Source organism: Mustelus asterias, chromosome 26, assembly GCF_964213995.1.
Source record: "Mustelus asterias chromosome 26, sMusAst1.hap1.1, whole genome shotgun sequence".
NCBI lineage: Eukaryota > Metazoa > Chordata > Chondrichthyes > Carcharhiniformes > Triakidae > Mustelus > Mustelus asterias.
Window position 1 is genome coordinate 49,859,426 of NC_135826.1, and position 72,089 is coordinate 49,931,514.

Sequence of the window (72,089 nt, forward strand, 5' to 3'; positions counted from 1 at the left end):
CAAGGGCTGCATTGCCGCATCCAGAAAGCTTGGAGCCTGCCCTCTCCTGTTTCCCAGGTCAGAGTCACTTCTTGCACAAGTGGGCGACACGGTAGCACAGTGGTTAGCACCGCTGACTCACAGCTCCAGGGACCTGGGTTCGATTCCCAGCTTGGATCACTGTCTGTGTGGAGTTTGCACGTTCTCCCCTTGTCTGCGTGGGTTTCCTCCGGGTGCTCCAGTTTCCTCCCACAGTCCAAAGATGTGTGGGTCAGGTTGATTGGCCATGCTAAATTGCACCTTAATGTCCCGGGATGTGTAGGTTAGAGGGGTTAGCGCGTTAAATGTGTGGGTTGTGGGGATAGGGCTTGGGGTGGGATTGTTGTCGGTGCAGACTCGATGGCCCAAATGGCCTCTTTCTGCACTATAGAGTTTCTATGATTCTATGAAATGGCAACTCCTGCTACAACTAGGATGCACCTTCTCTTCATGAGGTTAGCTTTCAGTCAGTAAGCCTAGCTTTAAGTAGGACCAGGACATTAAAATTCTGAGCCCCCCCTGCTGTTGCATACAGCCAATGGATAACACAATTAGCCCCAAATGCATGCAACAATCATTCAAACAAACAAGAAACACAAACTTGGCATGTTGCCTGTAATACAGCTGGACAGGCTGGGACTTTATTTCCTGGAGCATAGGAGGATGAGGGGTGACCATACAGAGATTTATAAAATCATGACAGGTATAGGTAAGGTGAATAGTCAAGGTCTTTTCCCCAGGGTAGGGGAGTCCAAAACTAGAGAGCGTAGGATTAAGGTGAGAGGGGAAAGATTTAAAAGGGACCTGAGGAGCAGGTGGTGCATGTTTGGAATGAGCTGCCAGAGGAGGTGGTAGAGGCGGGTACAATTACAATGTTTGAAAGACATTTGGACAGGTACATGGATAGGAAAGGTTTAGAGGGATATGGGCCAAACGCAGGCAAATGGGACTGGTTAAGTTCGGGAAACCTGGACCAGTCGGGCCGAAGGACCTGTTTCCATGCTGTACATCTCTATGACTCTATGGGCGGGACTTTACAGCCTCGCTCATCCCAAAACTGTACAATTCCGCCCGAAGTCAACGAACCTGCCCATTGTCCGCCCCTCGCCCACTCCGATTCCTGTGGCGGGCGGGATGTAAAACTTAAGCCTATGACTCTGTGACATTGAACCTGCGTTGCATAATTGCACATCCGAATCCCTATTCCTAATCCAATTTGGACCCCTTTCTGTTTTGTGATAATGAGTGTTCTTCAGAAGCAAGGTTGCACCAAGTTATAATTTCCAGAGAACCCCATGTTTAAAAGCATATTCGCTAAGTTTTGTTTTCCATTTTTAGATCGAAAGAACAAACTCTTTTATACAATCAAAAAATAATACATCACTGCATCGGAATAGAACTGGGGTAGGCAAATCTATTTTTGTATTTCTATCGGCAAGTATAATATGTGCACACTCCTGTGTGATTTTTCTTCAGACATTAATATTTCAGTCTTCTAATCTGCTGTTTCTTTTCTTCCATCTCACTCATGCAAAACACCCCCTCACCTATTACATGGGTTTGTTGTCTAATTTCATAACTCTCGGGGAACTGACAAAAGTATGTCTCAAGCTTTATTCCAAAATATCAACTCATATCTCAGAGCACATGTTGCTGTGTTTCATTTAAATACAAAAATTGCCATCCCATCCGACCACTGGATGGCTCTATTCAATCTCAGACACTCTTAGTGGGTTGCCCATGCTTGCAGAGTTTATTCTGCTGAAATTGGCCAGAGTAAACCAGGTGTATCCCAAATAGATACACAAGGACCCTGACCCAATTTTGTAACATGGTCATTTCCAGCAAGGCTTCATGCCATAAGCCTCAGGAAATTAGGGAGCTGAACTACTTTTTCTAGAAATTGATCTCTTAATATATTGACCACAATGTTATCTTGAAAGATGCTGTCTGTAATGAATTCTTACTCACAAGAATTGACATTCAGTTGCAACTCTATTACACATTGATAACTTTTTTCTCCTTAAGCTTGAGTTCTGGTTTTAAGTGAATTCTTTTGGAGGTAATATTTTTGAGGTGTTCTTCAAACTTGTCCAATACCATTTTCAAAATTCTGCTGTCATTTTATCTGTGTTTTGATGACACATTTTAAGCTTAGGTTTATTTATTAGTGTAATGAAGTAATGTCATAACTGCAGTGAAGTTACTGTGAAAATCCCCGAGTTGCCACACTCCTGTCCGGGTACACTGAGGGAGAATTTGACTTGGCCAATGCGCTGAACCAGCTCGTCTTTTGGACTGTGGGAGGAAACCAGAGCACCCGGAGGAAACCCACGCAGACACAAGGAGAACGTGCAAACAGACAGACAGTGACCCAAGCCGGGAATCGAACCTGAGTCCCTGGTGCTGTGAGGCAGCAGTGCTAACCAGTGTGTCACTGTGCCACCCTAATTTATTTAATCTCTAGGAGAAGGTAGGTAGCACAGTGGTTAGCACTGCTGCTTCACAGCTCCAGGGACCTGGGTTCGATTCCCGGCTTGGGTCACTGTCTGTGTGGAGTTTGCACATTCTCCTCGTGTCTGCGTGGGTTTCCTCCGGGTGCTCCGGTTTCCTCCCACAGTCCAAAGATGTGCGGGTTAGGTTGATTGGCCATGCTTAAAAATTGCCCGTTAGAGTCCTGAGATGCGTAGGTTAGAGGGATTAGCGGGTAAATATGTAGGGATTTGGGGGTAGGGCCTGGGTGGTATTGTGGTCGGTGCAGACTCGATGGGCTGAATGGCCTCCTTCTGCACTGTAGGGTTTCTATGATTTCTATGATTCTATGAGAATTAAGCGTCCATACCTATCCAGCTCTTACATGATGTAAGGGGTTTGTTGTCCATATTAACATCAGGACCCCAGAGCCCTATAGGTAGAAAGTGGAACGCTTCCTTTCCAAAATGCCAATGCACATTTTTTACGTCACTTCCATCTCCAGCCAGTTGATGGCTCTACCCAACTCAACTTTGCCATGACCCCTTCCTTTATAAAGCACAAATAACTTCCTGCCTCACAAATCACTGAGTTAAAACTTCTGTCTTTGTTTAAAAATGCCTTCACACATGCACTTCATCTATCTAACCTGAGCTATAATTTCATTTTCACATCCTTCATACATCTGACTCCAGATTACTGTCAGTGTTGGAACTTTTTTTTTGTTACTCCATCCTTAAAGTTACAAAGCCATTGCTCAGAGTGGACCGGGTAAACCCAAATCCATTCCTTGCTTGCTCCAAAAAAAAATTCAAAATCCAATTGGCTCCAATTCAAGGTCCTCAAGAAAGAGAAAGATAGGCAAACAAGATCCAAGCTGACAAGATAAGGCATTGCATCCCATCTTGGACTTGATCTGACGCTTGATCTTAGCCAAAAGGCTGGGAAGCGATGCTCACATAGTCAAGAAGCACAAGGTAGAGGCAGAGCCAAATCTTCACACACGTACAAGATTTTACTTGGAGAGACACATATTGCAGTTATATATCATGCATGTATACCCACAGTTGAAATCTATAAAGTTTATTTATTAGTCACAAGTAGGCTTACTTGCACTTACACTGCAGTGCAATTACTGTGAAAATCTCCGAGTCGCCATACACTGGCGCCTGTTTGGGTGCACTGAGGGAGAATTTAGCATGACCAATGCACCTAACCAGCACGTCTTTTGGACTGTCGGTGGTAACCGGAGCAACCGGAGGAAACGCACACAGACACGGGGAGAATGTGCAGACTCTGCACAGACAGTGACCCAAGCCGGGAATCGAACCCGGGTCCCTGGCTCTGTGAGGCAGCAGTGCTAAACACTGTGCCCTCCTATATAGATCTGTTTTGATCTAACCAGAAGGTTGTGAACATTAAGGAGTTGACTGTTCCATCTGAAGGAGGCTCCACTCATTTACTGTAACAAAAGAACTCCCTTTAAAGCAGGCTTAGTTAAAGTGACATCCCAGGTTGATAATCCACTCCAGTCATCTGCTGCCCACCAGTCTATATATATAAGCACAGGTGAGTCCCCAGTTAATGCCCAATACTTAAACACAATTAAATCCGAATTGGCATACAATTAAGTTTAAGTTCATGTTCGTGTCACAAGTAGGCTTACATTAACACTGCAATGAAGTTACTGTGAAAATCCCCTAGTCACACACACTGACGCCTGTTTGGGTACACTGAGGGAGAATTTAGCACGGCCAATGCACCTGACCAGCACGTCTTTCAGACTGTGGGAGGAAAACGGAGCACCTGGAGGAAGCCCATGCAGACATGGGGAGAACGTGCAGACTCTGCACAGACAGTTTCCAAACCAGGAATTGAACCCGGGTCCCTGGCTCTGCGAGGCAGCAGTGCTAACCACTGTGCCACCATGCCATCCATCTTTCCATGTCATGTACCAGGTGGATCTACAACCATTAAAGATCTACCTTTTGGAACTCTCTCCGACAACCACTTTATTATGTGACCTGCCATCCTACCTTCAAAGACATTTCGTAAAACTTATTTTTTTATTAACCAACCTTTCAATCTGTCCCTGCCAACATATCCCTTCACTTTATCCTCTGCTAAAATGCTTTGTAATGCTTTTCTACACAGAGGGTGCAAAACAAATAGAAATTACTTCTTGTTTTCTTAAAAATAAATGCCTGGTAATAATTTTATCCTTGACTTTTTTTTTGGAAAATACTGGCATCATAACTTAGAAAGAAAATTGAAATCATCTAGTGCTGTGTTGGATAATTAGCAGAGAATTCTTAATAGCTTCACATGGCATGCTTCTGTCAGGAGCTAACCTATTTATAGTGAGTGAGCTAACGGCAGCATAAAAATAGAGGAATGTCATGTGAACACATTAAATATTAATTTACCGTTATTTCAGCCAATTTCTGGGCTTATATTTTGTAAAAATCGATAGCAAAATTGCCTTTTTCTGAAGCAAGTCTCCCCTGCGGATTATGAATTTCAGGCAGCCTAAGGGTGTCATGTTGATAGCTATCCAGATATTCCAATCCTGCCAACTCCAACGGGAAATCTATTTTTACATGCTCTGCAGTTTCATTTTAAAATTCAAGAGGAAACTCTCCTTCCGCTTGTGCTTTTAAGTGTATTTTTATTCCTTTTATTTTAGTATTACTCCATACACCATCTCCAGTTAAGACCATCAGGTAGATAGTCTATCTCGCATTGATATCAATTACAACCTGAATGCGGTCACAGTGGGTGGTCCTCCAACTCGCTCTGTAGAAGTGGCATAAGACATTAGTGGCATTAGATCCTCTTTAGGGATTGCTTTATGATCAACAGTGCAGTTAAAAATTTGGATGTACACGTATATGAACCTTGTACATCAATAGTTGTCATATTTCCAACCATGTTTCCAGCAACAAAAGGAACCCTCTTTGCAGTATAAATCATAGAATCCCTACAGTGGAGAAGGAGGCCATGCGACCCATCAAGCCTGCACCAACAACAATCCCACCCAGGCCCTATCCCCGTAACGCCAGGCATTTACACTGCTAGCCCCTCTGACACCAAGAGGCAATTTAGCATGGCCAATCAACTTAATCCACACATCTTTGGAGCGTGGGAGGACACCGGAGCACCTGGAGGAAACCCACGCAGGCACGGGGAGAGCGTGCAAACTCCACACAGTTACCCGAGGTCGGAATTAAACCCAGGTCACTTGCGCTGTGAGGCAGCAGTGCTAACCACTGTGCCACCGTGCCACCCATAAATGTATCCCATTTGTGTAGTATTCCATGTTTGATTATGTGAGTCTAATGACAATTGATGCTTACTGTGCTTGATTGGTTATGCCTGGGTGTGGATTCAGAGAAAAAGTAAACAAAGCAATAGAAAGGGCTGAATAATGGACAAGACATTTTAGAGTAAGGTGCATCAAACCTGTTGCACACTTAAAAACTAGTGTGATCACTGCATTGTTCTGAGATATATAAAATATACATTGCAGTGTGTGGAAAACTGGATTTGGAAACCAAGGGGCAATTCTCCCAAAAGTGCTGAACTGGTAGGAAAATTGTTCTAGGTCATGACTGTTTTTTCAGTGCAGCTTCGGACCTGAATCTCTGCGCTCTTTGCACTGCAGAGGTCACAATCCTGAATCTCATTAAAAACCCTGGGTGGCGGGGCCTATTCACACCGGAGTCTGACAGCTCTGGAACTCTGCGCATGCGCAGTGATCTTGATCTGTCACTCTCTCCATTTGCTGGCCAACTCAATCGCTGGCCAGCCTGGGACCCCCGCAGTGCTGCCCCTCCAGCCTCCCACATGGCCAGCCCTGACCCCCTCCCCACCCTGGAGTGCCCTGATGTCTAGCCCACTTCCCCGCCCCCCACCCCCCAGCAGTGGTGATCCTCCCACCCTTCTCACCCGGGCAGACCCCCCCCCCGCTGATCCCCCGGGAGTCAGACCCCCCCCAGGAGGCAGGACCCCCTCCCTCCGGCAGAGCACCCCTCCTCCCCCAGCCCGCCCTGATTGCTGGCCACCCTCCAGCCCAGACCGATCGCAATGCAGAGTGGCAGCGGGATCCCCTACCCCCACCGATTGCCCCTGGGCCCCACCCACAATAGGCCCCACCATTTTGGCACTGCTCTATGCCCAGTGGGCAGTGCCAAAGTGCCCCCTGGGCATGGGCACTTCACCCCTTGGGCAGTGCCAGGGAGCACAGGCTGGCACTGCCATGGTGCCCATGCCCAGGGGGCACCACCTCCCCACCGCCTGACCCCCGGGGGGCCCCGATTGCCCCCCCTTCATTCCGGCAGGGTCTCCTGCTAGTTCCCCAAACGTGGGGGGGCTACTCTAAACTCCGCCGGGATGAAGTACTCCTGGTGGGGTGGGAGATTCAATCGGGCCCAGCAAGTTCTCGATAATCACATGCAAAACATATTAAAGAAAGATTCAAATGACTTACCTGTCTTCCCGCCAGTTTCCAGCGTGGTCTGGAGTCCAACTGATCTCCGGTTCTGGGAGATGCGCATGCGTTCCCAGCGCAAGCACAAATCCCGGAAAAAGGCTGACGACACAATTCTGCCAACCGGACCCGCAAGAAAGGCTGCGGGTCGCTATTGGAGAATCAGGCCCCAGATTCCATTAGGAAGGAACAATATGATGATGATCCAACACCCTGCTGCTATGAGCAGAAGTCAAGCTTCAAAAAAGATTGATTAAATTTGAGGAGATCCCCATTTTAACATTAATTCATCCAGTTCAACAGCCTCCCATCCACTGACTTTGTCTACACTTCTAGCTGCCTCAGAAAAGCAGCCAGCATAATTAAGGACCCCACGCACCCTCGGACATTCTCTCTTCCACCTTCTTCTGTCGGGAAAAAGATACAGAAGTCTGAGGTCACGTACCAACCGACTGAAGAACAGCTTCTTCCCTGCTGCCATCAGACTTTTGAATGGACCTACCTCGCATTAAGTTGATCTTTCTCTACACCCTAACGATGACTGTAACACTACATTCTGCACTCTCTCCTTTCCTTCTCTATGAACGGTATGCTTTGTCTGTGTAGCGCACAAGTATCACTGTATCCTAATACATGTGACAATAATAAATCAAATCAAATCAAAAAAATAGATATAAATCTTTGAATGTTGCTACTGCTGGAAGCATTTCTGAGTAGCTCCCTGCAAAAAAAAACATTAGGTTAAGTTATAGCAACACAGGTCAATGTCGGAAATCTCTGATCTCGTCCGCGGCTGGGATTCTCCAGTGCTGCTGCAGTGCATGGAGTTTTGTCTGAGCGACAAATTCTCCGTTCTCACTGGCAGCGGGACGGGAAAGAACAAGGTCAGAGAACCCTGCCTCTAGATGCTTAACTGCAGCAAAACTGGATAAAAAGTGCCTCCTATTGGGAGGGATTCTGCTAAGTACTTTAAAACTATGACCAGAATTCTCCATCCACTCACGCCCTGCTGCCGTTGTCAGAGAGGACAGAGAATTTGGAGCTCAGTCAAATCTCCGGTCACTGCAGGGGGTCTGGAGAATCCCACTAGCGTGAACTGGCCGGAAAATTCCAGCCTGGAACTTTCTTTTGTGTTTTTAGGACAATTTTATATTTTATAACTTTCTAAAACATTCAGAGAAGGTTCACTCATTCCTGGGATGAGGGGCATATCTGATGAAGAAAATGTTGGACCTACACCATGGAGTTCAGGGAAATGAAGGGTGATTTTACTGAAACGTATAAGATCCTGAGGGGACTTGATAGGTTGATAGGTTGGATACTCAGAGGATGCTTCCTCTTATTGGGGAGACTGGAACAAGGCGACACATTTTAAGGATGAGTCAGAGTTGAGGAGAATTTATTTCTCCATTAGTGGAATTCTCTTCTCCAGGGAACATATGGTTCAAAGCTCCATTCTTCCGGTCCACTGGGTTAAATTTTCAAAACTGATTCTAGGATGATCAGTCAAATTATGCATTTTAACTTAACCACTTTTTCTGTGTTTTAGAATAGTAAAGTGAAGTCAAGCCCGCGGACAAAGCCTTTGGTACGTACCTGCCATTATAAATCATATCTTCTGAAATGTCAATGTTAATTCAGAAAGTCACAAAAATTAACAAACTATTTACAATAATGACTACTCCAAATCAGAACTAGAAACAATGGTCCTGAGATTAATCCATGGTGTAAGGTATTATGAATAGTTATCTTTGAAGTTTATTCAGCTGCTATTTCAGAAGAAATAACAGCCAAAAGTAAATGGGTTAAAACTAGCAGAGAAAGCTCTTTCAGAGAGTTGGTGCCGACTCGATGGGCTGAATGGCCTCCTCTTGCACTGTCGGAATTCTCACTGGAACGACGGAGGTTGAGGGGCGACCTGATAGAAGTCTACAAGATTATGAGGGGCATGGACAGAGTGGATAGTCAGATGCTTTTTCCCAGGGTGGAAGAGTCAATTACTCGGGGGCACAGGTTTAAGTTGCGAGGGGCAAGGTTTAAAAGAGATGTACAAGGCAAGTTTTTTACACAGAGGGTGGGTGGGTGTCTGGAACCCGCTGCCGGGGGAGGTAGTGGAAGCAGATACAATAGTGATTTTTAAGGGGCATCTTGACAAATACATGAATAAAATGGGAGTAGAGGGATATGGTCCCCTGAAAGGATAGGGGGTTTTAGTTCAGCCGGACAGCATGGTTGGTGCAGGCTTGGAGGGCCGAAGGGCTGTGCTGTAATTTTCTTTGATTTCTGTTCTTTGTATTTTAGACTGTGTTTCTATACTAAAATCCTGCAGTGCCAATCTATAAATATTATGATTTTGATTTTAAAAAGCCCTGTTGATATCTTAATGATGTTATCCAGATTCCCTGTTGTAATACTTTTTACTCTAATGAAGATTTGTAGGGTTACAAGCCTGGAAATTATGCATGCAAACAGTGGAATAGAAACTCTGATTCAGCATTCAAGAACAGAAGATTTTCTGCCCTTCCACTGGGTGGAATATTGCGTATTAACACGAGCAGAATCAGAACTTCAGCCCCAAAGCCTGAGGGGAGAAGGGCAGGGGGTGATTTGATTTGATTTGATTTATTATTGTCACATGTATTAACATACAGTAAAAAGTGTTGTTTCTTGCGCGCTATACAGACAAAACATATCGTTCATAGACAAGGAAAGGAGAGGGCGCAGAATGTAATGTTACAGTCATAGCTAGGGTGTAGAGAAAGATCAACTTAATGCAAGGTAAGTCCATTCAAAAGTCTGATGGCAGCAGGGAAGAAGCTGTTCTTGAGTCGGTTGGTACGTGACCTCAGACTTTTGTATTTTTTTCCTGACGGAAGAAGGTGGAAGAGAGAATGTCTGGGGTGCGTAGGGTCCATGATAATGCTGGCTGCTTTTCCGAGGCAGCGGAAGTGTAGACAGAGTGAATGGATGGGAGGCTGGTTTGCGTGATAGGCTGGGCTTCATTCACGACCCTTTGAAGTTTCTAGCAGCTTGGTCAGAGCAGGAGCTATACCGAGTTGTGATACATGCGGAAAGGATGCTTTCTATGGTGCATCTGTAAAAGTTGATGAGAGTCGTAGCGAACAAGCCAAATTTCCTTCGCCTCCTGAGAAAGTAGAGGCATTGGTGTATAATTGTTTATAGAACATAGAACATAGAACATTACAGCGCAGTACAGGCCCTTTGGCCCTCGATGTTGCGCCGACCAGTGGTACCAATCTAAAGCCCCTCTAATCTACACTATTCCAATATCATCCATATGTTTATCCAATAACCATTTGAATGCTCTTAATGTTGACCATGAGTCCATGTTGTGCTACTGCCGAAAACCAATTTCACTGCAGCTGTGTGGGGTCTTGGTGAAACCACATCTGGAGTACTGTGTACACTTTTGTTCTTATTTGAAAAAATGATTCGAAGCAGTTCAGAGAAGGTTTACTCATTCCTGGGATGAGGGGCATACCTGATGAAGAATGTTGGGCCTACACCATTGAGTTCAGAGAAATGAAGGGCGATTTTACTGAAACGTCTAAGTTATTGAGGGGATTTGATAGATTGGTTACTCAGAGGATGTTTCCTCTTATTGGGGAGACTAGAACAAGAGGACGTATTTTAAGAATAAGTCAGAGTTCAGGAGAGTTTATTTCTCCATTAGTGGAATTCTCTTCTCCAGAGCGCAATGGAGCTTGGGTCATTGAATTTCATAGAATAGAATCCCGATAGTGCAGATGGAGGCTGCCCATTAAGTCAGCACTGACTCTGACAGAGTAGCTTACCCACGCCCTCTCCCCCACCTTATCCCCATAACCCTACACATCTACCATGGCTAATCCACCTAACCTACACATCTTGGGATGCTAAGGGGAAATTTAGCATGGCCAATCCACCGAACCCTACATCTTTGGAAATCCCTGAGTCGCCACACTTTGGCGCCTGTTCAGTTACACCGAGGGAGAATTTAGCATGGCCAATGCATCTAACCAGCATTTCCTTTGGACTGTGGGAGGAAACCGGAGCACCCGGAGGCAAAACATCCAGACACGGGGAGAACGTGCAAACTCCACACAATACAGTGACCCAAGGCCAGAATCGAACCCGGGTCCCTGAAGCTGTGAGGCAGCAGTGCTAACCACTGTGCTGCCATGCCATCTATAATTTATTCAAGGCTGAGTTACATTTTTGATGAACAAGGAGTCAACAGTTATGAGACGCAGATAGGAAAACGGGGTCGAGATCACAACCAAGTCAGCCATCAGACTCAAGGGCCGAATGGCACACTACTTCACCTAAGTCCTATGTTCGTATTTTAAATAGATTGGCACCATTAAAATAGCAGAGAGAGGAATTTCAGACAAGTGCGGTTCATTGCTGGTATTGCACGCCATGATTTGAAGATCTTAGTGATTACGGGAGTATAAGTTATTGATCACCCATCTGATGGTTTGCATTAAACATGATGTGGAGATGCCAGCGTTGGACTGGGGTAAGCACAGTAAGAAGTCGCACAACACCAAGTTAAAGTCCAACAGGTTTATTTGGTAGCACAAGCTACAAGCTTTCAGAGCACTGCCCCTTCATCAGTGAGCAGAAACTGATAGCCAAGTTCCGCACACATGAGGACGGCCTCAACCGGGATCTTGGGTTCATGTCACACTATCTGTAACCCCCACGACTTGCCTGGACTTGCAAAATCTCACTAACTGTCCTGGCTGGAGACAATACACATCTCTTTAACCTGTGCTTAACCCTCTCTCCACTCACATTGTCTGTACCTTTAAGACTTGATTACCTGTAAAGACTCGCATTCCAGCCATTATCTTGTAAATTGAGTTTGTGTCTATACGTGCCCTGTTTGTGAACACAACTCCCACTCACCTGATGAAGGGGCAGCGCTCCAAAAGCTTGTGGCTTGTGCTACCAAATAAACCTGTTGGACTTTAACCTGGTGTTGTGAGACTTCTTACTGCGTTAAACAGGCAGGTCCAAAAATGATATCAATTTCTTTTTGAAGAGACAACAGGTGGTGGAGGTTAGCATGCCATCGCTCTGATTTTTATTCCAGTTTTGCCCATTTTGGAATAGTGAAGGCTGAGGGGAGATTTGATTGCGATGTGCAAAATTGTAGGAGGCCGGGATAGAGTGGATGGGGACAGTCTATTTGCTTCAGCAGAGAGGTCAGTGACTGGGGGAATAGATTTTAAAGTGATTGGTAGAAAGATTATAGAATCATAGGATCATACAGTGCAGAAGAGGCCCTTCGACCCATCGAGTCCCCACCGACATTAGAAGGGAGGTGAGGGGAGGTGAGGCAATGGAGATTAGAGGGGTGGTGAGGCAAAACCTATTTTTCAGCCAGAGGGTTGTGTGGTTCTAGGTCTCATTGCCTGAGAGGGTGACAGAGGCAGAAACCCAAACCATTTAAATGGTGTCTGGATAGGCACACCAACATAGGGTATTTTCACAGTAACTTCACTGCAGTGTTAATGTGAACCTACTTGTGACACTAATAAATAAACTTTAAAAAAACCCTGCAGGACTTCAGACCAAATGCTGGAAAGTGGGTGGGTGGCTCGTTCTTTGGCCAGCATTTAAGAAAGCAATGCTTAAAAATGATGAGCCGAGTGGTCTCTTTCTGTATTGTATGATTCAAAAATGCCATGATTTTTTTTGAACTATAAAAGCTCCAGGAGAGTCTGGGTCGAGAAAACGCCATCTAGAGTTTACATTTGATTATTCTGCTGTGTCTCTTTTTCCTTCGACACTCCCTCTGAGGAACACAGTATGATCCTGAGATTACCCCAATGGGATACCAATCTCGCAGCCTCATTTCCTGATGCAGTGCTCTGAGCTGCAAGTGCCAATTCAAGACATATATCCCATAATGAAAATAATTCAATCAGTAGGAGTGGGTGAGATCTCCGACTGCAAGTTGCCCGGAGTGTATTTAGGGAAATTGTCAGCCACAGGCCTGTGCTTTTTGTTGTTGATTAGTGTTAATAGATAGAAAATCACAGGCTGGATTTGCACATTTTCCCAATATCTGCTCCCAGCAAGTCCGGAAGCAGAAAATCTCTCCTTCTATATGTGTTGTTTCTGTGACTGGCAGCTATCTAGGGGAATGTGTCTCCATTTCACAACTAACGGCCTTTCCTCCTTTTTGTTAGGTTTGCGAAATTTTACGGAAAACAAAAGCATTAAATTTTACCAGTGAATCACATAACAACCTGCAGGAGAGTTTCAGAAGGCTACGCATAAACACAGACGCTGCACTGGTACGTATAGAAAACCCAGGAATCAAGTCAGTGCAATCACTCAGGGAAATGTAGCTTTTTGTTTCAACGCAATTACAACCACAGTAAAAAAAAATTCCATGTTTCAAATTAGATTTGTGGATTAGAATTTATGGCATGAGAGACCAGACCAGGGTAATAGTGGATGACAATGACAAAGATGGTCTAGAATTTATTTTAAGTAACTGAATTAAACTGTCCCAGTTGTTAGCTCCAAAAGAATACTTCACTGGTGAATTTCCACAGGGTTCATCAAATGGTTCATCTGAACTGAAGGGTGGCACAGCAGCACAATGGTTAGCACAGCTGCCTTACAGCGCCAGGGACCTGGATTCGATTCCCGGTTTGGTTCACTGTCTGTGTGGATTTTGCATGTTCTTCTCATGTCTGCGTGGGTTTCCTCCAGTCACCCCCGTTTCCTCCCACAGTCCGAAGATGTGCGGGTTAGGTGGATTGGCCATGCTAAATTGCCCCTTAGTGCCAGGGGACTAGCTAGGGTAAATGCATGGGGTTATGGGGATAGGGCCTGGGTGGGATTGTGGTCAGTGCTGACTGGATGAGCCGAATGGTCTCCTTCTACACTGTAGGGTTCTATTATTTTAATTGTCCAATTGGGTTTCTTTGGTTCTTCCCACTGACCTACATTGGCCCCTGATATTTTCAAATCCCTTGTGGCCTCCATTATGCCATTGTATGTTTTTTCTTATAACAAAGCTGAGAGATATGTTCCCTCTCTAGCTTTCTAAACTAACTGCTGTTAGCAGAGCTGTGAGAGCTGTCTTCTCGCTCTCTCCCTGTCTCCAACTTCTCTGGCTTCCATTCAAAAACTAAGAACAAAGGAAAGCTCTTTTTACTTTACAAGTACCCCCAGTTGCTAAGAAACACCCACATGCTTTTTATTTATTCTCCTCTCTGTAGCCCTCTCTAAGCACAATGAAAACACAGTTGAAACTTAACCAATTCCCATACACACAAACACCTTTGTCCAACATGAACCTAACTATAGGTCCCTTCCAGGCACAGAAATATTAAATGAAACCCACTCAAAACTAGATCTTATTTCTAATGTTTAACCCTACAAATATATATCCCTTAAAACTACCTTTGCTTTCCCAATAAAAACATAGAAACTAGAAGCAGGAGAAGGCCATTTGGCCCTTCAAGCCTGCTCCACCATACATTTTGATCATCGCTGATCATCGAATTCAATATCCTGATTCCCCCTTCCTCCATTTCCCTTGATCCTTTTAGTCCCAAGAGCGATATCTAATATAGAAATATAGAAACTAACTAATACTGTATCTATCACTCATCCATCACCCAAGTCCTTGCTGACTCCTGTGGTGTATTGAAGATTGCAATGTACATTTGATTTGATTTGATTTATTATTGTCACTTATATTAATATATAGTGAAAAGCATTGTTTCTTGCATGCAATGCAGCCAAAGCATACCGTTCATAGAGAAGGAAAAGAGAGAGTGCAGAATGTAGTGTTACTGTCATAGCTAAGGTGTAGAGAAACACCAACTTAATGCGGGATAGGTCCATTCAAACGTCTGATGGCAGCGGGGAAGAAGAGTCGATGGGTACGTGATCTCAGACTTTTGTATCTTTTTCCCGACTGAAGAAGGTGGAAGAGAGAATGTCCATGGTACAAAGAACAAAGAACAATACAGCACAGGAACAGGCCCTTCGGCCCTCCAAGCCCGCGCCGCTCCCTGGTCCAAACTAGACCATTCTTTTGTATCCCTCCATTCCCACTCCATTCATGTGGCTATCTAGATAAGTCTTAAACGTTCCCAGTGTGTCCGCCTCCACCACCTTGCCTGGCAGCGCATTCCAGGCCCCCACCACCCTCTGTGTAAAATATGTCCTTCTGATATCCGTGGTAAACCTCCCCCCCCCTCACCTTGAACCTATGACTCCTCATGAATGTAACCACCGACCTGGGAAAAAGCTTCCCACCGTTCACCCTATCTATGCCTTTCATAATTTTATACACCTCTATTAGGTCACCCCCTCATCCTCCGTCTTTCCAGTGAGAACAACCCCAGTTTATACCAGGCAACATCCTGGTAAACCTCCTCTGCACTCTCTCTAAAGCCTCCACATCCTTCTGGTAGTGTGGCGACCAGAACTGGACGCAGTATTTCAAATGCGGCTGAACCAACGTTCTATACAACTGCAACATCAGACCCCAACTTTTATACTCTATGCCCCATCTTATAAAGGCAAGCATGCCATATGCCTTATTCACTACCTTCTCCACCTGTGACGTCACCTTCAAGGATCTGTGGACTTGCACACCCAGGTCCCTCTGCGTATCTACACCCTTTATGGTTCTGTCATTTATCGTATAGCTCCTTAATTATGCTGGCTGCTTTTCCGAGGCAGCAGGAAGTGTAGACAGTGTCAATAGGTGGGAGGCTGGTTTGAGTGATAGACTGAACTTCATTCACGACCCTTTGTAGTTTCCTGCGGTCTTGGACAGAGCAGGAGCCATACCAAGCTGTGATACAACCAGAAAGAATGCTTTCTATGGTGCATCCGTAAAAGTTGGTGAGAGTTGTAGTGCCCATACCAAATTTCCTTAGTCTCCTGAGAAAGTAGAGGCGTTGATGGGCTTTCAATGCAAGGAGTGTAGCAGGTAAGACAGACGAACCTAGGGCCTTAATGCTCACGAGGAATTTGGATGTGGTTGCGGTGACGGAGACTTGGTTGAAAGAGGGACAGGACTGGCACCTGAATATTCCGGGGTACAAGTGTTTTAGGCGAGACAGAGGAGGGGCCAAAAGAGGTGGGGGAGTAGCAGTATTAGTTGGAGAGCATATTACAGTGGTGCAGAGGGAGGACAATTCAGAGGGGTCGTGTAACGAGTCACTCTGGGTGGAGCTTAGAAACAGGAAGGGCGCAGTCACTATGTTGGGGGTGTACTACAGGCCCCCCAACAGCCCAAGGGAAGTGGAAGAACGGATATGTCAGGAGATACTGGATAGGTGCAGGAAAAATCGGGTTGTTGTAGTGGGAGACTTCAATTTCCCTGGTATAGACTGGAAATCGCTGAGAGCTGGGACTCTGAATGGGGAGGAATTTGTAAAATGCGTACAGGAGGGTTCTTTGGAACAATATGTAGATAGCCCGACTAGAGAGGGGGCTATACTGGACCGAGTACTGGGGAATGAGCCCGGTCAGGTCTTCAAAGTTTCGGTAGGGGAACATGTGGCAAATAGTGACCACAATTCTGTTAGCTTTAGGATAGTGATGGAAAAGGATGAGTGGTGTCCCAAGGGTAAGGTGTTGGATTGGGGGAAGGCTAACTTTAGTGGGATTAGGCAGAAATTGGCAGCTCTTTATTGGGAGAGGCTGTTTGAGGGTAAATCCACATCTGGCATGTGGGAGTCTTTTAAGGAACAGTTGTTAGGGCTGCAGGACAGGCATGTGCCTGTAAAAAAGAAGGATAGGAAGGGTAGGATTCGAGAACCGTGGATAACCAGGGAAATTGAGGGACTGGTCAAAAAGAAAAGAGAAGCGTATGTTAGGTCCAGGCAGCTAAAAATGGAGGGAGCTCTGGAGGAGTACAAAGAAAGTAGGAAAGAACTCAAACGGGCAATTAGAAGGGCAAAAAGGGGTCACGAAATGTCCTTGGCAGACAGGATTAAGGAGAATCCCAAGGCATTTTATTCATACGTTAGGAACAAAAGGGTTGTCAGGGAAAAAATCGGACCTCTCAGGGACAAAAGTGGGGAATTATGCTTGGAGCCCAAAGAAGTAGGGGAGATCCTAAATGAATACTTTGCGTCGGTATTCACAAAGGAGAGGGATGTGTTGACTGGGAGTGTCTCGGAGGGGAGTGTTGAACCGTTGGAGAAAATCTCCATTACAAGGGAGGAAGTGTTAGGTTTGTTAGAGAATATAAAGACTGACAAATCCCCAGGGCCTGATGGAATCTATCCAAGGCTGCTCAGGGAGACGAGAGATGAAATCGCTGGGCCTCTGACGCAAATCTTTGTCTCGTCACTGGACGCAGGTGAGGTCCCAGAGGATTGGAGGCTAGCTAATGTGGTCCCGTTATTTAAGAAGGGTAGGAAGGATAACCCGGGTAATTATAGGCCGGTGAGCTTGACGTCCGTGGTGGGGAAGTTGTTGGAGAAGATTCTTAGAGATAGGATGTATGCGCATTTAGAAAGGAATAAACTCATTAACGATAGTCAGCATGGTTTTGTGAGAGGGAGGTCATGCCTCACTAACCTGGTGGAGCTTTTTGAAGAAGTGACCAGAATGGATGATGAGGGAAGGGCCGTGGATGTCGTCTATATGGACTTTAGTAAAGCGTTTGACAAAGTCCCTCATGGTAGGCTGGTGAAAAAGGTTGGATCTCATGGGATAAAGGGGGAGGTGGCTAGATGGGTGGAGAACTGGCTTGGTCACAGAAGACAGAGGGTGGTAGTGGAGGGGTCTTTTTCCGGCTGGAGGCCTGTGACTAGTGGTGTTCCGCAGGGCTCTGTATTGGGACCTCTGCTGTTTGTGATTTATATAAACGATCTGGAAGAAGGTGTAACTGGGGTGATCAGTAAGTTTGCGGACGACACAAAATTGGCAGGACTTGCAGATAGTGAGGAGCACTGTCAGAAGCCACAGAAGCATATAGATAGGCTAGAAATTTGGGCAAAGAAATGGCAGATGGAGTTCAATCCTGATAAATGCAAAGTGATGCAGTTTGGTAGAAATAATGTAGGGAGGAGCTATACGATAAACAGCAGAACCATAAAGGGTGTAGATACGCAGAGGGATCTGGATGTGCAAGTCCACAGATCCTTGAAGGTGACGTCACAGGTGGAGAAGGTGGTGAAGAAGGCATATGGCATGCTTGCCTTTATAGGACGGGGCATAGAGTATAAAAGTTGGGGTCTGATGTTGCAGATGTATAGAACGTTGGTTCGGCCGCATTTGGAATACTGCGTCCAGTTCTGGTCGCCACACTACCAGAAGGACGTGGAGGCTTTGGAGAGAGTACAGAGGAGGTTTACCAGGATGTTGCCTGGTATGGAGGGGCTTAGTTATGAGGACAGATTGGGTAGACTGGGGTTGTTCTCCCTGGAAAGATGGAGAATGAGGGGAGACTTAATAGAGGTGTATAAAATTATGAAAGGCATAGATAGGGTGAATGGCGGGAAGCTTTTCCCCAGGTCGGTGGTGACGTTCACGAGGGGTCATAGGTTCAAGGTGAAGGGGGGGAGGTTTAACACAGATATCAGAAGGACATATTTTACACAGAGGGTGGTGGGGGCCTGGAATGCGCTGCCAGGCAAGGTGGTGGAGGCGGAAACACTGGGAACGTTTAAGACTTATCTCGACAGCCATATGAACGGAGTGGGAATGAAGGGATACAAAAGAATGGTCTAGTTTGGACCAGGGAGCGGCACGGGCTTGGAGGGCCAAAGGGACTGTTCCTGTGCTGTATTGTTCTTTGTTCTTTGTTCTTGTTCTTTCTTAACTATAGCATCGGCTTGAAGGGACCAGGACAGGTTGTTGGTGATCTGGACACCTAAAAACTTGAGGCTCTCAATCATTTCTACTTCATCCCCATTGATGTTGACAGGGGTATGCCCTCCACTACGCTTCCTGAAGTCAATGTTGGGGGAGAGGTTATTGTCATTGCGCCAGTTCACCAGATCCTCTATCTCATTCCTGTACTCTGTCGCGTCATTGTTTGAGATCCGACCCACCATGGTAGTGTCATCAGCAAACTTGAAAATCGAGTTGGAGTGGAATTTGGCCACACAGTCAAAGGTGTATAAGGACCATAGTAAGGGGCTGAGGACACAGCCTTGTGGGGCACCAGTATTCAGGATGATTGTGGAGGAGATATTGTTGCCTATCCTTACTGACTGCAATCTGTGGGTTAGGAAATCTAGGATCCTGTTGCAGAGAGAGGAGCCGAGCCAAAAAAAATGAAGTTTGGAGATGAGTCTTGTAGGAATAATGGTGTTAAAGGCTGAGCTGTAATCCATAAATAGTAGTCTGACATAGGTGTCTTTGTTATCTGGGTGTTCCAAGGTTGAGTGTAGGGCCAGGGAGATGGTGGCTGCTGTGGACCTGTTGCAGTGATAGGTGAACTGTAGTGGATCCAAGCAGTCTGGGAGGCAGGAATTGATTTGTGCCATGACTAACCTTGTTAGTTGTTCACTCGATGCTACCATGCACATTTATACCAGCAGGGGGAGTTTGCATCAAGAGAAATAAGAAAAAGGAAACCATTGTTTCCTTATGCAGCTATAAATTCTCTGGCTGTTTCTGTCCCAAAAGCTTCACAACCCTTATTGACTCCTGATCCCTCAATGCTTCCAAATTAAAATTCTAATCCTCATGTGGATGGATTGGAGAAGTTGGGACTGTTTTCCTTGGAGAAGAGAGGGTTGAAATAGTCAAAATCATGAGGGGTCTGGACAGAGTAAATAAGAACACTTTTTCCCATTAAGAGCAAGAGAGCACACATTTAAGATACTTGGTGAAAGAAGCAATGGTAACATTAGAAAAAACTTTTTCACATAGCGAGTGGTTAGGATTTGGAATCTATTGCTTAAGAGTGCAGTGGAGGCAGGGTCAGTTCAGGCATTCAAGATGGAGGCCATTCAGCCCATCGAGTCTGCACCGACCACAATCCCACCCAGGCTCTATCCCCATAACCCCATGCATTTACCGTGCTAATCCCCCTGGCACTAAGGGGCTATTTAGCATAGCCAATCCACCTAACCCACACATCTTTGGACTGTGGGAGGAAACGAGTGCACCCAGAGGAAACCCACGCAGACACGGGGAGAATGCACAAACTCCACACAGACAGAGCCGCAAGCTGGGAATTGAACTGGGGTCCCTGGCGCAGTGAGGCAGCAGTGCTAACCACTGTGCCACCGTGCCGCCCCATCTGAAAATGCAAAGTGTGAAGGGCTATGAGGAGAAGGCTGGGGAGTGGCATTAGGTAAATTGTTCCTGTGGTGAACCAGCCTGAACACGACAGGCCGAATGGCATCAGCCTGTGCTGTAACATTTCTGTGATTAGTGTGACAGTCGTTAGCACTGCTGCCCCACAGTGCCAAGGACCTGGGCTTGATTCCCGGTTTTTGGTGAACTTTGGTGAACTACACATCGCTGGAATGTCCTCCAACTCTGCAAACTGTACAGAGCTTTACATTCCTCTGACCTTGACATTTTGTGCATCTATTCACCCCATTGCACTTTAACCCACTTTTCTAGAACCTGCCATCGGCCGTCCAGGATATGTGCTCATCAATTTTCTCCCAAATCCTCGAGTGCCTCAGTTTTTCCATCTCCACTGTGATCCTTCATAAAACACACCTTTACGGCCAAGCCTTTGGTCATCCCACCCAATATCTCTTTTTAATTTCAGCATTTATTTATCTCTGATTACACTTCTGTGAGGCACCTTAGAATGATTTTCTAACTAAAATGTTATATAAATGCTAGTTGTTGTTTTAATGGATGTTTTTGGTTTGATTTGATTAATTACTGTCACATTAGTATACAGTGAAAAGTATTGTTCCTTACATGCTACACAGACAAAGCATACCATTCATAGAGAAGGAAAGGAGAGAGTGCAGAATGTAGTGTTACAGTCATAGCTAGGGTGTAGAGAAAGATTAACTTAATGCAAGGTAGGTCCATTCAAAAGTCTGATGGCAGCTCGGAAGAAGCTGTTTTTGAGTCGGTTGGTCCGTGACCTCAGACTTTTGGATCTTTCTCCGGATGTAAGAAGGTGGAAGAGAGAATGTCCGGGGTATGTGAGTTCCTTGATTATGCTGGCTGCTTTTCCAAGGCAGCAGGAAGTGTAGACAGTGCCAGTAAATGGGAGGTTGGTTTGCGTGATGGACTGGGCTTCATTCACAACCCTTTGTAGTTTCTTGCGGTCTTGGACAGAGCAGGAGCCCCAGACCAAGCTGTGATACCAATGACATAGGTAAGAGAAGGGACGGGGATTTAAAGCAGGAATTTCTGGAGCTGGGCTGGAAGCTGAGAGCCAAGACGAAACATGTGGTCATCTCTGGTACGTTGCCGGTACCACGTGATAGCGAGTTGAGGAACAGGGAGAGAGTGCAGTTAAATATGTGGTTGCAGGGATGGTGTAGGAGGGAGGGTTTCAGATACGTGGATAATTGGAACACGTTCTGGGGAAGGTGGGACCTGTACAAACAGGACGGGGTGCACCTGAACCAGAGGGGCACCAATATCCTCGGAGGGAAATTTGTTACGGCTCTTCAGGGGGGTTTAAACTAATTTGTCAGGGGAGTGGGAAAGGGAGTTGTAGTCCAGAAGTCAGTGAGGGTGGTGAGGTATTGGGGAAGGTATCAGGGTCAAGGGTGGGTACTGGTAGACAGGAAGGTGGGTTGAAGTGTGTCTACTTCAATGCAAGGAGCATCCGGAACAAGGTAGATGAACTTGGGGCGTGGATTGGTATTTGGGACTACGATGTTGTGGCCATTACGGAGACGTGGGTAGAACAAGGACAGGAATGGTTGTTGGACGTTCCGGGGTATAGATGTTTCACTAAGTGTAGGGAAGCTGGTAAAAGAGGTGGAGGAGTGGCATTGTTAATCAAGGATAGTTTAACGGCTGCGGAAAGGCACTTCGTGGGGGATCTGCACACTGAGGTAATATGGGCTGAAGTTAGAAATAGGAAAGGAGCGGTCAAGTTGCTAGGAGTTTACTATAGGCCCCCAAATAGTAATAGAGATGTGGAGGAAGAAATTGCTAAGCAGATTATGGATATGTGTGGGGGTCACAGGGTAGTTGTCATGGGGGACTTTAACTTTCCAAATATTGATTGGAACCTTTGTAGGTCAAATAGTTTGGATGGGGCAGTTTTTGTGCAGTGTGTGCGGGAGGGTTTCCTGACACAATATGTGGATGGGCCGACTAGAGGTGAGGCCACATTGGATTTGGTACTGGGAAATGAACCGGGCCAAGTGTTAGATTTGGTTGTGGGAGAGCAATTTGGAGATAGTGACCACAATTCGGTGTCTTTTGTTATTGCAATGGAGAGGGATAGGGCCGTACGGCAGGGCAAGGTTTACAATTGGGGGAGGGGTAATTATGATGCGATTAGGCAAGAATTAGGGGGCATAAGTTGGGAACAGAAACTGTCAGAGAAAGGAACTAATGAAAAGTGGAATTTTTTCAAGGAACAAATACTGGATGTCCTTGATAGGTATGTTCCTGTCAGGCAGGGAGGAAATGGCCGAGTGAGGGAACCATGGTTCACAAAAGAGGTGGAATGTCTTGTGAAAAGGAAGAGGGAAGCTTATGTCGGGATGAGGAAACAAGGTTCAGATGGCTCGATTGAGGGTTACAAGTTAGCAAGGAATGAGCTGAAAAAGGGGCTTAGGAGAGCTAGGAGGGGACATGAGAAGTCCTTGGCGGGTCGGATCAAGGAAAACCCCAAGGCTTTTTACTCTTATGTGAGGAATAAAAGAATGACCAGGGTGAGGTTAGGGCCGGTCAAGGACAGTAGTGGGAACTTGTGTATGGAGTCAGTAGAGATAGGCGAGGTGATGAATGAATACTTTTCTTCAGTGTTCACCAAGGAGAGGGGCCATGTTTTTGAGGAAGAGAAGGTGTTACAGGCTAATAGGCTGGAGGAAATAGATGTTCGGAGGGAGGATGTCTTGGCAGTTTTGAATAAACTGAAGGTCGATAAGTCCCCTGGGCCTGATGAAATGTATCCTAGGATTCTTTGGGAGGGGAGGGATGAGATTGCAGAGCCTTTGGCATTGATCTTTGGGTCCTCGCTGTCCACGGGGATGGTGCCAGAGGACTGGAGAATGGCGAATGTTGTTCCTCTGTTTAAGAAAGGGAATAGAAATGACCCTGGTAATTATAGACCGGTTAGTCTTACTTCGGTGGTTGGTAAATTGATGGAAAGGGTCCTTAGGGATGGGATTTACGACCATTTAGAAAGATGCGGATTAATCCGAGATAGTCAGCACGGATTCGTGAAGGGCAAGTCGTGCCTCACAAATTTGATAGAATTTTTTGAGGAGGTAACTAAGTGTGTTGATGAAGGTAGGGCAGTTGATGTCATATACATGGATTTTAGTAAGGCGTTTGATAAGGTCCCCCATGGTCGGCTTATGATGAAAGTGAGGAGGTGTGGGATAGAGGGAAAGTTGGCCGATTGGATAGGCAACTGGCTGTCTGACCGAAGACAGAGGGTGGTGGTCGATGGAAAATTTTCGGATTGGAGGCAGGTTGCTAGCGGTGTGCCGCAGGGATCAGTGCTTGGTCCTCTGCTCTTTGTGATTTTTATTAATGACTTAGAGGAGGGGGCTGAAGGGTGGATCAGTAAATTTGCTGATGACACCAAGATTGGTGGAGTAGTGGATGAGGTGGAGGGCTGTTGTAGGCTGCAAAGAGACATAGATAGGATGCAAATCTGGGCTGAAAAATGGCAAATGGAGTTTAACCCTGATAAATGTGAGGTGATTCATTTTGGTAGGACAAATTTAAATGTGGATTACAGGGTCAAAGGTAGGGTTCTGAAGACTGTGGAGGAACAGAGAGATCTTGGGGTCCATATCCACAGATCTCTAAAGGTTGCCACTCAAGTGGATAGAGCTGTGAAGAAGGCCTGTAGTGTGTTAGCTTTTATTAACAGGGGGTTGGAGTTTAAGAGCCGTGGGGTTATGCTGCAACTGTACAGGACCTTGGTGAGACCACATTTGGAATATTGTGTGCAGTTCTGGTCACCTCACTATAGGAAGGATGTGGAAGCGCTGGAAGGAGTGCAGAGGAGATTTACCAGGATGCTGCCTGGTTTGGAGGGTAGGTCATATGAGGAAAGGTTGAGGGAGCTAGGGCTATTCTCTCTGGAGCGGAGGAGGCTGAGGGGAGACTTAATAGAGGTGTATAAAATGATGAAGGGGATAGATAGAGTGAACGTTCAAAGACTATTTCCTCGGGTGGATGGAGCTATTACAAGGGGGCATAACTATAGGGTTCGTGGTGGGAGATACAGGACGGATATCAGAGGTAGGTTCTTTACGCAGAGAGTGGTTGGGGTGTGGAATGGACTGCCTGCAGTGATAGTGGAGTCAGACACTTTAGAAACATTTAAGCGGTTATTGGATAGGCACATGGAGCACACCAGGATGATAGGGAGTGGGATAGCTTGATCTTGGTTTCAGATAAAGCTCGGCACAACATCGTGGGCCGAAGGGCCTGTTCTGTGCTGTACTGTTCTATGTTCTATGTTCTATGATACAACCAGAAGGAAGCATTATTCAATTTAAAATCAAACACTTAGGAGGCAGTGCTGCCTCAGAGAGCTGTTGGTCCATGTGATTGGCCTCCAACTCTGTAGTCCCAGCATCACCACCAGGAACAATGGCTACTGTTGGGACTTCAGGCAGTCTCCATTTTCTAATGCCAGTAGCCCAGACCAGATAAGTGTGGGAGACTCACATAGGGGACTGAAGGTGAAGCCCTGAGGGAGGGGTTTGGGACAGCTAGGGGTTCGGGGTTCGGGTTCCAAAGGTCAGAGGATGGGAGCACCCAATGGGGGACACAATCAGAAGAGGGGACCCATGAGGGTCTGCCTTTCCTGCCCAAGGCCTGAGCAGAGCAACCTGACTGGTTTCCCTGTCTGTCGGTGACCTTCTTCTATCGGCCTCAAAATAGTGGCTGAGCAGGAAGCAGGGCTTTAGTGGCTTCTGCTATACCAAGGACATCCTGAACTGTGGAAGGTGCTACCTTTCACAAGAGATCATGACCCAAAGCCTTCCCGGGTGGCACGGTGGCACAGCGGTTAACACTGCTGCCTCACAGTGAAAAAGGACCTGGGCTTGATTCCCGGCTTGGGTCACTGTCAATATGGAGTCTGCACGTTCTCCCCGTGTCTGCGTGGGTTTCCTCCGCATGCACCAATTTCCTCCCACAGTCGAAAAGATAAAGTAAAGTCTATTTATTAGTCACAAGTAAGGCTTACATTAACACTGCAATGAAGTTACTGTGAAATTCCCCGAGACGTGCTGGTTATGTGCATTGGCCATGTTAAATTCTCCCTCATAAATAAACTTTATCTGGTCTCTCAGGTGAGCTAAATATGGCACAACTTTAAAAACAACAGTTCTCTCTGCTTGTTATGGCCAAGATTTATCTTACAATCAACTTCAGTCAAACTGATTATCTGCTCATTATTTCATTGCTATTGTATACAAATTAGTTGTCATGTTACACAACATTACAACACTTCAAAAGTACTTCATTGTCTGTAAAGTGCTTTAGAATATCCTGAGATTGTGAACGATATTATTTAAATGCAATCTTTCTTTTGTTACTTTGTGAACATCTTCCCTAAAATATATCACCACTCTGCACTATATACAGTAAAGAAGGCAAATGGTATGTTGGCCTTCATTGCGAGAGTTTTCGAGTACAGGAGCAGGGATGTGTTGTTGCAATTATACAGGACCTTGATGAGGCCACACTTAGAACATTGTGTGCAGTTTTGGTCTCCATTTCTGGGGAAGGATGTTCTTGCTCTCGAGGGAGTGCAGCGAAGGTTTACCGGTATGGCGGGACTGATATATGAGGAGAGATTGACTAGGTTAGGATTGCTCTTGCTGGAGTTCAGATGAATGAGGGGGGATCTCATAGAAGCTTATAAAATTCTAACAGGACTAGACAGGGTAGATGCAGGGAGAATATTCCCAGTGGTGGGTGTGTCCAGAACCAGGGGTCACAGTCTGAGGATTCGGGTAGACCATTTAGGACGGAGTTGAGGAGACGTTTCTTCACCTAAAGAGTGATGAGCCTGTGGAATTCATTACCACAGGAAGTAGTTGATACCAAAACATTGAATGTATTCAAGAGACGGCTGGATATAGGACTTGGGGCGAATGGGATCAGAGGTTATGGGGAGAAAGCAGGATTAGGCTATTGAGCTGGATGATCAGCAATCATCGTAATGAATAGTGGAGAAGGCTCAAAGGGCCAAATGGCCTCCTCCTGCTCCTATCTTCTATGTTTCTATGTTTACAGCTGGTCATTACTTATTTTTGGACACTGTGATGTGCCCCAGAACATGTCTCAAATTAATTAATCCTATCTTCTATGTTTCTATAAATTATTTAAAAATGAGCACAAAGAAATGATTCTAATGTGGACTTATATCCGGATTTCTTTAGCATTTAGAAAGTTTATTTCCCTTGTTTACGAAGCCCAAATATATGTTAACTCAAACTACTTTTAGCTAAATCATCCCACCACTCATACCCCATTGATTAAGAAGGGTAGAGAAAAGTTGGGAAATTATAAACAGATTCGTCTATTGTCTGCTGTGGGGGTAGTTATTAGAATCTGTTCTTAGGAACAGATTGACTAACCACTTGGACAAATATGAACTGATCCAAGATGGATTTGTGAAGAGTAAATCATGTATTATAAATATTGTTGAATTTTTTGAGGATGTGGCTAATACAATAGATGGGAGCATGTCTCCGGATGTTCATTATACGGGATGCTAGAAGACATTTGTCATGCTTCACATAAGCGATTGTGAACAATAATGAGTGTGCTTGGAATTGGAGGCAACCTACTAACATGGTGGGGGATTGGTTTGGAGGTCAAAGGCCTATATTGAAGGCCTATATTGGAATAGTGTAGGTTAGATGGGCTTTAGATTGGTTTCACTGGTCGGCGCAACAGGCCGAAGGGCCTGTACTGCGCTGTAATGTTCTATGTTCTAAATAGAGATAATGGGTGGGATTTTACAGCCTTGCTCGTCCCGAAACCATAAAATCCCACCCGAGGTCAACGGACCTTTCCGTACTCCGCCTCTCACCCGCTCCAATTCCTGTGGTGAGCGGGGCGGTAAACCTCCTGCAAATCAGCATGTGCTCAAATTGGTAGGAACTGACTAGCATTGTCCCCAGGGATCTGTATTCGGACCTCAGCCTGTAATCATATTTACAAATTGTCTTACATGAAAGAATACAGAGCCACATCCAAGTTTGCTGATGACATGACATAAGCTCGTATGAGTGATGATGGGAGCAGAAAGTTGCAACAATAGATTAAGTCAGAGGGTAAATCTATGACAGGTGGAGATCAATGTGGGGAAGTATCCAATCATCCACTTTGGACCTAAGAAAGATAGATCACAGTGTTTTATAAATGGTGGGAGGCGTGGAAAATACAAAGGAGTTTAAGGATTGGATAAAAGCAAATTACTGCGGATGCTGGAATCTGAAACCAAAAGAGAAAATGCTGGAAAATCTCAGCAGGTCTGGCAGCATCTGTAAGGAGAGAAAAGAGCTGACGTTTCGAGTCCAGATGACCCTTTGTCAAAGCTAAAAGCCATAGAAAGTGGGAGATATTTATACTGCAGGGTGAGGGAATGAAAGATGAATCATAGCCACAAAAACAAGGGGTAAGGCTAAGAGGTGCTAATGGCAGTCCATAGAGATTTAAAAGATGTGAATGGCCAAACGGCAGAGAAGCTGAAATCAGAGAGTAAGCTTACCCTAGTTTACCCTCTGATTTCAGCTTCTCTGCCGTTTGGCCATTCACACCTTCTATTCTCTCTATGGGCTGCCATTAGCAACCTTTCCCCTTGTTTTTGTGGCTATGACTCATCTTCCATTCTCTCACCCTACAGTATAAATATCTCCCACTTTCTCTGCCTTTTAGCTTTGACAAAGGGTCGTCTGGACTCGAAAGGTCAGCTCTTTTCTCTCCTTACAGATGCTGCCAGACCTGCTGAGATTTTCCAGCATTTTCTCTTTTGGTTTCGGATAAGTTTAAGGATGCAAATGCAGGAATCACTAAAAGCTCGTGGATAGGGTCAATCATGAATCAAAAAGCTGAATGGAATATTGACCTTTATCATGAGGGGACTGGAATGCAAATTTTTAAAAAATTCTTTTCCAATTCAATCAAATCAAGTCCAATTCAGAGTCTCAACAAGTTGAGACATTTCCGATCCAAGCTGACAAGACAGGGCCTTCACACCTGCCTTGGGCCTGATCTACATGAGCCAAGCTGTTTGGAGGAGGGGGAGGTTTCCTCCTCCAAGGCTTGATCTCATTTGTATCTTAGCCAAAAGGCCGAGATGCCGCTTTTAAAAATTGCTTCATATGAATATGAAGCTTAAATGCAACCCAATGACCTCAACCACGCACAGCATCCTCTCTGCAAATTTTTTTTTGTACTTTTCCAATTCAATCAAATCAAATCCAATTCAGAGTCTCAACAAGTTGAGACATTTCCAATCCAGGCTGACAAGACAGGGCATGCAACCCTCTACCCTGCCTTGGGCCTGATCTACATGAGCCAAGTTGATTGGAGTAGGCAGACATTTCCGCCCCCCCAGGCTTGATCTCATTTGCATCTTAGCCAAAAGGCTGCGATACCGCTTTTTAAAAATTGCTTCATATGAAGCCCAAATGCAATCCAATGGCCACCACCAAGTGCAGCAGCATCCTCTCTGCAAATGGGAAGAAGTCAGGTTAAGGCTATGTGAAATTCTGGTTCGACCCCATTAAGAGTTCTGCATTTAGTTCTGGAGATTTCGCCTCAGGCAGAATATGCTGGCCTTGGCAAGAGTCCTCTCATACTCACTAGAATGATACCTGGGCTAAAAAACTTCGGAGAGGAGAAAATCTAGTGGTGTCAAGCAGACTTTCATTGATTGCCAGGGGCAGGCATCTTCACCAGCCATTATCTGTATGGTCTATGTGGCATTCTTCATTGAGATCATTGAGGTTAGTCATGTGGCCCATGAAGGTAGCAGCCTGCAGTGCTGTCTGCCCCTGCAACATCAACATAAGTCTACATGCAGCGCTGTGCAAATCAATTTCATCCATAGCTTTCAACGTAGAAAATTTAACCTAATTGAGGTTTCTTAAGATGATTAAATGAGTTGAAAGGATAGATAGAGAGAAACTACTTCCTCTTCATGGGAGCTCAGAACAAGGGAGAAGTACCTCAAAATTAGGGATAAGGCTCTACCCAGGGAGGGCCTCTTCACACAAAGAGTAGTGGAAATTTGGAACACTCTGTACCAAAAAGCAATTGATGCTAGCCCAGTTGAACATTTTATTGGGCATGATGTGTGGAACTAACATGAGTAGATGGAGATAAGACACAGATCAGCCATTGACAAATTAGATGACAAAATATCTCAAAGGGCCAACAGATCTGTCCTTGTTCCAAAGTGCCTCACAGTTAAGCATTATACTGCATGTATAAAACTTAACTGCATCCTCAATATAATTAAAATAAACGACCCACACATTGCCTGTCTGAGGAAACAGAAGGGCTAGCAGTTCATAGAATCAATACAGTGCCAGAAGGAGGCTATTCGGCCCATCGAGTCTGCACCGACCACAATCCCACCCAGGCCCTATCCTCGGAACTCCATGTATTTACTCTGTTAATCCCCCTGACACTAAGAATGGCCAATCCACTTAACACACACATCTTTGGAGTGTGGGAGGAAACCGGAGCACCCGGAGGAAACCCACGCAGACATGGGGAGAACGTGCCAACTCCACGGACAGTCACCCGAGGATGGAAATTAACCAAGGTTCACTGGTGCTGTGAGGCAGCAGTGCTAACCACTCTGCCACCGTGCAACAAGCTACATGATTTAGCATTAGCAGTGTCCAACCTTACTCTTATTTTACACCATTACCCTTTATCTTGGTTTCTCTGTTATGACTAGTGGGTGCATTATCCAAAGCACTGTGCACGGATAAAGATTGAAACGGCTCTACCCCGCTGCCTTATTTTTTGACATTCACTCAGCATTTGCTTAATTTTTCTCTCGGAAGTCTGTGTTAGTGTGACAACTGTAAACACTTCCAGCTACTGTCTTTGCGATATGGAAGATGGGTTGCCAGATTCACAGACTTTTGCATCTCTTTCGTAAGGGACTATTTAACTCCTACCAGTAACTGAAAGACAAGTTTGCATAAAACAGGAAGCCTTCTCTAAATTGCTGCAAATGTATCATTTAGTTATCGAAAGGAACTGAGAGTGTATGGGGTGTCCCCAATCCCTCTAGATCAATCAATAGACAGGAATATATGTTAAACTGAGCTAGTTTCTAAATTTTATGGTTTGCTATGGATGACAAGATCTCTTATTTCCTAGACTTTTTTGAAGGGGTGAAGCTCAAAGTATTGATGATGAATAATTGAATGCAGCTGGATCCAAAACCAGATATAATTATGATCTCTGTACTAACATGCAAATACTGTGGCCATTTTAGATACTTTTTATCAAAAGAATTCACCATTTCCAAACTGAAATTTCAAGATCCTTTTTGCTGGAACTCATTGGAACAAAGAACAGTACAGCACAGGAACAGGTCTTCCGGCCCTCCAAACCTGCGCCGATCATCATGCTTGCCTAAACTAAAACCGTACGCACTTACAGAGTCCGTATCCTTCCATTCCCATCCTATTCATGTGTTCGTCTAGATGTCTCTTAAATGCCACTACCGTACCCGCTCCCACCACCTCCCCGGGCAGCGCGTTCCAGACATTCACCACCCTTTGTGTAAAACACTTGCTTCGCACATCTCCTCTAAACTTTTCCCCGCGCACCTTAAACCTATGTCCCCGAGTAATTGACTTTTCTACCCGAGGAAAGAGCATCTGGCTATCCAAAAGAGCATCGGACTATCCAGATAGCATGCCTTGAGATGTAGCTCAAGATTTCTATTTGTGCCCAGTAGAAATAGGTGACAATTCTTGCTGAGTAGTGCAGATTACAAGATATGATGCCATTCAATACCTCTATGGTTGAATTTAATGTGGGGCATTACATCCATCCGCAATAATTGCCAATCAGATAAACAGTATGTAACTATACTTAACAGGGTTAAAGTTCCTTAATCAGGTTCAAAAGGCACAGACATCTCACCTTGAGTCAACTTCCATTAATTAACTTCAGTATTCTCAATGACTTCTATTTTTTGTTGATCTCCTTCATTGGTTAGGCTGCATTTTGAGTATTGCGTGCAGTTCTGGTCACCACACTACCAGAAGGGCATGGAAGCTTTGGAGAGAGTGCAAAGAAGGTTCACCAGGATGGGTGTTGAATATGAGGAGAGGTTGGATAAACTAGGATTGTTTTCACTGGAAAGACGGAGGCTGAGGGGGAGACCTGATAGATGTCTACGAAATTATGAGAGGCATATTCAGGGTGGATAGTCATGTTTCATCAAAGGTAACTCTTCAAATGCAGACAATAAAAATAGAACAAAACTTACTCCAACTTGTAAATCAAAGAAAGGGTTTAATAAAGAAACGTCATTACTCCAAACTTGGGGCCTCACCCTGGGCCAATCCAAGTTCTACAGAATTCTACACAGGTTCTTATTTATAGTGAGTCAGCTGGTCAGCTGGCTATTGCATCATTCTGTAATTGGTTCCATGGTTTACTGGGTCAGCTGACCCTTACATTTTGTTACCATTGGTCACATTACATCCAATCCAAAGTTGTCACCGGTTACATTCTAACAAGTCAGAGACTTTTTCCCAGGGTGGAAGTGTCAATTACGAGGGGACACAGGTTCAAGGTGAGAAGGGGAAAGTTTTTCACGCAGAGAGTGGTGGGTGCCTGGAACGCGCTGCCAGAGGTGGTGGAGGAAGCAGGCACATTAGCAGCATTTAAGAGGCATCTAGATGGGTACATCAATAGAGAGGGAATAGGGGGATATGGACCGAGTAAGGGTGGAAGGTTTTTTAAAATTTAGTTAGGGCATATGATCAGCACAGGTTTGAAGGGCCAAAGGGCTTGTTCCTGTGCTGTACTTTTCTTTGTTCTTCAACCCTAGTAAAGACGCTTATTTAATCCACTTCTCTTTCACACTTCTCTACACCGAACCAGTTATATTCAAAGTCCAGGCACAGAAATTCTAACAATAGTGGCAAAAATATCACCTAACACAGTTAAGAAAATTGTGTACAGGCAACATATTTTGATTGAACCAGAGCAGGACTTACTCAGTTAATGGTAAGGCGTTGGGGAGAGTTACAGAACAAAGAGATCTAAGGGTACATGTTCATAGCTCCTTGAAAGTGGAATCACAGGTGACAGGGTGGTGAAGAAGGCATTCAGCATGTTTGGTTGGTCAGAACATTGAATACAGGAGTTGGGACATCTTGTTGAAGTTGTACAAGGCATTGGTAAGGCCACACTTGGAATACTGTGTGCAGTTCTGGTCACCCTATTATAGAAAGGATATTATTAAACTAGAAAGAGTGCAGAAAAGATTTACTAGGATACTACCGGGACTTGATGGTTTGAGTTATAAGGAGAGGCTGGATAGATTGGGACTTTTTTCTCTGGAGTGTAGAAGGCTTGGGGTGATCTTATAAAGGTCTACAAAATAATGAGGGGCATAGATCAGCTAGATAGTCAATATCATTTCCCAAAGGTAGGGGAATCTAAAACTAGAGGGCATAGCTTTAAGATGAGAGGGGGGAGATACAAAAGGGACCAGAGGGTCAATTTTTTCACACAGAGGGTGGTGAGTGTCTGGGACAAGCTGCCAGAGGTAGTAGTAGAGGCAGGTACAATTTTGTCTTTTAAAAAACGTTTAGACAGTTACATGGGTAAGATGGGTATAGCGCAGTGGTTCCCAAAGGGTGCGGCGTGCCACGCTGATATGGCGAGAGAGGATGGCAAGTGTGGCGGGAAGATTCAAGGACAATCAAAGAAACATTTAAACATGGATAGATATTTTTCCAAAGTGAGAGCAAGAGCATCAAGTGATGCTGAGGACGATCTCCCATGATCATATTATAAAGTAGTTGTGTTCTATGTTATGAATCAAGCACTGCTAGGAGTTGTTTTTTTTTTGTTTTTGAATGTATTTCTTATCAATAAAAAATTCGGTGTGGCGCGAGCAAATTTTTATTCCGAAAGTACGGCCCAGTGAAAAAAGTTTGGGAACCACTGGTATAGAGGGATATGGGCCAAATGCAGGCAATTGGGACTTGCTTGGGGGTTTAAAAAAAAAGGGCGGCATGAACAAGTTGGGCCGAAGGGCCTGTTTCCATGCTGTAAACCTCTCTGACTCTATTCAAACTCTCTGTTCACAGGGAAAATGTTGCAGATTGAGGATACAAAACCTAAGAAGGCCTTCACTCAAGAAACTGAAAGAATTGTTGCATCACTTGAAATTATTCTGGCAGCAATTAACAAAGGGTGCAGGATGATAAGAAATCTCTTCAATCATATCACAGACAATGTTTTAAAAGTGAATCTCCACTCCCCCATCCACGCAGATTTCCCTGGACTCTTTTCAAGGACTCTTACAGGAAGCTTATAGCAGAGACATTTAACCGGGACAGAGCTGGATCAGTCGCAAAATTCTGCATCAAAAACTCAGACAATGAATAAACAATGGATGACAGGAAGGATGCAAATATTACCAGCTGGCAAGTTCTGCTGCAGTAAAGCTTACCTACCAGCAGGAACATAATCAGCCTTAAATTTATTAATAATGGATAATGTACAGCCCTGTGTAAAGTGTAACATAAAACTCATTTTTTACTTTTTCAAACTCTTTGTTTCATTAATCACTACTCTGAGTCTTTAGTTCCAAAATGAAGATTTAACTATTTTACAGTTTGTGGTTGGACAGAAAGGTAATCCCTAGATAGGAGAAAGACTTACCAAAGCTGATTTCCCGCTGTCTTGGGCCTAGGAATGCTTACTTTCTGTTTGTAAAACAGAGACCAAAGGGGCAGAGACTAATTTCAATAGTCTGTGTATCTACAGCAGGTGCAAGCATTGAGGTTTGATAGAAATTGGGAAGAAGCAATGTCAAAAAGTCTGCCATCTCATTTGTCTGGGTCTCTGCTTGCCAGAAACCTTCATGAAGGTTCTCCAGAAATAAGGAAACTTCACTGCTTGGGTCCAACATGGGTGGCACAGTGGTTAGCACTGCTGCCTCACAGCGCCAGGGATTCAGGTTCAATTCTGGCTTTGGGTCATTGTCTGTGTGGAGTTTGCACGTTCTCCCTGTGTCTGCGTGGGTTTCCTCCGGGTGCTCCAGTTTCCTCCCACAGTCCAAAGATGTGTGGGTTAGGTTGATTGGCCATGCTAAATTGCCTCTTAGCGTCAGTGGGATTAGCATGGCAAATATGTGGGGTTTTAGGGATGGGGCCTGGGTGGGATTGTTGTTGGTGCAGGCTTGATGGGCCGAATGGCCTCTTTCTGCACTGTAGTGATTCTATGAATCCATGATTCTATTCTATGAACTCTCTCAGGATATGAGTGAGGGAGGCAAACAGTAAATGGGAAGTAGAAAAAGGTTTTCTCTTGTTCAGAACCAATGGGGTATCAAATTTTATAGTTGGATGAAATACAGTTGGTAGAAGTAGGCAGCGCAGACACTTGAGATGCCAGACAAGCTATGAAAGTTCCCTACCCTTAATGTATTCCTTTGCTCAGGAAGGCGATAGTATTTCCCAGGAAAAGATAGCATCAGTGCTGCGGACTCACCTGATGAAGGAGCAGCACTCCGAAAGCTCATGACACCAAATATACCTGTTGGACTTTAACCTGGTGTTGTGAGACTTCTTACTGTGCTTACCCCAGTCCAACGCAGGCATCTCCACGTCATGTCTTAGTGAAAGACTGAACGGCAGACTGACTCAGTGGATGGTGTCCCTGTGGCAGTTTAGAAGCAGCACATGGCATACAAACTCAATGCCTTGTGATCTCTGCAGTAACAGGAAGCGCTGTTCCACTCTTTGGCATTGGTTGTAAGTCAGACTGCAGCAGCTGGTGCAGTTCAGTCACAGAGCTGAATGCTCAGCAGCAGGCAACCTGGAGGTAGCAAGGAACAGAACAGCTGCCTGGAGGTGGCTTTCTGGCAACAGATCCAGGGGGTAGGGGATCTGGGGGGTTGGGGTGTGCAGTGCAATACTCCGAATGGACTTTGGGGCCCTTCCCACCTGGTAGCCTACAGTTGCAGCCACAGGCCACCATCTATTTTTTATTTTCATAGAATCCCCACAGTGCGGAAGATGGCCATTCAGCCCATTGAGTCTGCACCGACCCTCCGAAAGAACACACTACCTAGGCCCAATCCCCTGCTTTATCCGCATAACCATGCACATTTACCATGGCCTATCCCCCTAACATGCACATCTTTGGACACCAAGGGCCAATTTAGCATGGCCAATCCCCCTAACTTGCACATCTTTGGACATTAAGCGACAATTTAACATGGCCAATCCCCCAACCTGCACATCTTTGGACTGTGGGAGGAAACCGGAGCACCTGGAAGAAATCCATGCAGACACGGGGAGAACATGCAAACTCCACATAGACAGTCACCCGAGGCTGGAATTGAACCTGGATCCTAGGCGCTGTGAGGAAGTACTGCTGATCTTTTACATTTTAAAAATTTGGAGCGTGGTTGTCACCATCTTGGGGTACCCATTCCCTCAGTTATGTGCCATGGCATCTACTGCCACTGCTTCCAATCAGAAAGCTTTCCCATGGGACCTCCTGTTCAAGAGCCCACCGCCAATCTTAATTAGATGTTGAGTCCATGCCGTGGCTATTGATTAACTAATTGGGGAAAAGATCACGTGAGCGATTTTTCCCTAGGCAGTCTGGGTGCTTGACTGCCATTTGAGATTTATGGTGGGATCCTGAAGATCACAGGGAACATCCTGTCAGGGTGTCTGCGGCAAAACAGAGGACAAAGACTTTGATTTGATTTATTATTGTCACATGTATTGGGATACGGTGAAAAGTATTGTCTCTTGCGTGCTATACAGACAAAGCATACCGTTCATAGAGTACATAGGGGAGAAAGAAAGCAGAAGGTGCAGAATATAGTGTCACAGTCATAGCTAGGGTGTAGAGAAAAATCAACTTAGTATAAGGTAGGTCCATTCAAATGTCTGATGGCAGCAGGGAAGAAGTTGTTCCTGAGTCAGTTGGTACGTGATCGCAAACTTTTGTATCTTGTTCCGGACAGAATAAGGTGGAAGAGAGAATGTCCGGCGTGCGTGGGGTCCTTGATTATGCTGGCTGCTTTGCCGAGGCAGCGGGAAGTGTAGACAGAGTCAATGGGTGGGAGGCTGGTTTGCGTGATGGACTGGGCTACATTCACAACCCTTTGTAGTTTCTTACAGTCCTGGTCAGAGCAGGAGCCATACCAAGCTGTGGTACATCTGGAAAGGATGCTTTCTATGGTGCATCTGTAAAAATTGGTGAGAGTCGTAGCAGACATGCTAAATTTCCTTAGCCTCCTGAGAGGCGCTGGTGGGCTTTCTTAACTGTAGCGAGAGTGTGGAGGGACCAGGACAGGTGATCTGGAATTGGACCTGGGTCCCTTGCACTGTGAGGGAGCAGTGCTGATCTGGACATCTAAAAACTTGAAGCTCTTGACCATTTCCACTTCATCACCATTGATGTTTTTGCTTGAGACCTACTTTGATCATTTTATATGAATATATAACATATTCGGCGGCACGGTGGCACAGCGGTTAACACTGCTGCCTCACAACCCCAGCTTGGGTCACTGTCTGTACGGAGTTTGCTCATCCTCCCCGTGACTGTGTGGGTTTCCTCTGGGTGGGTCCGATTTCCTCCCACAGTCTGAAAGACGTGTTGGTTCGGTGCATTGGCCCGAACAGGCCAATACATGTGGTGACGAGGGGAATTTCACAGTAACTTCATTGCAGTGTTAATGTAAGCCTTACTTGTGACTAATAAATATGAGGCCAGTTTTTGCCAGATGTAAGTCCTCATTAAAATGCCTCAAAGCATGCCTCACAAAATGGGACCTGTAGTAAATCAACAGTGCAGCTAATTTTAGAGAATATGCCCAACATGGCCAGGTCATAATCTGCCACACAGGCCTCACAAAATCAGAACTAAAGTCCGCACTTCACTGCAGAATAGCACAAATACGTGCACATGAATAATTACCTCCCCATGGAGAAAACATATTGACAAGGTCCATAGCTTGGCTGCCCAGAACAAAAATCACACGATTGATGTCACTGCATCTAACAGCATGACTACTCTCATCATAAACAAAAGCACTGCCAATTTCAGACAGAAAACCAATGTACAGTATAATCCGTACATCTAATACACCAAGGATCCTGGCTGGCTCTCAGTGCGTTACATGACAGAATTCTAAATGAGAGGCTGAGGTGACAAACTGCACTGTGAAGACAGAGCTCAAGTGGGTTGATAGTTAAACTCCGCCAAATTAGATTGCTCCCCTGTTATTAACTGACAGTTATCAAGCGTTATTTATTCGCGAAAGGTCAACGCATTCTCCATGAAATGACAGGAGTTTATATCAGGTTGAGGTTAATGTTGCTCACGTAGGATTAGAGTTGGCAGATGCTTACATACAAGTGATGGTGGAATTTGCAGCACCACTGTCACTCATTCCACAATCACTATTGCCAATCCAATTCTCTAAGTCCTTCGGTATATTAGACTGACCTCCAGTCATCCTCGGGATCAAGTGATAAGGATCATCATTTTTCCATCCATCTATTTTCCAATTCTGATACTTCTTTGAACTATTTACATTACTTGGGAGGCTTCGCACCACTTCCTGCATTCACTTCACCTTGGCAAGTATTTGGTGCTATTTCTGCTTCAGAACTTCAAACTGTTCAAACGTTAATAAGAAATTACTGCTCTCGGTCTCTTCTATCCTATTTCTATCTAATGCAGTAAAGTAATTGAGGGCGGCATGGTAGCACAGTTATTAGCGCTGCTGCCTCACAGCTCTAAGGACCCAGGTTCAATTCCAGTCTTGGGTGACTGTCTGTGCGGAGTTTGCACATTCTCCCCGTGTCTACGTGGGTTTCCGCCGGATGCTCCAGTTTCCTCCCACAGGCCAAAGATGTGCAGGTTAGGTGGGTTGGTCATGCTAAATTGCCCCTTAGTGTCCCAAGATGTGTAGGTTAGATGGATTAGCCAAGGGAAATGTATGGGGTTATGGGGATAGGGCCTGGGTAAGATACTTGGTCAGAGAGTCGGTGCAGCCTCGATGGGCTGAATGGCCTCTTCTGCACTGTAGGAATTCTATGATTTGAACATGGCCTTGCAAGTGGATAGTTGAGAACACAGTTGCAATGTTTAAGTACCAAGATGTAACAGTAGTGTTAACTTAGCTTGCCCCTTTGAAATAATGCTCAAGTACTCAGTTTGGGGCAGTCTTTTAAAATAGCAGCTTTAAATTCTTGTAAATTCCTGGCTCTGGTACAGAAATAGCTGGCTTACTTTTTTTAATCTTTCATCAGAAGTGCATGTTACTGACAAGGCTAATATTTGTTGTCCATCCCTAATTGCCCAGAAAAAGGATGGTTGTGAGTCATCTTCCTAAACCGTTGCAAATACTGTTGCATGTACACCTACAGTGCTGTTAGGAAGGGAATTTAAATTTGCCTGTTTAAATTTGTTTTGCATCCTTAGCAAAGTGTGGCGCCAAGTGTGGTAACAAATGCACACACGATGCTAGACATTTAAATAAAGCACTGGCCTGTTTGATTTCTCCACTCACTAAATCGGATGGCAAGGACCCAAACTTCCCACCGCTAAAAAGGGAAAGAATTTAACTCTGTGTATTTAATGGTTTCATCATCAAATCCATGTTCCCCGCAAGTGATCTATGGTCAGAAAATGGATGCTACACTCTTGTAGCCCTTGCTTTTCTCTGCCCTGTGTTTCAGTGGACTGAATTTTACATGCCCTTGGTGGCATGTTTCGTGCAGGGGGCCAGGTAAAATGGGGGGGGGGGGGGGGGGGGGGGGCTCCCCCCACCACCCCCAAGCTGCAATGGGGGTGGTGAGGGGGAAATGGGTCTAAAGATCGGCTACCCGTCTGCCATTTTTAAATCAGCAATTAAGAGTCAATTAGGCTTACTATCAACCTTGTGATTAATGGTTGGTGACCCCGAAGACACACTGCCCACGCTATAACACTCTTGGCATGGCTAACAGAGCAGGAGCAGGAAGCCTGATTTTCACCTGAAGTGGTCAATGGCGCTGTGAGGCAGCAGTGTTAGCAGTGGGGTGGCACGGTGGCACAATGGTTAGCACTGCTGCCTCACAGAGCCAGGGAACCGGGTTCAATTCCCAGCTTGGGTCACTGTCTGTGTGGAGTTTGTACATTTTCCCCGTGTCTGTGTGGGTTTCCTCTGGGTGCTCCGGTTTCCTCCCACAGTCCCAAAGACGTGCAGGTTAGGTGTATTGGCCATGCTAAATTCTCCCTCAGTGTACCCGAACAGGTGCCGGAGTGTGGCGACTAGGGGTTTTCACAGTAACTTCATTACAGTGTGAATGTAAGCCTACTTGTGACTAATAAATAAACTTAACCGCTGTACCACCTTTTATTTTGTCACACAGAAAGCGCAGAGGAAATTCTGCCTTACGGAAATTTCGATCGTGGCACCAACAGCGATAAGTTTGGTCCAAGGTGGCTGGAGCTCGAATGCCTGTTTGAAAACCAACTATTACAAAGCAGAATTCATAGTTAACAACAACACATCCTTGGTCCAAAAAGATTACTTCAGCTGCTTCCACTAAAATACATCTGGGAGAAGCTGTTTCTCAAAAGCTATCCATTATATTTGAAAAATTCATTAATTATAATGACAGAAATTATTTTTAGATATTTGTCTAAAAAAACACTTTTGAGGGTCTTTTGAAATTGTAGTTTGTTGAGCTAGCATCCCCTCAGTTTGATCATAGAATCTGCATTACGCTACTCAATTAGTGTACATCTTACTGACCTCCATGTATTGAATGTTGCCTTTTGTCAGGTCAGACAGTGGTTATAGACAGATTATCATTTATCCGTGTCCTTCACATCACCTAGGCAATGGTGTCAGACTACAGGTGGGGTGGGAATACATGGCTGCACTCACTGGTGCTTGGAGAGAGTGGAGCTGGCAGTAATCCAAGCGTACCTTTGTGTCGTGGGAAAATTTGAAGGTGGCCAATTGTGTCCTAACGTAGACAATTCAAAACTCGCAAAGCAATTATCTCTGTGCAAAGACGTAACAAATTTATTTTACAAATAAAACAGAACAAACAGACGCACATACAAGCCGAACGGAGACTCCCAAAGGGCTAAGTAGCTCTGGGAATAGAGCAACAAAATCACTCTGAAAGGTCTGATGTACATAGTCAAATACAGGTCAAATATATTTTCTAATCAATAATTCTGCCTTTCATTAGCCTAAAATCAATTTCATTTAGCAATCATACATCAATACAAATCTCTGTCAAGTACCTCAGCCAACCATATGATACTTAATAGCATGATGATATCTTATTCATCCAACAAGTCCGGACATTGCCTCCCTTCTTGGCTCTAACCATTTCCCTTTTGCCTGGTAAGGGCACTCTGTAAGGTGGACGTCCTCACCGGCTCACTGCCAAGTTGAAAAGAAATATGTTCCTGTGTCCAGGGGCATATCTATCCTTTTGTCTGGACAGTGAATGCATCTATTCATTAATGTTGTAAAATATGTTCCCTCATAGGAATCATGCCTAAAGTTTGTTTATTAGTCACATGTAGACTTGCATTAACACTGCAAAGAAGTTACTGTGAAAATCCCCTAGTCGCTGCACTCCGGCACCTGTTTGGGTACACTGAGGGAGAATTTAGCATGGCCAATGCACCTACGCAGACACGGGCAGAATGTGCAAACTCAACACAGACAGTAACCCAAGCCAGAATCAAACCCAGGTCCCTGGCAATGTGAGGCAGCAGTGCTAACCACTGGGCCACCGTGCTTTCCCAAAATGACTACTGCTGACTAACAGGTTATGATGTGGAGATGCCGGCATTGGACTGGGGTGAACACAGTTCACCCCATCTGACGAAGGAGCAGCACTCCGAAAGCTTATGGTATTTGCTACCAAATAAACCTGTTGGACTTTAACCTGGTGTTGTGAGACTTCTTACTGTGACTAACAGGTTCCCAGACCTCTGGTTTAAACTATTGACATTTACCACCATGCCTTTCGGTAACTTTGCTTGGATAAAGTGAATACATTTAAAATACATTTAAAATATCAGCATATATGTTTTGAAATCATAATTACTTGTTTAGATTTTCTTACGGCATTCACATATGAGTAAAATGTTTGTGTTAGCTTGTTTTAAGAATCATTTAACTCCTTACTGATCTCTGTCCTCTGAAAGACTGCATTCTGCCTATGAATCTTATGAGCTGGCGAGGAATCCCTTTCTTCACTTTGCTTTCAGTTCTTTTATCCAGAACCATTTGTTATGTGCTGTTGAGTTACACTTCCCACAAAGTGCCACTCCCTGTGGAGAGTGTTGAACACAGTAAGAAGTCTCACAACACGGCACGGTAGCACAGTGGTTAGCACTGCCGCTTCACAGCTCCAGGGTCTCGGGTTCGATTCCCGGCTTGGGTCACTGTCTGTGTGGAGTTTGCACATTCTCCTCGTGTCTGCGTGGGTTTCCTCCGGGTGCTCTGGTTTCCTCCCACAGTCCAAAGATGTGCAGGTTAGGTTGATTGGCCATGCTAAAATTGCCCCTTAGTGTCCTGGGATGCGTAGATTAGAGGGATTAGTGGGTAAAATATGTAGGGATATGGGATTGTGGTCGGTGCAGACTCGATGGGCGGAATGGCCTCTTTCTGTACTGTAGGGTTTCTATGATTTCTTTCTATGAACACCAGGTTAAAGTCCAACAGGTTTATTTGGTAGCAAATACCATAAGCTTTTGGAGCACTGCTCCTTGAAGGAGCAGTGCTCCGAAAGCTTATGGTATTTGCTACCAAATAAACCTGTTGGACTTTAACCTGGTGTTGTGAGACTTCTTACTGTGTTCACCCCAGTCCAACGCCGGCATCTCCACATCGAGAGTGTTGAACACAGCATCATCCCTTCTACCGCAGCCTGACTGTTCACAGCACCTCCAACACAGCAACAGAATTGAAAATAAAGTTCAGTCTCTCAACTGGCGAAATCTTAGCCTATAACAAGGGAGTGTTTGTGTCTCTAGAGCCGTCTCAAAGGGTGTGTCTTTCCTCTGGCATCAAATTCTCATACCTGATCCACAGCTCCATCACTCTGCAGGCTTTACAGCCAGATACATTTCTGGTACAAAAGGCATTTCACATCCCACCAGTTGTTCATGGCGGTGTACGCCAACACAAAGAAAAATAAAAGAAACAAAAAATATAGTATAAACAAAAGAACCGGAGGGTAGATTAGGAGAATTTTTTTCCAGCAGCAACTTGTTAGCACGGTGGCACAGTGATTAGCTCTGCTGCCTCACAGTGCCAAGGACCCGGGTTCAATTCCCAGCTTGGGTGACTGTCTGTGTGAAGTTTGCACTTTCTCCCCATGTCTGCGTGGGTTTCCTCCGGGTGCTCCAGTTTCCTCCCACAGTCCAAAGATGTGCGGGTTAGGCTGATTGACCATGCTAAATTGCTTCTTAGTGTTAAGGGGACTAGCAGGGTAAATACATGGGGATAGGGGCTGGGTGGGATTGTGGTTGGTGCAAACTCAATGGGCCAAATGGCCTCCTCCTGCACTATAGGGATTCTATGATTGCCTGAAAGAGCAGTGGAAGCATATTCAATTGGAATTTTCAGAAGGGAATTGGAGGTATATTTGAAGAGAAAAGAATTGCAGAGCAATGGGAAATACTATGGAGTGGGATTAATTAGCTAAACTCTTTCAAAGAGACAGGATAGATGAGACAATGGCCTAGTGATATAATCACTAGACTATCAATCCAGAAACTCAGTTAATGTTCTGGGGACCCAGGTTCGAATCCCGCCACGACAGATGATGGAATTTGAATTCAATAAAAAAAGTCTGGAATTAAGAATTAACTGATGACCATGAAATCATTGTCAGTTTGCTAATGTTCTTGAGGGATGGAAATCTGCCATCCTTACCTGGTCTGGTCTACATGTATCTCCAGAGCCTCAGCAATGTAGTTGACTCTCAACTGTCCTCCAAGGGCAACTAGGGATGGGCAATAAATGTTGGCCAGCTAACTTAGAGCTAAAAGTGCCCACCATGATGTTACTCAAGGGGAGCCAGAGATTGTGCTGTTTTATAAGATAAGAATTATAGAATCCCTACAGTGCAGAAGGAAGCCATTCGGCCCATTGAACTTGCACTGACAACAATCCCACGTGGGTCCTATCCCCATAACCCCACATACTTACCCTACTAATCCTCCTGACACTAAGGGACCAATCAACCTAACCCGCACATCTTTGGAGTGTGGGAGGAAACCGGAGCACCTGAAGGAAACCCACGCAGATATAGGAAGAATGTGCAAACTCCACACAGACAGTAACCCGAGGCTGGAATTGAACCCCAGTCCCTGGTGTTGTGAGGCAGCAGTGCTAACTACTTTGCCACCGTGCCGCCCCCAGAAAGCTCACAGAAAACACATAAAATCGTCTTAGGTGGATAAGTAAATTGGGCAGCTCATTCTTTGTTGACGTTTATCAGTTACCTATTCTATCCTTAGTGAATTTATAGCCCCAATGTATTATTCTGCTGCTCAGGTGGAGCCATGTGTCTGCTATAAGCACAGGTACCAAGGCCAATCAGGCATCAATTCTTGTTGATACAGGAAGTTTGTAGATGCTTGCGTGATGACCATGTGCTGAGAAAAGCTTGTATTTTCTTTAGTGCAGTGTCCCTTTAAGACCAGGGTGAACTGGGGAGTATCATGAAAGACTGTAAATTGGTTTCCTTATTATGCCATCATTAGGATCCAAGAAATGCCCATGTGACCCGAGGTTGCCATGGGGATGATCGGCTAAAAAGCGAAGGGTAAATAGAAAGATAATTGCACTCGAGGCAGGTCAACCAATGTTTTCAGTCTGAAAAATTCAGAACACACTGAGAATTCATGTAAAGCAGAAACAAGTGAGGTTCTCACTGCATGGCAGGGTTTTCTGTTTGGCACTCTTCAAGCAGACCCTGACACTGAAGCAGGTCTCCAAGAATAAAGTAGAGACTGTGTTACTGAACCTGTTATACAGTTGAGAAGAGCAGACAAGCCAGGAAGGCCAATGATTTGTCATAGAGTCATAGAGATTTACAGCATGGAAACAGGCCCTTTGGCCCAACTTGTCCATTCCGCCCTTTTTTTAACCACTAGGCTAGTGGATTGGACCAGAACCCTTGCTGCTGTTTCAGTATTATGGAGCCCACCAGAACTTTTAAAGGGATGGGGAGAAAGGAGTCTCAGGGGATTCTGTACCATCAGGACTGTTGTTACCCGGGTCAGAGAGATGTGGACATTGTCGGTGTTAACCATTTCTGGGGAGGTTGGATGGAATACGTCTGCTGGTGAATGCGACTCGGGGGCCAAAACGATTGAGTGGGAAGTGAGAGATCCTACATAGTGGAGGCCGAGTTGGAAAGACTGCGAGATTACACGTGGTGCCACATTTGTGCGGAAAGTAATCTGAATGATTTTAACTATGAGGGGATATCTTTAATAATATAAAAGTAAAATACTGTGGATGCTGGAATCTGAAACTAAAACAGAAAATGCCGGGAAATCTCAGAAGGTCTGACAGCATCTGTGGAGAGAGAATAGAGCCAACGTTGAAACAGCTGTCAGACCTGCTGAGATTTTTGCAGCATTTTCTGTTTGTGTGAGGCTGGGGGAGGGTATCTTTGTTGCATCAACTAGTTAAAGCAAAATCTACCTTTTTGTTTGAAATATCCTTCACCTATTAATTAACATTTGAACTCTAGAATAATTGAATCCCTACGGTGCAGAAGGAGGCCATTGGGCCCATCGAGTCTGTACTGACCACAATCCCACCCAGGCCCTATACCCATAACCCATTTACCCTAGCTAGTCCCTCTGACACTAAGGGGCAATTTTAGCATGGCCAATCTGGTTAGTTGCAGTAAAAAAAATTTAAAGTTTAATCTTGTGTTTCTCATTCTGTTGGTCTTGTGGGATTCCTTTCATTTAAAAGTTATTGGTCTCTATGGGGATCATAACACTTCTTAGAATCCTTGCAGTGCAGAAGGGGGCCATTCGGCCCATCGAGTCTGCACCGACTACACTCCCACCCAGGCCCTATCCCCATAACCCCACATATTTACCCTGCTAATACCTGACACTAGGGTCAATTTAGCATGGCCAATCAACCATCTTTGGACTGTGGGAGGTAACCAGAGCACCCGGAGGAAACCCACGCAGACACGGGGGGAACGTGCAGACTCCGCACAGATGGTGACCCGAGGCCGGAATTGAACCCAGGTCCCTGGTGCTGTGAGGCAGCAGTGCTTATCACTTCACCACCGTGCTGCCCCTTTGATACTTCCTGACTCTGGGTAAAAAGAAATCAGTAAGAGTTTTAACAACACCAGGTTAAAGTCCAACAGGTTTATTTGGTAGCAAATACCATTAGCTTTCGGAGCTAATGGTATTTGCTACCAAATAAACCTGTTGGACTTTAACCTGGTGTTGTTAAAACTCTTACTGTGTTCACCCCAGTCCAACGCCGGCATCTCCACATCATAAAAAGAAATCAGCATAAAATGATTGTTTTGTTCTCTCCTTCTTGAATCATTTTGACACTTTAGAGTTTGATGGTATTTTTATTTCCAGGTGGACACTGCAGTTTAAAATCAGCAAAATCAAAGGAAAGGTTTGGTAAAGTATTTTGTTTCAAGGTTTAAAAAATGGTAGCCTGACATAGGATGTTTGGCAATGTAGATAAGCATTATCTATTGCACCATGTGGCTAGTTAATTGTTCAAGTCAAGCTGTGGCAGCACATATAACGGTGTCCTCCATTGGTTGCACTTGCCTTTACAGGATTAGATTTTTAAATTTTGAGTGTAACAAGTTACTAACTGTGTGAGGTGATAACTTCATGGCAAGGGAAAGTGGCACGCAGAACTGGAGTGAACAAGACAAATTGCACCATTTGCGACTCCTCAGATACTGAAACTGTCCATGTTCAAATGCAACAAGAGCTGATAATATCCAGCTTCAGCTGACAAGTGGCAAGTAACATTCACGCCACACAAATGCCAGGCAATGACTATCAACAATAAGAGACATTCTAAACACTGCGCCTTGACATTCAATGATGTTACCATCACTGAACCCCCCGCTGTCAACATCCTTGGGGTTACTATTGACCAGAAACTCAACTGGACTCACCACATAAACACAGTGGCTACAAGGTCAGAGGCTAGGAATATTGCCCCGAATAACCCACCACCTGACTCCCCAAAGCCTGTCCACCATCTACAAGGTACAAGTCAGGAGTATGATGGAATACTCCCCATTTGCCTGGATGGGTGCAGCTCCAATAACACTCAAGAAGCTTGACACCATCCAGGACAAAGCAGCCCTCTTGATTGGCACCACATCTACAAACATCCACTCCCTCCACCACCGACGCTCAGTAGCAGCAGTGTGTACTACCTACAAGATGCACCGCAGCAATTTACCAAAGATCCTTAGACAACACCTTCCAAACCCACGACCACTTCCATCTAGAAGGACAAGGGCAGCAGATACATGGGAACACCACCAGCTGCAAGTTCTCTCCAAGCCACTCACCATCCTGACTTGGAAATATATCGCCACTCCTTCGCAGTCGCTGGGTCAAAATCCTGGAATTCCCTCCCTAACGGTATTGTGGGTCAACCCACAGAACATGGACTGCAGCGATTCAAGAAGGCAGCTCACCACCACCTTCTCACGTGGATGGGCAATAAATGCTGGCCAGCCAGTGACGCCCATGTCCCATGAATGAATTGAATTTTTAAAAATCTATGTCTTTTAGCTACAATGTTAGGTATTTGGAAAAGCTGGAGATATTCTATTCGGAGCAGAGAAAATTGAGGGGAAATTTGATAGAGGCATGCAAGATAATAACAAGTTTAAATATGGTCAACAAAGAACTGTTCCCATTAACTGATCATACAAGGATTAGGGGATGTAGAATTAAGGTTTGAGCTAGAAATGCAATGATGTGAGGAAGAACATTTTAATGCAGCAAGACTTAGAGCTCACTGCCAATGAGGATGGTGGAAGTGGAGACAATCATCGATTTCAAAAGGAAATTGGATGGGCACTTGGGGAAAATATACCTGCAGGGCTACAAGGATAAAGTGGGAGAATCAGATAACTGAGAACACCACCACCTCCCCTCCTATTTACTCACCATCCTGACTTGGAAATATAGCACCGTTCCTTCACTGACCAAAATCCTGGAATTCCCTCCCGAACAGCACTGTGAGTGTACCTATACCTCAGGGACTGCAAGCAGTTCAAGAAGGCAGCTCACCGCCACCTTCTCTTATGTGGCTACATTCCACTCCAGCTCCAGTTCCAAGTTTGCTGATGAGACCACCGTAGTGGGTTGGATCTCAAACAATGTTGAGACGGAGTACAGGAAAGAGATAGAGAATCTGGTGAAATGATTTGACAACAATAATCTCTCCCTCAATGTCAGTATAACAAAGGAGATTATGACTTCAGGAAGCATAGTGGAAGACATGCCCTTGTCTACATCAATGGAGATGAAATGGAAATGGTGGAGAGCTTCAGGTTTCTAGGTGTCCAGATCACCAACAACCTGTCCTGGTCCCTCCACACTGACACTATAAGACCATAAGACCATAAGACATAGGAGCGGAAGTAAGGCCATTCGGCCCATCGAGTCCACTCCACCATTCAATCATGGTTGATTTCAACTCCATTTACCCGCTCTCTCCCCATAGCCCTTAATTCCTCGAGAAATCAAGAATTTATCAATTTCTGTCTTGAAGACGCTCAACGTCTCGGCCTCCACAGCCCTCTGTGGCAATGAATTCCACAGACCCACCACTCTCTGGCTGAAGAAATTTCTCCTCATCTCTGTTCTAAAGTGACTCCCTTTTATTCTAAGGCTGTGCCCCCGCGTCCTAGTCTCCCCTGTTAATGGAAACAACTTCCCTACGTCCATCCTATCTAAGCCGTTCATTATCTTGTAAGTTTCTATCAGATCTCCCCTCAACCTCCTAAACTCCAATGAATATAATCCCACGATCCTCAGACGTTCATCGTATGTCAGGCCTACCATTCCTGGGATCATCCGTGTGAATCTCCGCTGGACCCGCTCCAGTGCCAGTATGTCCTTCCTGAGGTGTGGGGCCCAAAATTGCTCACAGTACTCCAAATGGGGCCTAACCAGTGCTTTATAAAGCCTCAGAAGTACATCCCTGCTTTTGTATTCCAAGCCTCTTGAGATAAATGACAACATTACATTTGCTTTCTTAATTATGGTTAATTAACTATGGTTAAGAAAGCCCACCAATTTCTCTACTTTCTCAGGAGGCTAAGGAAATGCGGCATGTCCACTACGACTCTGATCCATTTTTACAGATGCACCATAGAAAGCACCCTTTCTGGTTGTATCACAGTTTGTTATGGTTCCTGCTTTGACCAAGACCGTAAGAAACTACAAAGAGTTGTGAATGTAGCCCAGTCCATCACATAAACCAGCCTCCCATCCATGACTCCGTCTACACTTCCCGTTGCCTTGGAAAAGCAGCCAACATAATCAAGGATCCCACGCACCCCGGACATACTTTCTTCCATCTTCTTCCATCGGGAAAAATATACAAAAGTCTGAGATCACATACCAACCGACTCAAGAGCAGCTTCTTCCCTACTGCCATCAGATTTTTGAATAGACCTACCTTATATTAAGCTGATCTTTCTCTACACCCTAGCTATGACTGTAACACCATATTCTGCACTCTCTCCTTTCCTTCTCTCCTATGTACTCTATGAACGGTATGCTTTGTCTGTATAGTGTGCAAGAAACAATACTTTTCACTGTGTACCAGTACATGTGACAATAATAAATCAAATGAAATCAAATCTCAAGGGCAAATAGGGATGGGCAATAAAGGCTGGCATAGCCAATGATGCCCCGTCTTGTAAATGTAGTTAAAAAGATGATTGACTATTTGGTCTGCTCAAAGCTGGAATGGAGTCAATGGGCTAAATAGCATCCTTCTGACCAATAATTACTTAATGACTCAGTGACCCTATTTTCTTAAGCCATCAAATTGAAGATTGCAAAATAACTATTCATGGACTTAGAAGTGAGTAGAGATTAGAATGGATGAATTCAATAGCAAATGAAGTGAAAAAGATAGAAAAACTTGGAAAGAAAGACTGAATTAGCAAAGGGAGAAAATGAAACAGAAAGGAAAAATAATGTTAAAATGTAGCAACTTTATATTATTAAAACTTCCAGCAGTTAAAACCTGAAAGAATGAGATTCGATATTTACAATAGTTAATTTTCAGGGCCAGGAAGGTCGAGTGGCAGTAATTAGCACTTACAGGTCATTAAAAGAATCGCTTCTCGGCCAAATCTAAGATCAAATGTCAGATCAAACCCAAGATGGGATGCAATGCCTTGTCTTGTCAGCTTGGATCTAGTTTGTCCCTCTTGTGGGGACCTTGCATTGGATTGAATTGGATTTTGAGTTTGGTTTTTGGAGCAAGCAAGGAATGGATTCGAGTTTGCCCGGTTCATTCTGAGCATTGGCTTTGTAACTTTAAGGATGGAGTAAAAATTAAAATGGAATTTTGGCTTGAAATAATAAGGCTTAGCTTTCTGTTTCAAGTTTAGCTTGTATATATTGCACAAATGTAGAACTTTACAAATTGAATATATTTCAATGTTGAAGGAGATAGTGGGATGCCTATTTCGCAAAGCTGACACCAAATTGTGCAATTTAGACAGGAACCTTTGGATATTTGCATTTAATCATGGAAATTATCACACCATGGCAGCTGATGCAAGTTAAATTCAATTAATGAGTCTGGAATGCAAAGCTAGTCTCAGTAATGGTGACCATGACAACTATCATCGATTGTTGTCAAAACCCATTCTGTTCAGTAATAACCTTTAGGATAGGAAATCTGTCATCCTTACCTGGTCTGGCCGACATGTGACTCCAAAACCACAGCAATGAGGTTGACTCTCAACTGCCTCTGAAATGACCCAGCAAGACACCCAGTTCAAGGGCAATTAGGAATGGGCAACACATGCTGGCCTCGCGAGTGATGCTCACTAAAAGGAACATGCATCTGTGCAATTTGCATAAAAATAATTGTGAGTGCCATTAGTCTCGCCCTTACTTTGACAGCGAAATCTGGGCCAAGAGTTGGAAATACATATAGATAGTTCATGCTTACAAGGTCAAAGCTTGAATGGTGAATTTTAGAAGAAAATGTGGGCTGACCTCAGCTAAATAAAGGGGAAATCAGGAAGACATGCATGGAAGTATATTAATTGAGAAGATCAAAAGAAACTAGCAATAACCAAAGCCTATTTAGCTCGCTTATCTCTCCTGACCTTGGGGCAGAGTGACAGGGAAGGAAAGCATCCCACCATGCGATATCTGATGTGGGAGGGCTTGATACTCCCATTGGGCATCTGAAATGGTGTGCATTTTTTTCACTAGTGCTAACAACCTTCACCTTGATGAGTGCAAAGTTACAAAATATTAATGGTACAGAAACAGACAATTTAGCCCAACAGGTCTCTGTCGGTACTCGATCCGAGCTTCCCCCAACCCTTTTCATCCAACCCCATCATAGGTTTACAAAAAAAAATTAGGATTACTTGGAGACCAGCTTGAACAAATATAGAATAATAAAATCCCTACAGTGCAAAAAGAGGCCATTCAGCTCATCGAGCCAGCACTGACAACAATCCTAACCAGGTCCTATCCCCATAACCCCATGTATTTACCCTGCAGGTCCCCGACACTAAAGGCAGTTTAACATGGCCAATCAGTGGTTAATTAAAAAAAGGGCAGCATGCCCGCAAGGCCTTTTTCCATGTTGTAAACCTCTATGATTATCTTTGGAGCACGGGAGGAAACCGGAGCACCTGGAGGAAACCCACACAGACACAGAGAGAACAGTGACCTGAGGCCGGAATTGAACCCAGGTCCCGGGCGCTGTGCAGTGTTAACCACTGTGCCACTGTGCCAGCCCGCTAAAATTAACTTAATTGACAGAATGGAATACATGTTTGTTTTCTTGTGTATTACATCCTATAATGTTCTCAATGTCTATCCTTCCATCTCAATCTCAATCTCCCTTTCATCTCAACTATTCTCCTCTGGCCAGCAGAGGGCAGCCAAAGTTTTCGTGCGCAGTCCACCAATTCAAGTTTGATCCTGACTTAATTTCCTCGCTGTATCTTGCAGTTGATTGCCCCTTAACTGAGAAGATTCACTTCAGCTGCCACATTGACAAGTAAATTAAAATTCATTTCAAATCTGCAATGTACACAGCAACCAATCCCAATGTCATGCCGATGAGAAGGATAGACAAACTGCATCCTGCTAAATTGACAGACAATAAATTTGTAATCAGGGACTACAAGCTCGAGCTCAGGAGAAGGTGAATGGTTTAATTACTTCACCCAGAAAGTGTTGACTGTATACTAGATTGCCTGCAGAGATACTGCAGGTAAATTCAGATGGTTTTCAAGCAATCGATGCTTACAACAAATACAGCACAAGTCCGTAGCCATAGAATCCCTACAGTGCAGAAGGAGGCCAATCCCACCCAGGTCCTATCCCAGTTTAGCTACTCTGCTAATCCCTCTAATTTATCACATCCCAGGACACTAAGGGTTAATTTAACATGTCCAATCAACCTAACCCGTACATCTTTGGACTGTGGGAGGAAACCGGAGCACCCAAAGGAAACCCAGACAGTCACGGGGAGAATGTGCAAACCCCCCACAGACAGTGACCCAAGCCAGGAATCGAACCCGGGTCCCTGGAGCTTTGAGACAGCGGTGGTAACCACTGTGCCACTGTGTAGCCCATCCCTCAGTAGGTGCAGGAGTGTGGTGACTCGGGAATTTTCACAGTAACTTCATTGCAGTGTTAATGTAAGCCTACTTGTGACAATAATAAATAAACTTAAAGAAACACTTTTGAATTCTGGAGTTAAGCAGATGAACTGCAATGGCCTTTCCTGACCCTGTGTAATCTGTGTACAGGTACAGTACCTCAAATCCATATACCGGCGGTGTCCCAAAAGCAGACATTTTTTTCAGTGGACCATGCAAGAATTTGAATGAATGAAAAAATAACTGTGAGTGGACTAAGACCTCACTCTGTGTATTGTTTATGAAATATATACCCATCGTCATGATTCTTTCTAAAATATTAAAAGCTTGACAAGGATTTTTAAAATGGCTGGATCTACGCCTGTCTGTGACTTGGGATTAGCTTGAATGAATATTTTTAAAAATTCAACATCTTTTATCCGCCAGTATCAAAAAAATTGCACCTTGTTATCCTTCTACAGACACTAATGAACCCCTGTAAACTACACGGACAAAATTTGAAGAAAGCTCTACAAAGGCCATCTGCATTTCATAAACCAGGTTGTCCAACCAGAAACTACTCGACTGCTAGGACAAAGGGCCCTGCAACATGCCCTTCAATTCTTAATGGTTTAACCATCTCAGGGACCAGATGAGGAATGCACATCCCTTCTCAAAGCCATGTAATTATGGACCTCTATCTTCTGGAACCAGTAATATTGCCTTGCTGTGCTGCAAAATCTCAGTCTGCCATTTTACCTTCTCACTAGCAGCATTACAGAAAAGGAGCTCTGCCCAGATTGAGTACCCGGTCCTGGCTACACTCTTTCTGTTGGAGGTTCTGTACCATAGCCAACAAGACTGATTCATCTCTGTGTTCTTATCTTATTGTATGAAGACAACACCACTGGAACAATGTATTATGTAGCATTGGTTTTCAACCTGCCAACCTCCATGAAGGAATATCTTGTTGGACTTTGATCCTGGATTCTGGGACCCTCGTGAAACACCATTTCTTTTCTCTGTGGTCTCTGCACTGTAAATATTTCTTTTCTCTATCCTTCTCTACTGTACGTGTACAAAGGAGTCAATGCTGTGACCCTCCTCCCACATTTGAGTGTGTGTAAATAAACTAACCCTTTGAGTTCTTCCTATCTCGGGTTTGCTGTGTGGTTATTAATAGAAAATTGGATAACACCAAAACTGAGGGGTTAGGAAATATGTCATCACTTATACAGGGGAAAACAAATCAAAGACATCATTCTGTTTATGTGTAGGTGTGGGATGCAAAATTAGTGTTGTTTAAATTACCCCACCCCCATCTCTAACATTACTGGCTTGTTCTGTGAGTTGTTGCACTTGATGGCGTGCCAAGTCATTATCCACTTTGCATGTCTGATGCTTTAGATGTCTTAGATGATCCTTGACCTCTGCTCAACCCAGCTTGGAAAAGCTCAGAGAATTGTTGCATTGGCCTGGCTTCACATATCTGTCATTTCCCATGCTCCGAGTTGTCAGAGTTACCCCTGATGTATTGAAGGGATGTGTATCCCTCATCTGGGTCCCTGAGATAGTTAAATGTCTCAACTATTAAGAATTGAAAGGAAGGTTGTGGGGCCATTTGTCCTAGCAGACGAGTAGACTCTGGTTGACCAACCTGAGTTATGAAATGCAGGTGGCCTTTGTAGAGCTCTCTTCAAATTTTGTCTGTGTAGTCCACAGGGGGTTATTTTTAGTCTCGACATGGATAATGAGCTGCAAGTTTCTTTGGAACTCCAACCCTTGACTATTGTAATTGTATCATTTGGTTTTGATGGCCAGAATTCTCACTGACAGTGAGGATGGAGAATTTGATACTCAGCCAAATCTCCGTTCACTGCAGTGGGGTGGGAGAATCCCGGCTGCAAGTGAGGTCGGAAAATCCCGCCCGTGTCCCCCATTCACTGAATTAAGGGGTTCCAATTTTTCCAAAAACCGGCAAGTTCCAAACCCCAGAATAGATTCCGTCCCAAGGTTGCAGATTTTGATACACTCGACCTATATCTTTTATTGAATTTCCAACAAACTGCTTTAATTTAAGAAGTCAAGAAAGCAGGAATTAAATATGAAATATTTATTTCCATATCTGGGTCAGTGAAGAATTTGTGCCACAGCAAGAAAAAATGATTTTATTCTGCAACACAAAGAGGAATAATTGCATTAGATCAAGTTAAATAGGAACTCCTTGGACACAGCAAGATTTTATCATCATCGCAGGAAAGGTGGCTAATTGCAAAGGCAGGGGTTGAAACCCTACTTCTTCACCGTTATTTTATAAAAGCCTAATATAATATAAATTAATATGATATTTTATATTAGTGCAAAAGCCTAACTGAAAGGACCAAAGGTTAAAAAGACCATAAGACCACAAGATATAGGAGCAAAATTAGGCCATTTGCCCATTGAGTCTGCTCCTCGCGTCTGCCCCCTGTCATACCATGGCTGATATGACAGAAGGCAAGACAAGATAAAACGAGAGGGTGGTGGGAATCTGGAATGCACTGCCTGGGAAGGTAGTCGAGGCCGAAAACCTTACAACCGTTCAAAAATATTTGGGTGAGCACTTAAAATATAATGTTCAAGGATATGGGGCAAGTTCAGGAAAATGGGATTAGCGCACTTTTAGTGGTAGATAATGTTGGTGCAGACTCGATGGGCCAAGGGCCCTTTCTGCGCTGTATGTCTCTATGACTCTATGGCTGCAATGTTACTGGCTCGCCACCACTGCCCCCCCCCCCCCCACCCGACCCCCACCACTCCCCCACCGCCCACCCCCCCCCCCCCCCCCCCCCCCTGCCATCGATGGGCGGAGCGAACCAGTAAAATCATGCAAGAGCCAAGAAACCAGGATCACACATGATTTCTCGGCTCTCGCAATCTTACCGGCACCAGATTTCCGGCACGGTATAATAATTTATGTAAATGTATTTAAATGGTCGTCCGGGAGAGGTTCTCTCCAGCGAGGAAAATACCTGCTCACCATGAATGGGAACAGTCATGTTGCCCTTGCCGGTAGAACCAGAGGCCATTGAGGTGAACTGGGGAGGCCAAGTAAAAGGGAGCTGCCCCGTGGACAGTGCCAGCCTGGCACCATAGCACTGCCAGCCTGGCACATTGGCAATGCCCACTGGGCAACTTAACACTGCCCATTAGGCAGTGCCAGGGGTGGAGACTGTAGGGGAAGGGGCCAATGGAGCGGAGCCTGAAGAGGCAGGGCCTATAGGGTGGAGTGTTGAGGGGTGGGGCCTGTTGGGGCATGGCCTGGGGGGGCGGGGTCTGGAGGGGTGGGGCCTGTGTCAGTCAGGGCATGGAGGGGATAGCCCAATTGGGGAGGGAGGGGAGTCCCGCTGTGCACTCTGCAGCCGCGATTGGTGGAGGGAAGGGATGGCCCACTGCCACTCTGTCTGCAATCGGGTGGGGGATAGCGGGTGGAGGGGCAGGGGGCTGTGTGAGGCCGGCCACTACTGTAGAGGCCTGATCGATCCCTCTCTCTCTCTCTCTCTGTCGGGCCTCAGCTGTTGGAATTACGCATATGCAGCCATAGAGGTCTGCACATGCGCAATAGTTCCCTCTGCTGCCTGATCAGGCTGGCTGGCAAATTAAGCCCCACTTGCTGCCTCTAATAGCTATAAACAATCTAGCCCATTTTTTCAAGCAATATGTTCATAAGATTGGGAGTAAAAACTCAGCCAAAAAACAGATCTGCTACTCTCCCATTTTCACCTAATGATTAGGTGACAGCAAGGTGTCAGCCATTGCACAGTGGATAACATTTTTGTCTTTAGAATTTTGTCTTTGTGTCTGAAGGTTGTGGATTCAAGTCCCACTCAACTTGACCACAAAAACCTGGTTGACACATCAGAGAGGGAATGCTGCACTGTCGGATGTGCTGAGTCTCACTTGGATGCAAGGAATCTCATGGCATCATATTAACATTGAGGAGGGGAATTCTCTCCAGTACCCTGGCCAATTTGAGAAGTTTTGAAGTCGTGAAACGTACTATATAAATGCAAGTCTTTCTTCAGTCTTAGGCTTTGAAAGATTGTAGGTTACAGGAACAGGATAGGTTGAGGAAAACTTCAAAAAGAACACAAGGTGCCATCTCAAACTCTAGCCCTAACAAGAACAGACTGCGTATTTTGAATCATAGAATCCCTACAATGCAGTAGGAGCCATTCGGCTCATCGAGCCTGAACTGACAACAATCCTACCCAGGCCCTATCTGCATAACCCCATGTATTTATCCGGCTAGTCTCCCTGACCCTCAGGAGCAATTTAGCATGGTCAATCCACCTAACCCACACATCCTTGGACTGTGGGAGGAAACAGGAGCACCTGAAGGAAATGCACACAGACACGTGGAGAACATGCAAACTCCACACAAGCAGTCACCCGAGGCCAGAATCGAACCTGGGTCCCCAGCGCTGTGAGGCAGCAGTGTTAACCACTGTGTCACCGTGCTGCCCATGATACATTTAAAAACATTGAGAATGTAACTGTGTATTACACGGGGCCGAAAACTTGCCCGTATGCTCAAGGTTCAGCATTGTCATGGAAAACATTGGCCAGAATTTTCCGACATTTTTGTTTAAGAAGGGTAGCAAGAATAATCCAGGTAATTACAGGCCGGTGAGCCTTACATCAGTGGTCGGAAAATTATTGGAGAGGATTCTTCGAGACAGGCTTGGAAATAAGTGGACGTATTAGTGAGAGGCAACATGGTTTTGTGAAGGGGAGGTCGTGTCTCACAAACTTGAAAGAGTTTTTCGAGGAAGTGACGAAGATGATTGATGAGGGTAGGGCAGTGGATGTTGTCTACATGGACTTCAGTAAGGCCTTTGACAAGGTTCCTCATGGCAGACTGGGTGCAGAAGGTGAAGCCGCATGGGATCGGAGGTGAGCTGGCAAGGTGGATACAAAATTGGCTCAGTCAAAGAAGACAGAGGGTAGCAGTGGAAGGGTGCATTTCTGAATGGAGGGCTGTGACAAGTGGTGTTCCTCAGGGATCAGTGCTGGGACCTTTGCTGTTTGTAATATATATAAATGATCTGGAGGAAAATGTAACTGGATTGGTTAGTAAGTTTGCGGATGACACAAAGGTTGGTGGATTTGCGGATAGCGATGAGGACCATCAGAGGATGCAGCAGTATATAGATCAGTTGGAGACTTGGGCGGAGAGATGGCAGATGGAGTTTAATCCGGACAAATGTGAGGCAATGCATTTTGGAAGGTCTAATACAGATAGGAAATATACAGTAAATGGCAGAACCCATAAGAGTATTGATAGGCAAAGGGATCTGGGTGTACAGGTACACAGGTCACGGAAAGTGGCAATGCAGGTGGAGAAGGTAGTCAAGAAGGCATACGGCATGCTTGCCTTCATCGGCCAGGGTATTGAGTTTAAAAATTGGCAGGTCATGTTGCAGCTTTATAGAACCTTGGTTAGGTCGCACTTGGAATCTAGTGTTCAATTCTGGTCGCCACACTACCGGAAGGATGTGGAGGCTTTGGAGAGGGTACAGAAAAGATTTACCAGGATGTTGCCTGGTATGGAGGGCATTAGCTATGAGGAGAGGTTGGAGAAACTTGGTTTGTTCTCACTGGAGCGACGGAGGTTGAGGGGAGACCTGATAGAAGTCTACAGGATTATGAGAGGCATGGACAGAGTGGATAATTAGAAGCTTTTTCCCAGGGTGGAAGAGTCGATTACTAGGGGGCATAGATTTAAGGTGCGAGGGACAAGGTTTAAAGGAGATGTACTGAGGCAGATTTTTTACACAGAGAGTAGTGGGTGCCTGGAACTCGTTGCCAGGTGAGGTAGTGGAAGCGGTTACGGTAGTGACTTTTAAGGGGCGTCTTGACAAGTACATGAATAGGATGGGAATAGAGGAATATGGTCCCCGGAAGGGTAGGGAGTTTTAGTTAAGTCAGCATGGTCGGTGCAGGCCGAAGGGCCTGTTCCTGTGCTGTAATTTTCTTTGCTCTTTGTTCTTTATTCACGCCAGTGGGAATTTCCCATCCAGCTGCAGGATGGGGGCGGCACGGTGGCACAGTGGTTAGGACTGTTGTCTTACAGCGCCAGGGACCTGACGCTGGTTCACTGCCTGTGTGGAGTTTGCACATTCTCCCCGTGTCTACGTGGGTTTCCTCCGGGTGAACATAGAACATAGAACATAGAAAGCCACAGCACAAACAGGCCCTTCGGCCCACAAGTTGCGCCGATCACATCCCCACCTCTAGGCCTATCTATAGCCCTCAATCCCATTAAATCCCATGTACTCATCCAGAAGTCTCTTAAAAGACCCCAACGAGTTTGCCTCCACCACCACCGACGTCAGCCGATTCCACTCACCCACCACCCTCTGAGTGAAAAACTTACCCCTGACATCCCCCCTGTACCTACCCCCCAGCACCTTAAACCTGTGTCCTCTCGTAGCAACCATTTCAGCCCTTGGAAATAGCCTCTGAGAGTCCACCCTATCCAGACCCCTCAACATCTTGTAAACCTCTATCAGGTCACCTCTCATCCTTCGTCTCTCCAGGGAGAAGAGACCAAGCTCCCTCAACCTATCCTCATAAGGCATGCCCCCCAATCCAGGCAACATCCTTGTAAATCTCCTCTGCACCCTTTCAATGGCTTCAACATCTTTCCTGTAATGAGGTGACCAGAACTGCGCGCAGTACTCCAAGTGGGGTCTAACCAGGGTCCTATAAAGCTGCAGCATTATCTCCCGACTCCTAAACTCAATCCCTCGATTAATGAAGGCTAGTACGCCATACGCCTTCTTGACCGCATCCTCCACCTGCGAGGCCGATTTAAGAGTCCTATGGACCCGGACCCCAAGGTCCCTCTGATCCTCTACACTGCTAAGAATGGTACCCTTCATTTTATACTGCTGCTCCATCCCATTGGATCTGCCAAAATGGATCACCACACACTTATCCGGGTTGAAGTCCATCTGCCACTTCTCCGCCCAGTCCTGCATTCTATCTATGTCTCGCTGCAACTTCTGACATCCCTCCAAACTATCCACAACACCACCTACCTTGGTGTCGTCAGCAAACTTACCAACCCATCCCTCCACTTCCTCATCCAGGTCATTTATGAAAATGACAAACAGCAAGGGTCCCAGAACAGATCCCTGGGGCACTCCACTGGTCACTGACCTCCATGCAGAGAAAGACCCCTCCACAGCCACTCTCTGCCTTCTGCAGGCAAGCCAGTTCTGGATCCACAAGGCAACAGCCCCTTGGATCCCATGCCCTCTCACTTTCTCAAGAAGTCTTGCATGGGGGACCTTATCGAACGCTTTGCTGAAGTCCATATAGACCACATCCACCGCTCTTCCTTCGTCAATGTGCTTGGTCACATTTTCAAAGAACTCAACCAGGCTCGTAAGGCACGACCTGCCCCTGACAAAGCCGTGCTGACTACTTTTGATCATACTAAACTTCTCTAGATGATCATAAATCCTGTCTCTCAGGATCCTCTCCATCAACTTACCAACCACTGAGGTTAGACTCACCGGTCGGTAATTTCCCGGGCTGTCCCTGTTCCCTTTCTTGAATATAGGGACCACATCCGCAATCCTCCAATCCTCCGGAACCTCTCCCGTCTCCATCGACGATGCAAAGATCATCGCCAAAGGCTCCGCAATCTCCTCCCTCGCCTCCCACAGTAACCTGGGGTACATCCCATCCGGTCCCGGCGACTTACCAACCTTGATGCCATTCAATAGTTCCAACACATCCTCTTTCTTTATGTCCACATGCTCGATCCTTTCTGTCCTCCGCAATCCAGCAGTACAACCACCCAGATCCCTTTCCACCGTGAATACCGAGGTAAAGTATTCATTAAGCACCTCCGCCATTTCTAACGGTTCCGCACAAACTTTTCCCCCTTCACCTTTTAAGGGTCCTATGCCTTCACATCTCATCCTTTTACTCTTGACATATTTGTAGAAAGCCTTGGGATTCTCCTTAATCTTACCCGCCAAGGTCTTCTCATGACCCCTTCTCGCTCTCCTAATTTCCTTCTTAAGCTCCTTCCTACATCGCGTATACTCCTCTAAATCCTTAACACCTCCTAGCTCTCTGAACCTTCTGTACGCCTCTCTTTTCTTATTTACCAGGTTCATCACAACCTTCGTGCACCACGGTTCCCGTACCCTACCAACACCCCCCTGTCTCATCGGAACGTTGTCATGCAGAGCTCCAGACAAACATTCCTTGAAAATCCTCCACTTTCCTTCGGCACTTTTCCCCAAGAATGCCTCCTTCCAATTTACCCGTCTAATTTCCTCCCTGATGACACTGTATTTCCCTTTACTCCAGAGAAACACTTTCCTAGCCTGCCTGACCCTATCTCTTTCCAATGCTATCGTGAAGGAGATAGAATTATGATCGCTATCCCCAAGATGCTCACCCACCGAGAGATCCTCCACCTGTCCAGGTTCATTAGCCAGCACCAGATCAAGAACAGCCTCTCCTCTAGTAGGCTTATCCACATACTGTGTCAGGAAACTCTCCTGGACACACCTAACAAACTCCTCTCCATCCAAACCCCTAGCCCTAGGGATATTCCAATCTATGTTTGGGAAATTAAAATCTCCCATCACGACAACTCTGTTATTCCTACATCTCTCCAGGATCTGTTTCCCCATCTGCTCCTCAACATCTCTGTTACTATTGGGCGGCCTATAGAAAACACCCAGCAAAGTTACCGACCCCTTCCTGTTCCTAACCTCCACCCACAGAGATTCCGTAGTCAGTCCCTCCACGGCGTCCACCTTCTCTACAGCCGTGACACTATCCCTGATCAACAGTGCCACTCCCCCCCCTCTCTTGCCTCCCTCCCTGTCCTTCCTGAAACATCTAAAACCTGGCACCTGAAGCACCCAGTCCTGTCCCTGAGACATCCAAGTCTCCGTAATGGCCACCACATCACAATTCGAAGCAGCAATCCACGCTCCAAGCTCATCCACTTTATTCACTACACTCCTGGCATTAAAATAGACACATCTCAGACCTTCAGCCTGAGCACTTCCCTTCTCCCTCACTCGTCTAACCTCCCTCTTACCCTGTCTACATTCCTTATCTATTTGCGAGCTAACCTCCTCGCTCTCAGTCCCCTCATTTCGATTCCCTCCCCCCAACCTTTCTAGTTTAAAGTCTCACCAGTAGCCTTAGCCAACCTTCCCGCCAGGATATTGGTCCCCCTGGGATTCAAGTGCCACCCGTCTTTTTTAAACAGGTCACACCTGCCCCTAAAGAGGTCCCAATGATCCAAGTACCCAAATCCTTGTCCCTTGCTCCAGTCCCTCAGCCACGCATTAATTCTCCACCGATTCCTGTTCTCACTCTCCCGCGGCACAGGCAGCAATCCCGAGATTACTACCTTTGCATTCCTCTTTCTCAGCTGTCTACCCAACTCCCTATATTCTCTTTTCATGACCCCTTCCCTCTTCCTACCGATGTCAGCAGTACCTATATGCATCACGACCTTGGGCTCCTCTCCCTCCCCCTTCAGGATTTCTGGGACTCGACCAGAGACATCCCGGACCCCTGCACCAGGGAGGCAAACCACCATCCGAGAGTCCCGTCTGTGTCCGCAAAAACGCCTATCTGACCCTCTCACCGTAGAGTCCCCAATTAGCACTACCCTCCTTTCCTTACCCTTTTGCACTACTGGGCCAGGCTCAGCTCCAGAGACACTGCCACCGCTGCTTCCCCCAGGTGGGCTGTCCACCCCAGTAGTACTCAGACAGGAGTACTTATTATTAAGGGGCACATCCACCGGGGTGCTCACCATCACCCGAGCTTTCTCCTTCCTCACTGTTACCCAGTTACCCTCCTCCCGTGGTCCCGGTGTGACCACCTGCCGATAGCTCCTGTCAATGACCTCCTCACTATCCCTAACCCGGCGAAGGTCCTCGAGCTGCAATTCCAGTTCCCTAACATGGTCCCTTAGGAACCGCAGCTCAACACACCCAGCACAGATATGGTCGTCCGGGAGGCTAGGAGCCTCCAGGACCTCCCACATCCTACATTGGGAACAACATACTGGCCTGACAGTCATAATTGCCCTTTTAAACACAGGGAAAAAAGTGAATGAAGAATATTCCTCTCTGTTCCAAATTATTTCTACCAAGGTACCCGGAGAAAAGTAACTTATAAATAAAATGTTTTAAAAATAAGAAACTCACCCCTGCTCGCCCTTTCTGCCTAAGCCCGATGAGCCAAAGCCCCTCAGTTCTCACTCAGCTCCGTCTCACTCCGCTGCCCGCTCCCAACGCTGCCCGCTAGATAGTGGGACCTGCCTTTTAAACCTCCTGTGCACTAAAAAAAAACTCAAGAGACCCTTCCCAGTAAACCCCGCGGCCACTGCCGGTTGCGCGCCAAAATTTAAAACTAAATTAAATAAATAAATAACACCCGCGGAAAAGTACTTAAAACTAATTCTTACCCCAAAAATCCTGTCACCAGTCACAGCTCTGCCTTTCTCCACAGCAACAAGAGCTCTCCACAGCAACAAGAGGGTGCTCCGGTTTCCTCCCACAGTTTCCTCCCACAGTTTGAAAGGCATGCTGGTTAGGTGGATTGGCCATGCTAAATGCTCCCTCAGTGTACCCGAACAGGCGCCGGAGTGTGGCGACTAGGGGATTTTCACAGTAACTTCATTGCAGTATTCATATAAGCCTACTTGTGACACTAATAAATAAACTTTCAGAGAACAGAGATTTGGCTTGCTGCCAAATTCTCCAACTTTGTTGCAGCGGGAGCATGGCATGAACGGGCAGTAAGATGGCGCCCATTGTCTTATTAGTAGCATTTACCACACTGAACTAATGTGAATATCCATTATCTCCAACAACAGCCCTCCCCCCCACAACCATCCTCAACTCCAAGCTCTGCCGACTGGATGGGGTCACAGCATGAATTCCTGTGCCCCTGCCATCAGGGGAAGAAGATCAGTTGCTTCAAATCACAATGTGGCAAAGCACTAATTAGCAGCAGTGAGCCTTTAATGGAACATTTCCTGATAGGTTACAACGGGATAATGTCAGCCACGTACCAAACTGGCAGTGATTTACAGATGTGGGAGTAGATTGAATCCGTACAAGCAGTGGGAGTTTGCTACACACCCCCTCTCGTTGGCATGAGTCAAAAAACGTCAGTAAATCAGTGAGTGGGTTTTGAGTGAAATTCGAATGAGCTGTTAAGATGGTTAAGTACAGACACTATATTGGCTTTAAAACTGATTTGGGGGTGGGAGGTGGTGGGGGGGCAGTGAGAACATTTCAAGAGTTGAACCCACTCTCCTTTCTGGCATGTATCATTTTTAGCTGCTGTTTTCTTAATGTAAGCGGAACTGCCTGCAATTGTCACAGACTTTCTGCATTTCTATGTTTTGCCATATTTCAGCACTTGAATACACAGCCTTGCTCTGAAATGTATCATTTAATGGGTCCCACATATTAACCCCATTAATCCCTCCAACCTACGCATCCCGAGACACTGAGGGGCAATTTAGCGTGGCCAGTGAACCTAACCTGCACAGCTTTGGATTGTGGGAGGAAACCAGAGCACCCGGAGGGAACCCATGCAGACACGGGAAGAACGTGCAAACTCCACACAAGCCAGGAGTCGAACCCAGGTCCCTGGAGCTATGAGGCAGCAGTGCGTGCCACCGTGTCACCACGATGGAGTGGGAAGTTGGAGTTGACAGGAATTTGGGAATCCAACAAAACAGGACTGGGAAAACGCACTCATCTGAAGTAATTGAGCAATAATGCTTTTCACAGACTAAAAACAGAAGGTACAACAGAGAGCTAGAACATTCCACTGAAGAACTGGCCAAGATAAAGTTATGGTCGAGATTAAACAAACTCAACAGCTTGTGAGTATAGTTATCAACAGCTTGTGAGTATAGGAGATTGCGGAGCCTTTGGCGATGATCTTTGCATCGTCGATGGAGACGGGAGAGGTTCCGGAGGATTGGAGGATTGCAGATGTGGTCCCTATATTCAAGAAAGGGAACAGGGACAGCCCGGGAAATTACCGACCGGTGAGTCTAACCTCAGTGGTTGGTAAGTTGATGGAGAGGATCCTGAGAGACAGGATTTATGATCATCTAGAGAAGTTTAGTATGATCAAAAGTAGTCAGCACGGCTTTGTCAAGGGCAGGTCGTGCCTTACGAGCCTGGTTGAGTTCTTTGAAAATGTGACCAAACACATTGACGAAGGAAGAGCGGTGGATGTGGTCTATATGGACTTCAGCAAGGCGTTCGATAAGGTCCCCCATGCAAGACTTCTTGAGAAAGTGAGAGGGCATGGGATCCAAGGGGCTGTTGCCTTGTGGATCCAGAACTGGCTTGCCTGCAGAAGGCAGAGAGTGGCTGTGGAGGGGTCTTTCTCTGCATGGAGGTCAGTGACCAGTGGAGTGCCCCAGGGATCTGTTCTGGGACCCTTGCTGTTTGTCATTTTCATAAATGACCTGGATGAGGAAGTGGAGGGATGGGTTGGTAAGTTTGCTGACGACACCAAGGTAGGTGGTGTTGTGGATAGTTTGAAGGGATGTCAGAAGTTGCAGCGAGACATAGATAGAATGCAAGACTGGGCGGAGAAGTGGCAGATGGACTTCAACCCGGATAAGTGTGTAGTGATCCATTTTGGCAGATCCAATGGGATGAAGCAGCAGTATAATATGAAGGGTACCATTCTTAGCAGTGTAGAGGATCAGAAGGACCTTGGGGTCCGGGTCCATAGGACTCTTAAATCGGCCTCGCAGGTGGAGGATGCGGTCAAGAAGGCGTACGGCGTACTAGCCTTCATTAATCGAGGGATTGAGTTTAGGAGTCGGGAGATAATGCTGCAGCTTTATAGGACCCTGGTTAGACCCCACTTGGAGTACTGCGCGCAGTTCTGGTCACCTCATTACAGGAAAGATGTTGAAGCCATTGAAAGGGTGCAGAGGAGATTTACAAGGATGTTGCCTGGATTGGGGGGCATGCCTTATGAGGATAGGTTGAGGGAGCTTGGCCTCTTCTCCCTGGAGAGACGAAGGATGAGAGGTGACCTGATAGAGGTTTACAAGATGTTGAGAGGTCTGGATAGGGTAGACTCTCAGAGGCTATTTCCAAGGGCTGAAATGGTTGCTACGAGAGGACACAGGTTTAAGGTGCTGGGGGGTAGGTACAGAGGAGATATCAGGGGTAAGTTTTTCACTCAGAGGGTGGTGGGTGAGTGGAATCGGCTGACGTCGGTGGTGGTGGAGGCAAACTCGTTGGGGTCTTTTAAGAGACTTCTGGATGAGTACATGGGATTTAATGGGATTGAGGGCTATAGATAGGCCTAGAGGTGGGGATATGATCAGCGCAACTTGTGGGCCGAAGGGCCTGTTTGTGCTGTGGCTTTCTATGTTCTATGTTCTATCACCTCCATATACCACCTTCTCTTCATTTTCTTTTGTTCATCTGTTTAGGGGAAGTGATGGCCTAGTGGTATTATCGTTAGACTATTAATCCAGAATCTCAGCTAATGTTCTGGGAACCCAGGTTCGAATCCCGCCATGGGAGATGGTGGAATTTGAATTAAATAAAAAATATCTGGAATTAAGAATGTACTGATGACTATGAAACCATTGTCGATTGTTAGAAAACCTCATCTGATTTACTAATGTTCTTTAGGGAAGGAACTCTGTTGTCCTTACCCGTCTGCCACACATGTGACTCCAGAGCCACAGCAATGTGGTTGACTCTCAACTGCCATCCAAGGGCAACGCCTCTACTTTCTCAGAAGACCACAGAACTTCAGCATGTCTCATCAACATCTACCATAGAAAACACCCTTTCTGGTTGTATCACAGCTTGGTATGGCTCCTTCTCTGCCCAAGACCGCAAGAAACTACAAGTGTCGCTAATGAAGCCCAGTCCATCATGCAAACCAACATCCCATCCATTGACTCTATCTACACTTCCCCTCCTCAGAAAAGCAGCCAGCATAATTAAGGATCCCGCACACCCCGGACATTCTCTCTTCCACCTCCTTCCGTCAGGAAAAAGATACAAAAGTCTGAGGTCACGTACCAACCGACTCAAGAACAGTTTCTTCTCTGCTGCCATCAGACTTTTGAATGGACCTACCTCACACTATGTTGATCTTTCATTACACCCTAGCTATGACTGTAACACTACATTCTGCGCTCTCTCCTTTCCTTCTCTATGAACGGCCTGCCTTGTCTGTATAACGTGCAAGAAACAATACTTTTCACACGAATACATGTGACAATAATAAATCAAATCAAATTCTGGCCAGCCAGCATCACCCATATCCCATGAATGAATAAAAAATAATTTGGGCATTGAAGCCTGTCCATGAAGAGCTCTTTTCTACACCATGGAGGTATTTGTTATTTTTTATCACTCACTTTCTCTGATTAGGCAGTCATCATGTCATTAAAGAGTTAATGATCATGGTTCACTGGTGTCCAAGGCTGGAACACAAACAGCATGCGACATATGAGAATGAACGTGAACTTTCAATCGATAACTTCCTCATCAGTCTACAAGTTAGTGGCTGGGAAAAAAATTGTTTCACCCTGAGGACATTCGATATATGGAATAGAAAGTGGAGCTGATTCAGGCATTCAGGGTCAGTTAGCATATCCAGAGGAGAGTTGATTGATTACTGTTGAGATTTGTAAGTAGAGTTTTTAGTTGCATGGCTTTTCTAAAGAGTGACAGTGGAAGGGGGTTAGTGTTACTTAATCAACCCACAATGGTTCAGGTAATGGGGGTAGAGTTAGGCATGGAGAGGATGGGATGGAAGCAGGGAAGGAGAAATCCTAGATAGAATATTAATGTGTAAAGTTCAAATAAAACAGGTTTGATAAACCAAATCACCGTTTCGTACTTTGGTTTTCATATTGTGACAGTACAAAGTGGCTTTCCCCAATTTCTTTGCAACAAGACTGACCAGAAGAATTTTATCCACCTAAATATTCTGCAACACGGTGGCACAGTGGTTAGCACTGCTGCCTCTCAGTGCCAGGGACCTGGGTTCAATTCCCAGCTAGGGTCACTGTCTGTGCGGAGTCTGCATGTTCTCCCCGTGTCTGCGGGCGGTTCCTCAAGGTGCTGTTTCCTCTCACAGTCTGAAAGATGTGCTGGTTAGGGTGCATTGGCCATGCCAAATTCTCCCTCAGTGTACCTGAACAGGCACCAGAGTGTGGCAACTAGGGGACTTTCACAGTAACTTCATTCAGGGTTAATGTAAACCTACTTGTGGCACTAATAAATAAACTTTAAACTTAAACTTACAGTTAATTGGTCAATGGAAAACTGATTCAGGATGATCATAGAAACCCTACAGTGCAGAAGGAAGCCATTCGACCCATCAACTCTGCACCAACCATAATCCTACCCAGGCCCGATTCCCGCAACCCCATACGTTTACCTGCTAACCTCTCTAACCTACTCATCCGGGACACTAAGGGCAATTTAGTTTGGCCAATCAACCTAATCCGTACATCTTTGGAGTGTGGGAGGAAACCAGGGCACCCGATGGAAACCCACGCAGACACAGGGAGAATGTGTAAACTCCACACAGACAGTGACCCGAGGCCGGAATCGAACCCAGGTCCCTGGAGCTGTGAAGCAGCAGTGCTAACCACTGTGCCACCATGCCACTCCCAATTCCTTGCCTAATGTTGTTGCTAACATGGACACTACTTCCACAGAAAGCAGGTAGGCTTTGCAAGGGATCAATTTCATTATTCATTCTTGTATTTGTGATTACAGCTTCAGAAATTTAAATTAATTTTGATCTGATCCGTGTCCGTGGAAGAAGGCAAGTTTTGAAGACAAGGGCTAATATCAATGATGTGCTTCTCACATCTTCTCCCTAAGGCTGTTGATCTGTAAATGAGAACCCCTGTTGACCAAATGGATTTCAAAAAAAAAGATTAAAGGTGCAAATAACAAAATCTTTGGCATCACCATTTTATGCTACTTATGCAGCTATCCTTTGCACACTCCTACCTTAGAAAGAGCTTTGTTAGCTCCAGAAGCTACAGATCCCTCCCACTGTTTGTATGGAGCTTGCATGTTCTCCCCGTGTCTGCTGGGTTTACTCCGGGTGCGCTGGCTTCCTCCCACATCCAAAGATGTGTGGGTTAGGTTGACTGGCCAAGCTAAATTGCTCCTTAGTGTCAGAGGGAATAGCAGGGCAAGTACGTGGGATAATGGGGAGAGGGCCTGGGTGGGATTGTTGTCAATGCAGGCTCGAATTACCGAATGGCCACTTTCTGTCCACACTGTAGGGATTCTATGATTCTGTGATCATGATGATCACAATAATGCTAATATCCTTTGAGGCAAATTCTCTTTGTTCTTCTGTGGGAAAAGCTAGGACAGATTCACTGTTTCTACTGAAAGATAGATAAATTAGCCATTGCAACATACAACAACTCATCTCTTGTTAGGTTGGCTTATACTTCACAGTATATATTTTTTGTGGTGTATTGGGATAGCGATGAAAATTTATTTGATAATTATTATTCTTGATTTGTATTTCAGTTAGAGATTTTGTACTCAGCATTGATAATAAGAAATATTTCTTATTAAGGCGTAAAACAGTAATGAGAGCATTTTTGCCTTTTGGGTTTGATTTGATTTGATTTATTATTGTCACATGTATCAACATACAGTGAAAAGTATTGTTTCTTGCGTGCTATACAGACAAAACATACCATTCATAGAGAAGGAAACGAGAGAGTGCAGAATTTAGTGTTACAGTCATAGCTAGCGTGTCGAGAAAGATCAACTTAATGCAAGATAAGTCCATTCAAAAGTCTGACAGCAGCAGGGAAGAAGCTGTTCTTGAGTCGGTTGGTACGTGACCTCAGAGTTTTGTACCTTTTTCCCGACAGAAGAAGGTGGAAGAGAGAATGTGGAAGAGAGAAGTTGGAAGAGAGGGTGTGTGGAGTCCTTAATTATGCTGGCTGCTTTTCTGAGGCAGCGGGAAGTGTAGAAAGAGCCAATGGATGGAAGGCTGGTTTGTGCGATGTATTTGGGGTCCGGGATGTGTCTGACAGGGTATTCAGGACTCTTAGGGGGGAGGGAGATAAACCACAAGTTATTGTACATGTGGGGACACACGACATAGGGAGGATAGGGGAAGGGGATATTAGGCAGGGATTTATGGAGTTGGGGTGGAAACTAAAGGCCAAGACTGACAGAGTGGTTATCTCTGGACTCTTGCCTGTACCACGGGATAGTTTAGAGAGGAATAGGGAGAGGGAAGGTTTGAATTCATGGCTGAGGGGATGGTGCAGGAGGGAGGGGTTCAGGTACTTAAGCAATTGGGGCTCGTACTGGGGAAGGTGTGACCTCTATGAGAAGGATGGTCTACACCTTAATCAGAAGGGGACCAATATCCTGGGGGGTAAATTTGCTAAGGCCATGCAGGGAGGTTTAAACTGATTCGGGGGGGGGGAGGGATCCTGAGTAGTGGGGCTGAAAGTGAGGGATGCATGGATGGGGACTGCAATGCACGGCATTGCAGAGGTGGGGTGGAGCAGGGTTTGAAATGTGTATACTTCAATGCCAGGATATTCGCAATAAAGTGGGTGAACTTGCAGCGTGGATCAGTACCTGGGACTTCGATGTTGTGGCTATTTCAGAGACATGGATAGAGCAGGGGCAGGAATGGATGCTGCAGGTCCCGGGGTTCAAATGTTTTAGTCGAAGAAGGGAAGGAGGTAGAAGAGGGGGAGGGGTAGCATTATTGGTCAGAGATTGTATCACAGTGTCAGAGAGGAGGTTTGATGAGGACTTATCTGTTGAGGTAGTATGGGCGGAGATTAGAAATAGGAGAGGAGAGGTCACCCTGTTGGGAGTCTTTTATAGACCTCCTAAAAGTTCTAGAGAGGTTGAGGAAAGGATTGCGGAGTCAATCCTGCTTAGGAGTGAAAGTAATAGGGCAATTGTTATGGGGGATTTTAACTTGACTAATATTGACTGGAATTGTTATAGCTCTAGCTCGTTAGAGGGGTCAGTTTTTGTTCAAAGCGTGCAGGAAGGTTTTTTGACTCAGTATGTAGACAGGCCAACTAGAGGTGAGGCTATATTGGATCTGGTGCTGGGAAATGAGCCAGACCAGGTGCTAGACTTGGAAGTTGGTGTGCATTTTGGTGATAGTGACCACAATTCGGTTACGTTCACCTTAGTGATGGAAAGGGATAGGCATGAACCTCGGGCCAGTGGTTTTAGCTGGGGGAAGGGTAATTATGAGGCTATTAGGAGAGAATTAGGAAACATAGGTTGGACTAGGAGATTACAGGGACTGGGAACGTCCGACATGTGGAGTTTTTTCAAGGAGCAGCTACTGCGAGTCTGTGATAGGTATGTCCCTGTCAGGCAAGGAGGAATTGGTAGGGCTAGGGAACCGTGGTGCACCAAAAAAGTTTCTTTGTTGGTTAAAAAGAAAAAGGAGGCTTATGTTCGGATGAGACGTGAGCACTCGGGTAGTGCACTAGAAAGCTTTAGATTGGCTAAGAGGGAGTTGAAGAGCGAGCTTAGAAGGGCTAAAAGGGGACATGAGAAGACTTTGGCGGATAGGGTTAAAGAGAATCCTAAGGCGTTCTATAGGTATGTCAAGAACAGAAGGTTGGTTAGGGCAAGTTTAGGGCCAGTTATAGATGGCAGAGGGAAGTTATGTGTGGAACCGGAGGAGATTGGTGAAGCATTGAACCAATATTTCTCTTCGGTGTTCACGCAAGGGGACATGAATATAGCTGAGGAGGACACTGGGTTGCAAGGGAGTAGAATAGACAGTATTACAGTTGATAAGGAGGATGTGCAGGATATTCTGGAGGGTCTGAAAATAGATAAATCCCCTGGTCCGGATGGGATTTATCCAAGGATTCTCTGGGAGGCAAGAGAAGTGATTGCAGAGCCTCTGGCTCTGATCTTCAGGTCGTCGTTGGCCTCTGGTATAGTACCAGAAGATTGGAGGTTAGCGAATGTTGTCCCATTGTTTAAGAAGGGGAACAGAGACTTCCCCGGGAATTATAGACCGGTGAGTCTCACTTCTGTTGTCGGCAAGATGTTGGAAAAAATTATAAGGGATAGGATTTATAGTTATTTGGAGAGTAATGAATTGATAGGTGATAGTCAGCATGGTTTTGTGGCAGGTAGGTCGTGCCTTACTAACCTTATTGAGTTTTTTGAGAAAGTGACCAAGGAGGTGGATGGGGGCAAGGCAGTGGACGTGGTATATATGGATTTTAGTAAGGCGTTTGATAAGGTTCACCATGGTAGGCTTCTGCAGAAAATGCAGATGTATGGGATTGGGGGTGATCTAGGAAATTGGATCAGGAATTGGCTAGCGGATAGGAAACAGAGGGTGGTGGTTGATAGTAAATATTCATCATGGAGTGCGGTTACAAGTGGTGTACCTCAGGGATCTGTTTTGGGGCCACTGCTGTTTGTAATATTTATTAATGATCTGGATGAGGGTATAGTTGGGTGGATTAGCAAATTTGCTGATGACACCAAAGTCGGTGGTGTGGTAGACAGTGAGGAAGGGTGTCGTAGTTTGCAGGAAGACTTAGACAGGTTGCAAAGTTGGGCCGAGAGGTGGCGGATGGAGTTTAATGCGGAGAAGTGTGAGGTAATTCACTTTGGTAGGAATAACAGATGTGTTGAGTATAGGGCTAACGGGAGGACTTTGAATAGTGTGGAGGAGCAGAGGGATCTAGGTGTATGTGTGCATAGATCCCTGAAAGTTGGGAATCAAGTAGATAA